Below are 62,537 nucleotides of genomic sequence, written 5' to 3' on the forward strand. Positions count from 1 at the left end.
GCCAAGAGACCATTCATCAATTCATGAATACTTAGCCTAAGCTATTTTCCATGAGACCCATGGAGCATTTCTAATTGAAACTTAACAAGCTACAATGCAGCAAACACTCTAATCTTCAGCTCTACCAGGGAAATATGATCCCGCTTGCAGACATAGAAGCTTTTTAATTTAGCTGGAAGACAGTGTGACTGTGCAGTTGTGTGGTGTAATTTTTTTAATTGCTGAAGTATCATTGTTTGTTATTCCACATTTATTGAAAAATGTAAATGCCACATGTAGCAAAATAGCAGTAAGTCTTGTTCCAGTCTGATGGCTTAATCTTACTAATCATGCTAATATATGCTAGCTGGAGTTGGCAATACTTAATAAAATATTGGGATAAATTTGTTGTGCTTACATTTTAAGGAAATTAATAAAGGTACCTTCATCTGCAACATTTAAAACTTTATTGATTTTAAAGTTGTATGAAACAGTGCAGAAATGATCACTGGAGGGAACCGGGTGTACCTCTGTGAGGATCTTAGTCATTCAAAACATGCCGGGACTGAAGCACACTGCACCGGGAAGGGAGGTCAACATGCTAGCAAGATCTGGCATTTATCTGCGCTTTCCAAGTTTGAAGTAGCTTTGTGCACATTTTTTGAGCTTCACAGCCCCTGAGGCGGCAGGGAGACACGGTGTAGATAAGGATCTTGTGGCTGGGAGAGCTTGTCTCCACAAAGGCGGAGCCCAGGCTTCCACTCCCCACCAATTGTACATCGGTTATTCACCAATCTTACACAATCACATTCAAATGGACGCTGTGCCTCCACAACTTCCAGCAAAAGGGCCCTTTGGCAACTGGAAAAACGTCATGACTCTATTTTGTCGTGGGGGGTGAGAGTGGTTGTTTGGGTTAAGCCCCTCCCGGCTCAGGTGGCACGTGTGGGACCCAGGGTCCTCCAGTTGCAGCACAGCCGCGTGCAGAACTTTGCACAGATAAGTTACTTGCTGAAAGCTAAACTATGTGATTATTCATAAAACAGATGCAAAAGGATAATAAAGGTGAACGCCAGTTAAAGTGGAAACCTCGGTGTTTCTTTTTTTTTTTTTTAGAAGTACAATCGACAACTCTCATTTGAAGTTCACCAAATGATTCTGCAAGATCTAATTACAGAACAAGCACTGCTTTGAACTGTTGAAAGATAACAGTAAGAGGGAGAGTAAAGCAGTCTCAACACATCCCATACATCTCCTTTGTCTTCCTCAAGTCTTCCTAGACTGTGGGCTGGAGGACGAGCCATGCAGCCCTGCGCGAGCGGGGCGGCTCTCCACGCGAGCACCTTACCAGAGACCTAAAGGGAAAGTCCGCCACGAGTCCTTCTCTCGCAACATCGAGTTCCCACTTAGCTCTCCCCACCATGCCCTCCCAATACGCGTTCAGCCAATTCCTAATCGGCTGTAGCAATGCCAGTCTAAAGCTTTTCTCGGTCTCCGAGTGCGAGGAAACAGAAAGCAGGTGCTTCCGACCGTGGACTCCGCGAGGGCCGGCAAAGATCCGCCCCAACTCGGGGAAAGTTGGTCGGCCGCCTTCCCTCCTCGACGCGCACCGGCCCCGCGCTTCCTCCAGGAGGGCGCACGGAAGGGAAAGCGAAGGCGGCGCGGAGAGAACTTGTGTCGCCGAAACATTCTTAGCCGCTCCTGGGAGCCGCGAGGAACAGGTGCCTTTTCTCCGACGTCCGGGAGCCGCGCCTGCCGCACCTCGCCTGCGGTCGCGCCCCCTCCCGGGGCACCGGCTCGCCCTTGGCGCCCCCGCCCCCCATCGCAGGGCGGGGGAGGCGCGGGCTCGCAGGTAATGATTGTCAGCCGGGCCCGCCGGGGAAGCGGGGGTGGGCGCGCGGCGCGGGGCGGGCGGCGCGGCGGGGCGCGGGCATAAAGGGGCGCCGCGCAGCGCCCCAGCGCCCAGCTCCGCGCAGCATGCCCGCCCGCGCCCCGCCACGCCGCCCGCGGCCGCCTCCTCTGCCGCTGCCGCTGCCGCTGCTGCTGCTGCTGGCCCTGGGCGGCCGCCGCCTGCGCGCCGAGCCCGGCGACGGTGCGCAGACCTGGGCCCGCTTCGCGCGCCCCCCGGCCCCCGAGGCCGCGGGCCTGCTCCACGGCACCTTCCCCGACGGCTTCCTCTGGGCCGTGGGCAGCGCCGCTTACCAGACGGAGGGCGGCTGGCGGCAGCACGGCAAGGGCGCGTCCATCTGGGACACGTTCACCCACCACCCCCCGGCGCCCCCAGGCGGTCCCCCGCTGTCCGGCCTGCCGTCGGGCGCCCCCTCGCCGTCCCCTCCTGCCACCGGGGACGTGGCCAGCGACGGCTATAACAACGTCTTCCGAGACACGGAGGGGCTGCGCGAGCTCGGGGTCACCCACTACCGCTTCTCCATCTCGTGGGCGCGGGTGCTCCCCAATGGCAGCTCGGGCGCCCCAAACCGCGAGGGGCTGCGCTACTACCGGCGCCTGCTGGAGCGGCTGCGGGAGCTGGGCGTGCAGCCCGTGGTCACCCTGTACCACTGGGACCTGCCCCAGCGCCTGCAGGACGCCTATGGCGGCTGGGCCAACCGTGCCCTGGCCGACCACTTCAGGGATTACGCCGAACTCTGCTTCCGCCACTTCGGAGGCCAGGTCAAGTACTGGATCACCATCGACAACCCCTATGTGGTGGCCTGGCACGGCTATGCCACAGGGCGCCTGGCCCCTGGCGTCCGGGGCAGCCCGCAGCTCGGGTATTTGGTGGCGCACAACCTCCTCCTGGTGAGTTCCAGAGGCCAGGCGGAGGGCCACGCGGGGGAGAGGGCCTTTGGAGACGCCAGGGGCAAGAGGGGCGCTGAGCCTCCAGCTCAGACAAGGCACCGTTTGACCCCGTTTCTGAGGTCACCTAGGATTCGCCCCTGGGGGGGAACTGAGCATCTTGGGCTCTCCTTGGAAGGCGTGGTGTTGGAAATGGGAGGGAAATTTCGCAGTGGGCGCGCCAGTGAGTGCCTTTGAAGCCTGTTTGTCAAAAAGAAATTGGAATCAGTTTCTCGGGTAGGAAAAGGGAGCTCCTTTCTCTGGGTGTAGAGGAATTCCTAGAGGTAGGGTGGGGAGAATTTACCAGTAGCAGCTATGGGGAAATGAGGAGGGTGGATGAAAGAAACAAGTTTGTTCAGAAGCCAAGCAAATAGCATTACTCTGCTAGAGTTTGTGGTGATGTCATGAGTTCAATGTAAATTCAATAAGATCTGTCTTGCCTGTGGCAGAAGTTCTCACTGCGGCAAATGCGAAGGTGTCAAACTCGCATCTTCTGGAGACCCCGGTTTAAACTCTCTGGGAGCTCCTTCTGCGGCAGGGTACTGGATTGTGTTCACCAACCTTCCTTAATCGTCAGGAGTCCGAAGACTCTAGAATCTTAGACAAAACTAGCCATAAGAAGACAGAAACAGCTACAGGGTGATACAGATTGTGTCCTGCAACACCTGTATTTCCACAGTGCCCTCTGCAAGTGAAAGGATTCCTCGGGATGAGATTATTAACTGCCAAAATTGATTTTAACACCCTTGTGCAACAGGCGTAATACATTTTGACAGCAGGAAGTACTGATAGTCTGTGATAAAGTTGTCTCTCAAATAGTCCTTCCTCCTTTTTCTCCTTTACTTTAGTGTTCAAGATTGGATCCCATTGATTTGAGGGTTCATTTATAAGGATGTCAGTTGTTGATACACTTTGTACAGAGTTTTGTATCATGAGAGAATCTTTTATGTATATGTGCAAACATTTTCATGAAACTGTTTAAATGTATAACTTCTGGTGCTGTGTTCTGGTGATTTGCGGCCCTATGGGAAGACCTATTTTTAACTTTAGAATTAAACCACATATTTTGAACAAATTCAAGGCAAAAACTGCTTCTACACACTTATAATTGAAGCCATAGATAATTGAGGCAGGACAGTACTGGGTTATTGAGATGAGTTAGTGCTCTGAGCTGCCGGCAAGGTTGTAATAATGGCTAAATTAGATTGTATGTTAGCGCCACAAAACTTGTTTGCTACGGATCATAAAAGAATGCTGGGTTTGTTTGACAAAAATATTGTGGTTTTAGTGATTTCATATTGATATATATCTTTTCATTAAGATACTTTAGAGCAAGGGTAATAAACTTTTTCAGTCTGTCAATCCTTTTAAGGGCTCGAAGGATGCTAAACGCCACCTGGTTATGGGTGATGACAGAAAAACTAGGGGAAGAATTGGCCCCTCTTTTGAAGAAAACACAAGCAAATTTTGGTTCATACCAGAAACAAGAGATTTGTGGATCAGCTGGAGGACCTAATAGACTATTCCTGCAAAATGACTACTTTAGGTTTAAATCATACGAGTTCTCTTTTTACAGTGCATGTAATAGACTCCGTGTGTATACAGAAGGCATCAGTTGTTATTATAGTGTAGACTTACATGATCGTTTCCTTTATAAGATAAGGAATTGAGACTGCAGGACCTTTCTGGTACTCTGGTATTTCAAATAATCAACATGCTTTTGATTCTTGTGCCCACTCTCGGCCCTTTGATTAACTTTTCAGTTACATTTTTGTATCCTTACACAAAAGACTTGCCAAACACTAACTGTCCTTCTCAGAAATGCAGTGGACTTTGTATTCATAAGAAGTTAGTAGCAGGTGGATCCTTGGTTTTGCTGATGCTGCAAACAAAATGCTAGTTGCTGTAAAATATTAATTTTGCTTTCAAATTTCTTTCATTTGGTATTTAGTCAATCTTGTATCTTATGAAGAAATAAGTTGTCATTATCAAAGACGATATCTTACTTTTTCGTATGAGATATTTTCATTCTATTTTCAGTGTTCTTTCTTGTTTATATGTGTTGGGGGTGGGAGATAGGGAAGTTTTGACCTTATTTGAAAAGATAAAACATAATCTATAGATTTTGGTAGTAGAACATTTTGGTAATAGAACATTTCAGTGGGGGCTTAGATATTACTGTTCAGGGGCCACTGAGCTGCTAGCAAATTCCTTCACATTTGGGGATCTGATGCTGGTGAAAGATAAAGCTGGCCGGCACCCCCGGTCCCAGCCCTATTTTGCGCTCCCACTAATTTACAAGTGGGCTAAGGGGGGCTCCTGGAGAGACTGGAAATTTGACCCTCTCCAGAGACTCAAGAATCGTTGTCTGATGGCCTGGAGGATAGGAGGCAGGCCAAATAAACTGCAGGGTAAATAATGGGGTCTCTGCTCAGAATGGAGGTCTCCATGTTCTTTTGTGGGTTCCTGGTACTGAAGTAAACCTTGACAAAAATAGCGTGTGTGTATGTTTGTGTGTGTGTGTGTGTGTGTGTGTGTGTGTGTGTGTGTGTGTGTGAGAGAGAGACAGAGAGCGTGCGAGAGAGATGGATAGAGACAGAGACAGAACTGGAAGAAGGATTTCTCTGTGTAGCTCTGGGAGCCCGGGCTGCTTGGCTCATGTGAGCATAGCCCAGAAGGAGGACACACTTCTCTCTCTGACTTGAAGAGGGACTGACTGCTGTGCCTTCATGCCTCTTGAAAGAAAGATGGTTCTTGATATCCCCTGACAAACTAGCATCGAGGCGTGTAGTTGGGAATTCCTCCCCAGGGGTACCTTTGAGTGTTCTGCTCATGGGTTTCTGAGAGGACCAGGACCAAGTTGAAGATACACATGGGCCTCCCAAGGGGTCTTGCAAATGTTTGTACAGGTAACCTGTGGAAAAAGACAGCTTCTTTCACTTAAAGAGGTGGGGCTAGGAGATATTACTTTGGGTGTTAATGTATAGTCCAGACATGCCTGGTATTGATCAGGCTACACGTTAGCATCAGCGCTCATGTCTTAGCTGATCTGTGTGCAGCCACCACTCTCTCTTGACCCACTTCCTCATCCTGTCTTCCAGAACCCCACTCTCTCGCTTCTTCTCTCAGCTCGCTAGTGATTCCTCCTTAGTCCCCTTTGCTTATTTCTCCCCACCTTGCCTCTAAATGTTGTGGTGCCCAGGGCTCTGTCCTGGGGCCCTTCTCTAGATTCACTCCAAGTGATCTCTTTGAATACTCCCTATATCCTGATGACTCCAAATTTTGAGTCTTTAGCCAGAAATTCTGCCCTGACTCCAGACTTGGATAGACAACTGTCTTCTCCACTTAGATGTCCAATGGGCATGTCACATTTAACACATCCAAAAGAAAATGCTTGTTTTTCCCATCTCCATCATGGCCACTTTCCTCTTTCAGAAGTTGAGTCCCAAACCTTAGCTCCTCTCTTTCTCTCACATCTTATTTTCCATCCATCAACAAATCCTACAGCTCTACCTACCTTCAAAATGTATCCAGAATCCAACTACTTTTCCCTTTATCTACAGTTACAGGCCCAAGCCCCCATCAGATTCTGCCTGGATAATTGGAATAGCTTCCTAGCTGATGTCCTTGTTCCTGCCCTTGCCCCCTGCAGTGTGCCATGATGGATATTCTCAAGGATATCATTGTGTGTGAACAAGACAAAGTCCCTACGTATTAAAATACCATCTTATCTTCAAGAACCAGCTCACATGCTCCCTTTGGCCCCACACCTGAATGCCATCCCTTCCTTCCATGAACTCCCACAGTGCTTCACTCTGATGCCTCCTACCACACTCTTCCTTTTATTTAACCATTTGCCTCCTTTCATCATTTTAGTCAGGCAATTCCTTAAGTGAGGAAACCATGTTCACTTCATCTGTCCTAAAATGCCACCTTGCCCTTGGTAGGTGCTTAGTAAGTAGCTTCTGGCTATTTAATGGCCTGACTTTGCCTTTATAAACTGATGCTCCTAGGATTTGCTCTCTTTGTCCACCTTTCTAGCCACTTTCCAATGGGACAGGGAGTACCAAATCCTAAGCAGATAGGAAGATCGGTAAATATAATGGAGCAGAATCTGACATTTTCAGTAAAAATTTAAGGTTCCTTGTCAAATTTATGACTCCACTGTAAAAATTTCCCAACGATTAGAAACTATCTATAGTCACTATGCCACATTATGAAGAAGTTTTCAGAATGAGTGGTGAGGGGAGTGTCCTGGCTGGTTTTAGGAGCAGGTATTGGAAGTGGCTTTGTTATCTGGGTGAATTTTTATTCCCCAAGTAATAGTGGAGGCAATTTGTCTACTAGATACATGCTCAAATTATGTATGCTGTGTACTTTTTGGAAGCACTTTACCAATTTTCCTCTCATTAAAATGTATTTGGTACATGAATGGAATAATCAACTTGGTTGAAATTTAATGTATTTTGTAGAATACTGTTGAGTTCAGTAGTGTGTTTAATCAGAAATAGTTAAAATATCTCCCAAAGAGCTTGACTCACTCTTTTTTGAACACAGTGGTTTTTGAAGGTTACAGTCAAGTCCAAGAAAATATTTAAGAATAGAAGTAATAACATAATTTTAAAATCATAGCAGTGTTTAACAATGTCAGTTATTTGGAGTTGGAGAAACAAGGGAAAATACAGACTACTAAGCATTCAAATAATGTCAGTGTGCATTTCTTGAGTGTGAAATGAATGGACTCACAACTGTGTTACATGAATATGTAGTTAGTTGTGGCTTTTGCACGTAGAAGTCTTCTGAGATATCTTAACTTTTCAAACAATATTATTGTTCTAAGCCAAAATTTTGTTGCAACTAATTTGTACAAAAGGTGCCTTTCTTTCAATGAATGTTATCTTTTTAAGGCATCAAGGAAATTTTAGGTGTAGGTGGAGAATAGAATACGTGCCTATTGGGAGGATAAAAAATAAGGAGTGGGTGAGTAAAAATATGTACTATTACTGAATCCTCTGAGATCCTCATCTTCTCAGGAAACTACAAAGTTATAGTTGTAGTCTATACTTAAACAGATGAGCATAATCTGCTTTCGTATGCTCTATCTTGATCTATTCTGGGTACAAACTTCATCTGAAGGATCACTGTGCCTCTTCTCCCTTTTCTCATGGGATAAACTCTTATTTATCCCTCAAGGACTTGACTCAAATACTCCCATTTTGTGATAACAACAGGCAGAGTGAATCATTTACTCATTTGTGACTCGAGGTCCCATAATATATATCATATTTATTTTTAAAGTTTTAGCGCTTATGTTAGTCCTTGTCACAGAAGAAATATTCGATACAATTTTTAATGAATGAATAAATGTAGATGTGAAATAATCTCTACTTATTTGAATATATCCTTTTTCCTTTCTTGTAAGTTCAATACTTACAATCTGCTTTCTCGCACAGTGTCTAGAAAGGAATTTTAAAGAGTGAGGAAGAACAGGGAAAAAATTCCTGTCCAGATAGATCCATGACCTTCCCAGATTTTCATCCAGTGGACAGGGAACGAGGGCAAGAGGGAGGATGTGGTCTCCTTAGCGCCTGACCTGGAGGTTGCACCCATCCCTCCCACTCACATCCCATTGGCAGAACTCAGTCATGTGGTGGGAGGAGTCTGGGAATTATTGTCCACTGCGGAGCTGTGTGCTCAGTGCATCATTCTATTATGTTGAAATCAGGCGGGAACAGATCATTCAGGACAACCAGCACTCTCTGCCCCACTGCCTACCTCCTAGATATATTACAAGCACTAAAACAAAATCATATCTGTCAGCATATTTTGAAAAATGTAAAGAGTTCTACAAAGGTGAGATATGAATATTTGTCAATAATAATAATAAAAGCAAAAGTACTTGAGAAATGGTCCTCTTGAGCTGTTTAGAAGAAAGGACTTAGATAAACGCTTTAGAAATTGTTGCCTCCCTGTCTTCATTTGCAACCTGTAGCATTCAGTGGGATGAAGTCTTTGCGATGACTTCAAAGATTTTCATATCATTTGTGAAATAACCTATTTTACATAAAACATATTACCAAGTACTTTTTCTGGACCCAGCTTGATGTTTAAAAGAAATATACTGGGAGCTGGCCTGGTGGTGCAGTGGTTAAGTTAGCACATTCTGCTTTGGTGGCCCGGGGTTCGCTGGTCCGGACCCTGGGTGTGGACATGGCACCGCTTGGCAAGCCATGCTGTGGTAGGCATCCCACGTATAAAGTAAAGGAAGATGGGCACGAATGTTAGCTCAGGGCCAGTCTTCCTCAGCAAAAAGAGGAGGATTGGCGGCAGATGTTAGCTAATCTTCCTCAAAAAAATAAATAAATAAATAAAAGAAATATGCTAAAGTTTATGACTGAGCTAATTTGATATATTGACTAAACTGAAGATAGATATTTAGTGGACTTTCCTGGCCCCAGTCTGAATAGATTTTTTATTTATAACATTATTGTTTGAAGTATGGAACATCGTCCATGAACCAGTATCATTATAGTATGATCAAATACTCAAACTGAAAGCAGTGATATACACTAAGTTTAAAAAGAATGGTTAAGCAAATATTATTTCCATGTCTATAAGTGCACTTTTATTTGATAATTAGAAAGTTAGAATTAGAAGGGACTGGGACGCCCCAGGTTAAATTTCTTCTCAGGACAGACTCCTTGTGGTGACCCTCCTGGGGGCCTCCAGCTCCTGCTTGACTATTTGCAGCAAGAGGAGCTCAGTTACTCTCACACTGCCCACTTCATTTTATCTTTTTTTTTTTTGAAGTTTTTTTTAATGACATTTTATCTTTTATATTGAACGGAAACCTGCCTCTGTACAGGTTTTACCCTGGTTGTCTCTGCCTTCCTAAATCTCAAAGAATAAAACGAGTTGCTTTTTGATGAGACAGCTTTTCAGATATCTGCAAAGGTCACTAAGTTCTTCCTATGTATTTTCTCCCTCATGCTAAAGTCTGCTCCAAGGAGAATTAGAGGGAGCTGGACATTTGGCCAAGGCACCTGTCTTGGGAGCCTGCTGTGTGGCAGGCGGGTACATTGCTGAATTCTGGGAATGCAAGTGTAGCCCTTGAGAGGCCTCTTTATCTTCTGACACTTGAGGATAAGGTGGAGAGGGAGATGGGAAAGTTGACTTTTCTATCTCCCCTGTGGGTCATGGGAGTCAGCAGAGTTGTCTGTGGCACCTGCCTCTGTCCCATCGTCCTTACAAGGGGCTGTGGATGGGCGTAGATGACTGAGGACACGGGGCCCACGGTCTCTAGGCTCTGTACCGTGAAGAGAATAGGGACGCTTGACTCCCAAGGTGTATTTACAGGCACTTTTGGTAAGGGTCCACGGGATGGCTCCAAAGCCGCAGTGGAGGCGGAGGTGGTGGTGGTGGTAGAGAATACACGTCGCCTTCCGGCCCCTGCCTAGGCCTTTTAGGGCTGTTCCTCCTCCTTCCTCCATGACTCCCCCTTCTCTTTGGATTCCCCATCACATGATCCTCTCCCTCCAACCCCTTCCCTGTCAGTGACGGAGTTCTCCCACAGTGTCCTGCGTCCTTTCCTCCACGCCAGGCCTTTCTGCCGGCTCTGCAGAGGTGGGGCATTGGTGGTCTGGGCTTTCCCTCTGGCTCAGGCTCCTTCTCCCTGAAATTACCTGAAGTCAAACACGAGTCATGGCGTAGATATTTTCTTACCAAAGCACACTGTTTGGGCTGCATGAGAGATCCAGCTTCCTGCTATTTACCCAAGGCAGCTGTGTTTAGTGTGAACCTGTTGCCTAGTTCTTTTCACCCCTTCTTGGCTGGGTGACATTTTAAAGGCTGCCTGCACCAACAGGGGACAAAAGGCGTCTTTCTGCATCTGCGGGTTTGCCCCAGCTATAGAAGGGGTGGGGAGGGGTGGGGGGTTTCTGGGCGTTTAGGGTATGGATCTCACTTACGTTGCCACAGAAAGAGGGACAAGGTGAGACCCCTGCCCTCATATCACTTACAGATTAGTAGAAGAGAGACACTTGTCAAATAATTACAGTAAAATGTATAAGTGCCTTAAAAGAAGTAAGTACTAGGTAGAGTGGGGCACCAAGAAACAGAGATGGGCTACAGGTTTGGGGGATTGTAGGGGTGGGGCAGCAGTCAAGACAACCCATGCTGATTAGATCGGGGCTGGCGAACTTTGTCTGTAGAGGGCTAGGTTTTAGGATTAGCCAGTCATACAGTGGCTGTTGGCAACTACTCAGTTCTGTCTGTGCAGCAAGAAAGCAGCCTTGGGCAACCCATAAATGAACGGGCATGGCTGTGTTCCAGTAAAACTTCATTTACAGACCTCAGCGGTAGGCTGTACTGCTTGGGCTGGTGTGCAGGCACCCAAAGTAGGAAGGGCATTATGGCGTCCTAGGACACAGCTTGTGCAGAGTCAGGGCAGGTGACACAGGGCGGCAGGTCCCACCACAGAGTCAGTCCTTCGGAGGGCCTGAAGCCTCAGGTGAGAAAGGAGGAAAAGACAAGCAGCTGCAGAAATAAGCCTGGAATTTTTCAAGGCCTCTCTTAAAATTTGATGTGCAGAACAAATTTTAGCTGTCCCAGATGTTGAGTGCACATTTCTTGTTCTGGACACAGAATTATGTTAATGCCGTCCAAGACTGCATGAATGGTTTTGGCTGGCACCTCCCTGCAGAGCCAACTTAGTTCATAGTCAGCTAAAACACTCAGGGTTTTTAATTTTCCCCATGTGAATGGCTGTCATCTCCTTTTGTCACTTACTTTTGAGCTTTTAATTAATCTTATTAAATTTCATCTTCAATGTGCAAAGGTAAGAGGAGGGTTACCACAGATGATGGGTAATTCTTAAAAATTGAAAATAACCTAAATATATTGGATGACCAGTTAAAAGAAAATGGATATACTCATTCAGTAGAATAGTGTTTGGCTATTAAAAAGTTGATGTATGGTGATTAAAAAGTTGCACATGGTCTGTTAAGAGAAAAATGCCAGTTATATTACGCTTCTTACATGTCTCTGCTGTGTAAATAAGTGGGAACAAGTAGTGAACACTTGACGGTTCTTTGGCTGTGCTGAGCTCTCTCTAGCCGCCATCCTTTCTCTGACATGCCCAAGCTTAGCTTGGATATTCCTGCTTTCTTTTCCCATAAAATCCTGTATGACCCCTCTAACGATAATTAACACATTTTATTGAAATGACTTGTTTGTTTGTCTTCCCCCAAACCGACTTCAGCTATGAGATGCCAGGAGCCATGTTTATCTTGCTTTCCATTTTTTTTTTTTTTAAAGATTTTATTTTTCCTTTTCATCCCAAAGCCCTCCGGAACATAGTTGTGTATTTTTAGTTGTGGGTCCTTCCAGTTGTGGCATGTGGGACGCTGCCTCAGCGTGGCCTGATGAGCGGTGCCATGTCCGCGCCCAGGATTTGAAACTGGCAGAACCCCAGGCCGCCGAAGCAGAGCGTGCAAACTTAGCCACTCGGCCACAGGGCGGGCCCCTTGCTTTCCATTTTATACCCAGAGACTTACAGGGCCTGGAGAGAGGCAGCATGCAGATATTTGTTGCATGAATGAAAGAATGTACCATTCCCCCAGGACACTCACACTCACGAATGTGAAAGGACAAAAGGCAAATGTTAACAGCGGGTTTATTTCTGGATGGTAGGATTACAGGTGATTTTTTTCTTTCTTTCTGGTTATCTGGATTTTCTAATTTTTCTATAAGCAAAATGTATTATTTTTGTGATGGAGAAATAGTAAATAATGTTTCTGGGAAAAGATGGCAGATTGAATTTACCTAATTTTTTTCTCTCTTGAAACCCCTTTAAATTTTAGTAAAGAAATTGTTAAAACAAAGAAAGGAAGAAAGGAGGGGAGAAAGGGAGGAAAAGAGATAAATGAGGAAAGGAGAAGGGAGAAAGACCCACAATGATGGAGAGAGCAGAGTAGCAGCAAAACTTTGGAAGCTGAAAAGCAGATGGACAAGTGTGATGGACTTAGCAGACCTGAGAGAGCTGCCTGCTAAGTTGGCAGAGAGAGAAGTGAAGAACCAACCCTGTGACTGCAGAATCTTCAAAAGGCTCAGAGAGTAGCAAGACCCGATACTCTGGAACTGGAGGTGAAGGGAGTGAGTGCTAAAATGAGGAGAACTGGTTGAAAGCTGTTTGAGAAACAGCTAGATTTCTAGATCCTTTACCCTAGTGCTCACTGCTGGGCATCTGCCGCTTCACCATTCAGGGAGAAAACTATAAGTTAATTTTTTGGAGAGTGTAAAATGGAAGGTGTCTGGACTGAGGACATCAGGCACATCTGAGGACATGAGCACCATACTGAAAATAAGGATTAAGTAACAACTGCAACTGGAAGCTGAGACCCACCCCCCACTGCCTTCCCCAGCCTCTTCTCCAGCCCAGCTCTCAGAATGCTGGCAGTGTGACTTTTACTTTCTAGGTAGGGACTGGAAGAGTCTTCTTCAGGGAATCTGATGAGCTCATGTGGAAAGACTGAAGATGCTGATCCTAGAGGTTCCACAACAAATGACCAAGGCGGTTCCCTCTACAATGAGGCTCCAAGTTAACAAACCCGCCCACGTGCTCAGACCTTCCACTCAGGGTTTTGTTTCTCATTTTTAACTGAGAAGAAAATCAAGATCAGCAGACATCTGAGGAAAGCCTCTAACATGAAAGATTGAGACCCACAGAAATAAACAGAAAAAAAAGACAGCAACTTTTTTTTGGAGAAAACGGAGTTCATGCAGGGAGGAAAAAAGCTTAAAAAAATCAGTCAAAAGGTACAAACTCTCACTTATAAAATAAATAAGTCATGGGATGTGACTTAATGAGCATGCTGACTATAGTTAATAATTATTGTATATTTGAAAATTGCTAAGAGTAAATCTTAAAAGTTTTCATCACAAGAACAATTATAGCGGTGTGGTGATGGATGTTAACTCGACTTATTGTGATGATCATTTCACAATATATACAAGTATTGAGTCATTATGTTGTATGCCTGAAACTAATATAATGTTATATGTCAATTATATCTAAATAAAGAAAAATAAAATTTAAAAAACCTCAGTAAATTCTTAAAGAGATTAGAGAAGGTATTGCATCTAGAAAATAAGAATGGTGTAACAAAACAGGTGGAAAAAGAACTTGGAAATTAAATACATTACAGTAGAAGTGAAAAAGTTAATAGAAGGGTTGAAAAATAAAGGGGATGAAATCTCTCTAAGAACAGAGCAAGAAGGGAAAGAGATGGAAAATAAGAAAAAAAGTAAGAAAATAGTGGACCAGCCAGAGGTCCAACATTCAAATAATAGGAGTTCTAGAAAGATAGAAATGGGGATGCAGTAGAGTGTTCTGCCAGTGCTGCCCCCTGAACCATGCTGGGCAGTATTCATGCCCTGTGCCCTTCCTCCTGCACAGACTGTGGGCTTGACCATGTGACTTATTTTGTTCAATGGGACAGTAGCAAGTATGATGTAAGGAAAAGCTTGATAAGTATGTTCACATTGGAACTTTTCTTCCTGGATCACTCCCTCTTAAAAGCCAGCTTCAGTACTTGGGCTAGATTACTGACAGATGAGAGGCCATGTGGAGAGAGAGTCTGAGAGATCAAAGACCATCTTGGACATTCTTGCCCCAGCTGAGACCCCAGCTGAATGCAGCTGTTTGAGTGACCTCTGCTACGTTACATGGAGTAGAAGAACTGCCTAGTTAAGGCTAGTTAAGCCTAGTTAACCTACAGAGTCAAAAGAAATAATAAATCCTTGTTATTTTAATCCCCTAATCAATGTAGTTTGTTACACAGTAATAGATAACTGAAATAAAGAGAAAGGAAATGATGAAGTAATTTAAAAAATGTCCTAAAACTGGAGGGTGTGACTTTTTATATTGAACATGAGCTACTGGGGGAATCATTACAGAACATACCAGCTGTGGTGTTGAGGGTCCTTCCCCTAGGGACTCAGCCATCCCTTTAGTCAGCGGGTTATAGATCTGAAAATTGGCTGTCTGGGATCTGAGCCACGGATCATGACCTTTTATTTGGCCATGCTCTATTAACCATCTTCACAACTCCCTGGAGTGTTGCAGCCCCTCTGACCATGCTGTTGTTAATGGTATTTGTGGCCTCCTGGCTTCTGACTTTAAGTGCCACCCACCACCTGATCTCTAGTACTTCAGGGTCTCATCGTCGCCATGGATGGTAACGAGGCTGGCTCTGTGATCACCTCTCCTACCATCAGCCCTGGCCTGCAGAGCAGCAGCACTGCTGAATTTCTTAGTGCTGCTGGTACCCACTTACTAGCATGTTCCTAATGGCCTTAGTGAATGGTGTGTCTCCCTACCTGGCACTCCTGTGAAAGATCAACCTCTGGGGGGTTGTTTGGCCTCACGTAATATACTAATTCCAGGATTCCTTCTTCTTTCAGCTCCTTTTATTCCTTCCTCTATCAGCTGTCAGGGCAACTCGAGCATTTCTGCCCACTCAACATTGGGCATCACTTTTTCTAGGCTTCTCAGAGCCATCCTAGCAGCAAGTTTGCCCCATCCCCTGGGGTCCTTGCCAGGGCATTAAAACACTTTTCTGGAGAAAGTGTCCCCTAGTCAATGTATTCTGTTTTGTCCTGTCTTATATTTCAGTCCCTTGGTCAAGGACCCTCAAAATTCAATCTCAATGATACTCCTCAGCTTCTTGCCAGTGCACACTAAATCTTGAAGCTACTTTGGTGGATTATATCTTTCCTCCTCTGTCAGGCCCAGCTGTCTCCAGTTGGGTTGTGCTGGAGTTTAACTCTAGTTAGTAGCCTGTCATCTCCTAAAACGTGCACCTGTTGCCTTTTAGGGGCGAGGCCTCTTTAGCATAGGGAAGAGCTATCTCTTATTAGGGAAAGGTGGCCACCTCTGTAAGCTTCCAGGGTTCCCAGGGGTCTGATGAGCCTGGCTCCTCAGGGACAACTACTTCCTATGTTTCAGAGTCTCAGGTTTTCCCAACCAGGGCTCTGGCCTTGGCCTAGCAGACCTACCATGGTTGAGCATTCGAACATCTCTGTTGCTCTGCAGCCACATCAGATCCTAGGTCTGATGCTAAGTTGTGTCTGTGCTTCCACTGCAGAGGATAAGGGCCTCTCTATAAGCTACCAGTGAGACACTCTTGCTCTCATATTGAGTCTGTAACTGCTTGTTAAAGGCCCTTGGTTTCTCATTATCTCTGTAAGGTCTCAAGACAATATGGCAGGAACCAGTCACTTCCCCTTCCTTGTAGGCCTTGAAACGCCTGAATCATTGTGCCTGCAATAGCACTTCCCTCCACCAGTACATTTCCCCAGGTTACCACTGGTGAAATATTTAGCAATCAGGCCACCCACTTGTGCCAGGGGACTATCCGCCCCCTAAATATCATTCAGAAAGGCATTCTCTTTGCCTTCTAGGAAGTGAAACCTTACTTGTGTTTGTTTGGGCCTTCTGAGAAGCAAACGTCAAGACAGGTTAGATATGCAAGACATTTCTTGAGGGAAACAACTGTGAAGGATAAAGGGGAAGGAGTCAGAGAAGGCAGGTAAGCCTTTAGACCATGATGCATGTCTGACACCTGGGAAAGAGAGTGGGCAGGAAGGAGGATTAGGTGGGAAGAGACTTAGATGGCAGTACAGATCTAAGAAAGATCCAGGCAGGCCAATGAGGAGTCCTTGAGCCAACATTGCCCATTGAAAGGGTCACTGCTTGCGGGAATGGGTCTGCGCTAGTGCCCCAGCCGTGTTCAATCATAAGAGAGTAGCCTATGAGAAGCATGGCCTCAGGGCCAAGGCAGTGGAGAGTCCAAAGGGGTAGCAACTGGTGCCATCAGTCAATTATGCACCTCATAGCAGAACGGAGTGGCACATTTTTATGTCCACCACGAAGACCAACGAGGAATGCCACTCAGAAGAAGGGAATGAAAATTATTTCCAACCAGAATTTGATATTTATCTAAACTATCAATCATTCATGAGGGTAGAATAATGAGATTTTAAGACATTCAACGTCTTAAAAAGTAAATCTTCCATGAACCCTTTCTCAGGAAGTTGTTGGAGGATAAACTCTACTTAACGTGATGGAGCTGAAAAGGAAGAAGACATATGATATACAAAACAGTAGGTCTAAGCCAGGAATATGATGATGAAGTGTAGACCCAGAAAGTCAGCTGTGCAGCAGACCTAAGAGCAATCAGTCCAGAAGGGGAGAAGATTCTAGAAGTGTGTCTCCAAGAAAAATATTGGAGGCTGATGTGACTTTGCAGAAGTTCATGCTGAGAGGCTATTAGAAAATGTGGGAAGAATTAGTCACAGGCATAAAGACAATAGATGAAATGAAAAAGCAGGGCAATTATTGACTTCAAGGAAAAGAAATGAGAAAACATAGTCTTAATTACTACAGTATAATGCCCATTTGTGAGTAATAGTCATGTTGGCAGAATAATGTCAGTGTGGAATATTAGTTAAACCCAAACCTACTGTATAACTAAATTGGCTGTGTAAGTGAGTTAACTCCTCCTCTACCATCACAGGAAGTCAATGGATAGTGTCTAAGGTATGGAAGGGTGAAAATGTGTAAAAGAAAAAGTCGTAAGTGTCGAAGGCGGTTACCTCTGGGGAGGGGAAGTGGGAGAGTTAGGACAGGGAACTGTGATTTGTGTTATAAGTTGCATAAAAATAAAACAAAATTTACTATCACTTAAACATTAATTTTGCTAGTTATAGTACATATTTGTAGCATTTCAGCCTGTCGAGCTCTTTTTGAATCAAACTTTGGGGCATTTCCAAATTTTCAGATGAATGCCTTGTGAGTGTTCATCCTTTTGATGATAAAATGTTACAGAGAAATAGGGCTATGAGTAAACCCTGTGGGATGTTGTTAGTCATCTTCTCTAAAGAGGATGTGTCCCATTAATCCATGTTTCAAACATCTATCGGTGTTTGACGCTTAAGCAACCAGCAAATTTTTGTTTAATCAATGAATACTCTTAAAATAGTCCTTCAACCATAAATCAAATCAAATCAAGCAGCAACAGTACTACCTTATACATACCCTGCTTTTCTTCTTCTTGATCCCAAGTAGGTCACAAGAAGGTTTGGTGATTGTCAAAATTATTGCATGCGGAGACATGTTTATTGTGTTCCCAGATAAGCTGTACAATACTATAAACAATTATTTGAGGCTAGTTTGGCAAACTTATTTTATGAACCCATGTTGCCTCCTAGTTATCTTCTCTTCCTTAGTACTGATATATTTTTATGAAGCCATTATGTGATTTCACTCATAGATCTATTGTTTCTGAAATTCACATTTTCTTCCCTTTTAAAATTAAGAAAGTTTGCATTCTTCAAGCACCTTATTTTCTATGAAAGTAATTGATGACTGTTCCGTGATCATAACTGCAAATTCTTTTGCTAGGCCCCTCTTGGATATGATGAATTTGGAATGGCATGCAGACGACTCCTGCAATAATTAGGAATCTAAGTTCAAGGTTGTCTGAGGATAGATACAATCGAAAGGCAGGAGGTAACAGAATCAAAAGTGCTGGTGCCGGTAGTTAAAATGATGCCTCAAGATAGATAAGGACAATCTGAGAAACATCTGGAGGACATGAACAGGACTGACGTTCTTCAGGAGATGCAATAGGTGTAGTGGATTAAGGAAGTGAGGGAATCGAAACAATCAGAGGCTATGCCCTCAGAAGGCAATGTTGACTTTCAAATCAACTTTATTATGTTGGGGTAATAAACTGATTACACTGATTGAACTGATTACAAGTTTTATAAGTTCAATAATCAAATCTTATTGAGTGCCTATACCTGTTATACCACAACAATAGTGTATAGTTTATAATCCTGGATCTTATTTCACAGAGCTGCAATTCAGCTGACGAAGCTCAGAGGAATGTGGGGATTGATAACTTGATAAATTCATGATCTGCTGGGTGACCAGCTGCAAAGTGTAATGCCTAACGGGGCAGACAGGCTGTTTAATTGAGCAAAGCGGGCTGGGGTAATAAAAGCTGTGGTCTTTGGTGAGCATTTGCGCCAGTTAAATCCCTGTCAGGAGGGATGAGGTGTGGTCCTGTCAGATTCCCTGTGATTTCAAAAGAAGCTAAAGATTCAGAATTTTGTGTGGCATTTCCTGATTTTTTTTTTTCTTTTTGGCTGAGGAACATTAGCTGTGAGCTAACATCTGCTGCCAATCTTCCTCTTTTTCTACTTGAAGAAGATTAGCCCTGAGCTAACATCTGTGCCAGTCTTCCTCCACTTTGTATGTGGGTCGCCAGCACAGCATGGCTGATGAGTGATGTAGGTCCACACCCAGGATCCAACCCACAGACTTGGGCCGCCGAAGTGGAGCGCAATGAAATTAACCACTATGCCCAGGGCTGGCCCCGACACTTCCTGATTTTTAAAGGTTATCTCAAAAAAGAATTTAAGCATGACAAAAGCCAAACAGATCCCTATGGATTTAGAATTTATAACCCCAACCTACAGCATTCCGCTCATCTGAAAGTGCTAACAGGGGGGCATGGCTCCAGTGTGCCTCACTCATTGTTATGTGCCTGAGGTTCTAGACCAGGGCTGTGGCTTTCTCCAGGTTTCACCTCCCACTTGAGTGGTGCTCATAGACATTCCCCAAATTGATTGGTTACATATGTTGGAGAATGTGGATTTTTGGGCAGTTAGCTCCTTAATGTATGGGTTGGGTAGTTCTAGATCCTGCAATATTAAATACATAATAAATATTCACTTGAACTTACTTTATTTGGTGAGATAAATAGGTCTTTGTCAAATCATTAGACCATCTACTTAATCACTGAGAATGCTTACACTCTGCCCCCGCTCCCAGGCCTGAGACTAGAGGTTTACTCTCAGGAGGAATTGAAAGAGAAGGAAGTGGAGCTTTGGGGTGCTGGGTAGAGCAGAAGGTGTGAGGCACAGGGATGAACACAGGGGATCAACTGGAATTGTACCTACAGACTTCCTATCACCTCCTTGCAGCCTCATCACTCTGTAAGCAGATAGCATCTGCTCCTTGGTAGGAAAAGGGAAGTTTTTTCCCCCCTGCGAAGACCCTGAATGGCTCTAAAGTAAGGATCTTACCCACTGACATTGGGGTGGGTCCCCTAATTAAACGACTGGCTTCCTGGCAAATCAACATAGGGTATAGCTTGCTCTCTATAAGGTGTTCCTATGCCTGTGATTTTTGACCAGTTTTTAAGTACTTTTCTCTTAACTAGGACTAGACAGCCAAACATCAAAAGATATTTGAGGAAAGCACTCAACATGAAACAGAGAATGAAATAAATAAACAGAAAAGCAAACTAGGAAAAATAGATTATGCAGGAAGTTAAATGCACACCCACAAACTGAAAAAGGAACAATCAGAGAACATTAAAAAATTCTTGAACATCAATAATATATGATTGTTGAAATAAACTGTTTAGTAAAAAGGTTGAAAAGGAAAATAAAGGCAATGTACCGAAAGTAGTACAAAATGACAAAGACATGGAAAATATTAAAGAACAGGGGAACAGAGTTAAAGGATTGAGCACAAAGGTCCAAGATTAGACTAACAGGAGTTTCATAAAGAGAATAGGAAATGGAGAGAATTATTATTATCATTATTAAGGAAATATAATAATATATTAATATATAATTTATAACATGTTATATATTACCTATAATAATATATATTATAATATGTATATATATAAGCAATATAAGATACCTCAGAACTGAAGAACATGGGCCTTCAGCTTTGAAGATCCTACTGAGTTCCTAGCACAATGATTGCAGTTATGTAAGGATTTAGAAAGCTTACCTTCGATGTAATCTTTCCTAAGAAGCTAGTGGAAGGTAGGCACCAGCAAAATTACAGAGTAAATAAATAAGAAGAAATGAGATCTAGAAAAGCATGGTTCCAATTCATAGGAAATAAAGAAAAATCCCTGGATGAGAGCAGCTCTAGACAGCATCTAGTCCAGATGGGACCAGGGGGGTGGAAGGTTCTAGCAGAGAAGGGAGAGCCCTAAGTGAAAAAGTAGACTCAACTGAATAGGTGGTGTGGTAGTGGATATGATGGAGAACCATGAAAGCATTAAGAAAGATGTGGAATATTATGCAAGTTTAATAATGAGGTGATTATTTCTTCAAGGGAAAATAAAAAGCTGTTCAAAAAAAGGGAAATGTTGTAGTGTCTTATTTGACTTTGCAATGAGCAATATTTGCATAAGAACCTTGATGTAAATACTGATTAATGATTTAAATAAGAGCAGGCATTTGGGAGAAGAGGGGAGAAAACTGGAGGATGTGAAAGAGCTAACGCCTCCTAATCATGATGAATTATTAAGTTTTAGAATTAGCATATTATTTAGGAATCGGATGGTAATTACTAGGAGAAACAGCTAAAAGCTAAATATGCTGTCTGTAGGGAGCAGAAGTGGGGTTTGAGAGGGATTTGGAAAGATGCTCCCTGTTTTTCAAGGTAAACCTTTGGTGCTATTTGATTTTAAACTACATGAATGAATTTATTTAATTAAGAATAATTTTAGAAACCCCGTATCACTGAATAATACTTTACAGATTCTGAACTGCTTTTGTGCATTTTGGGGGGCAGGTAAATTCGTTGCGAGGTTCAGAGAATTTAGCTGACTTTCCCGTGGCTGCCAAGGGGTAGGCCTGAGGCTGGAACTCAGGTCTTCTGAAGCCCTGCTCCCAGAGCTCCTTCCCTGACCCGGTGCTGCCTCCAACCCAGCACAGGCTTCACTGGGGGTGCTAGTGAGTGTCTAGACCCGGAGTCGGTTCCTCCTTGTCCACAGATTAGCCCTCTGAAATGGAGGAGGATGTGAGTCCTAACTTGTCACCGACATCTTTAACCTTCACTGACATCTAGAGACTCATCATTACTAATTTAAAAAAACCACTAACCCACGCACCTCTGTTCCACTTAGAATTGCTATGTAATATCCCCAAACCTCGTGCTTCTAAATAACCGTTTTATTTTGCTTACCTATTGTGGGTCTGCATTAGGGAAGGGCCCCTCTGGGTAGTCTTCCTGGGGGCTGCAGTCATGTGCTTTCACTGGGCTGGATGTCCAAGACGACTTATGCAGGATTGGCTGTTGGTGCTGGTTGTTGACCAGACCGTCTATGAGCCTCATCGACACAGTCGTCTCAGGTTAGTCAGACTTCTGACACAGAAGCTTTCCCCCAGCAAGCATCCCAAGAGAACTAGGGGGAAGTGGTGCAGACTTCTGACTTAGCCTCCGTGTCATGTAGCTTCACTTCTGCCAGAGCAGTTGCAAGCCCCAGACTCAAGGCTGAGGGAACACAGACCTCCCAGTGGGAGGAGTTGCAAAGTCACCTTGTAGAGGACCATGGGGGATGTCCTCTCTTTGAAAAATACATTTTCCCACACCATCTCAGGCTTTCCAGCTCACAGTGACCTGCCTGAAATGCCTTTTTCCATCTCCCCAGGGCCTACACATCTTTCCATACATGGTTTAGAAACTGCCTCCTACATGAAGATTTCCCTCAACAAGGAGGAATCTTTCTTTTCTCTGAATCCCCATTGTATTTTTACAAAAATCCTTCTTATGACACTTTCTCATTCAATCTTGTGTCATAATCATCTTGTGTACCTGTGCTTTGATCTCTCATTACGCCTGGCAGAAGAACTTGCCCATTGAGTAAATATTTGCTTAGTGAAATAAGGATTACCTGATAACTCAAATAGTTACGGAAAAGTGCATTTCAATTCAGAGCTCTTATTTTTTTCTTTGCAATTCTCATTTCTGAAAAATGAAAGAAACCAAACAATCTCTTATGAGGAGTTGCAGTAGTCCATATGTGGCTTTTTTCTTGTGTTTATTGCTCCTCTGAGAAATAAGGGAGATGGAGGAGTGAAAACCATGTCATTTTCAGTTTGATTAAAAAGGTTTTTCTTTTCCTTTCATGTTTAAGCCCTGCAGTTTTAAATTTTCCCTTTCGTCCTAGGGGAAGACAGATGAAGCACCTGTTATTGCTGCAGCTCCCCATTCTGGAAACACGCTCAGAGGTGTTTGATGCATTTGGCCTCAACTCTGATTCCTGCCTCCTCCCTCACTGCCTTCCAGCCACACAGAAGGCCTTGCTCTTGTGCCTTGGGGCCTTTTTTCGGACACTTCTCTCTGCCTGGAATGTCCTCCCCACCGCACCCTTCTCCCATACCCTCAGAACCAGCTCCCTCCCCTCTTTTAGGTGGTCAGAAGCCACTTTCTCAAGTGAGGCACACCTGAGCACTCCATATAAAACTGCTTCTCCCAGAGACTAGGCCTTAGGGGGAGCGGAGAGGACTACTTCCGGGGGCAAGAAGCACTTCCTGGGGTCCTCGAGGAGAGAGGAGTTCACCAAATTTATAGGTACTGCAGATGATATGTGCAAAGATGAATTTCTTGACTTTGGTTTTTAGCTTTAGAAGCACCAGTAAGAGCACTTAAAAAACAAAACAAAGAAAAAAACAAAACCCCTCTGGCATGATAGTGGCTATTGAAAATGCAGTCTGGGATTCCTTATGCAATCCCCGGACAGAAGCTCATTCTTTGGATTTAGTAGTTGCTCAACACTGTAGGGCCAAGAGGCTTATATGTGTTAATTAACATCCCCTGATGAACATTTGTAAATGAATCCGACTAAAGTCCGAGGAGACTAGCATTTTTTTTGATAAAGAATAATCTCTGGGGATTATTTATGATCACAAAGGGAGACTGTGAGGAAAAATTTTCCTAAACTTGGAAATGGGGCAGAAGGATTACTGGTGACCTGAGTTGAGGCCTGGAACTGGCCCGCCTGGGTTAATGCCAGTCTCTGGTTCTGATTTTCTGGAGGTGCAGAAGGACGTGTGACTTTGTTTGATCGGCTATTTCCTACAGATGAGTGTAATTTAAGTTCTGTAAGGGCAGATGATAATGGAAATGATTTCTGCCTAATGAGAACACTATGGATTTTGTCCTATAGAGATGTAAAATGAAAAGATTAAAACTACAACATATTTAATGAAAGGAAAATAAAGATTCTTGTGAGCACCACCCCCCAAAATTGCATCTCCTCTCCTTGGCACCCAGGCCTCCCTTATGTGGTTCTATATTTTCCATACCACTCATCACCTTCTAACATTCTTTGTAGTTAACATTTATTATGTTTGCTGTTTATTGCCTCTCCTCCTGCTAAAATGGAAGCTCCACGAGGGCAGAGGTTTTGTCTGATTTGTTCGTGGTTGTGTCCTGAAGTGCTAGAACTGCGCCGGGCATGCAAGGGTGCTCAATAAATACTTGTGGAATGAAAATATCCCTTACCTTAGATTAGTGACTTCCAAACTTTTTTGACTTGATCCGCAGTAAGGAAGGCATTTTGTGTGTTGACGCATACACAGCTGAAACAGAAGTTTCATGAAGCAGTGCTCACTTACCCTTTCTACATGCAATTCACTTGGATATTTTCTAATTGGTTCTATTCTATCTGAATGTTCAAAATTGCTGCGGCTACTCACAACTTGATTTCATGACTGGAATCTGTCGTATGAAAAGCTTTGACTGAAGACCATGTAGGAACTGCCACCACAAAAGCGCAAATGTTGGGAAAGAGAGGGAATAAAGAAAGGGCAGGCCAGTTGCTTTCTGCTATCCGCTCCTCCATGAAACTTATTTTATATTCCTGTAATCTTTCCTGTCTGACAAGGTAGAATCCCTCACACACTCACATGTCACTTTTTCTTTAGGTGAAAAGTGTTCTCTACTGCAAGGGGGGTTGAGTTATCTCGAAAGCAAAGAGCTATAAATGAGCCTGTGAACTGATAAATGATCTTAAAGGCCCAGAGAGAGTCAGTCAGCTGGCATCTGCTGTTGATAATTCAAAGCAGGAGAATTAGGTAAGGAGGCAGAGGTAAAACATTTAGAAAGTAGAGGTGACTATTATGGAGGGCAAACACTTTGCTCAATTTTGTTGAAATGGAAGAGGAGCTGTTTCATGAGGGTATGACAGAATTACTTTGGCGATTATAGTAGTAGATGTTTACTGAAAAGATCCTGTTGACTGATAAACCATGGGATGCTTTGCTGACCTGTGAATACATTCCTTATCTGAGTTCTTTATCTTCTTGTCTCTTTTTCTCATCTTGCCTTCTGTCTCCCTACCTTTTCCTTCACGGTTCTCATTTGTTGTTATTAGAAGAAGAGAGATAAAAACCAAGAATTGGAACTCCTCTGTGTCTCTGATAACGTTGTGATTAATAGACTAGATGGATTCTGGTCACAAGCCGGATATTTTGTTAACTACTTAGCATTAGTGATTTGGAAGGATTTTCATAGCAGCGTGATTTAGTATTAAATAGAATGATTTAACTGATGTTGATTAGTTCTGTACAGATAAATTAGTGAGGCAAGAAACTTAATCTCTGATTTATTGATGTATTTACCCAAAGTGAGTTATAAAATCATTTTTACTTCATGTGAAGGAATTTTTTATTTAAAAACAGATGAATAAGACCTTTTAAGTAACTTGCTTTGGAAAATTCCAGACAAAATGATCATAAGTAACAAAACTCCAAGGTTACACCATGATTTTAAAAATCTATGTTGCCTTTGTCTTGCTTAGTTGTAAAAGTATGCCTTTAACTGAGTGAGTTCTTACAGAATCTCAAATTTGGTTATATACGTATTAAGGAATTCTATATTTGCAAATGACCAACCTCTAAAACTAGATTAAGGAAGAAAAGAGACTTATTAGGATTCTGGGATAATTCACAGAATTGGGGAAGAGCTCCAGAGACTTTAGAAATTGGACTTGCAAGTAATCATTACCGTCAAGGAGGGCAATCTTTCTTTCCCGCACAGGCACACACATGCACACACACGTGCGCTCACACACATATACGTGCACACTTGCTTGGGTCAGCAATTCCAGTTTTACTTTCTTCCACTCCAAATGTGGGAAAGACCCTTGCCTCTACTACAGTAGAAAAGTCTCAGGGAAGAAATCTCATTGGCCTGGCTTGGGTCATTCAACTTAAGAGTTGAAACTGAATCCTGGCCTATAAATATTTATTTTATATATATACTTGAGTCCATAAATTAGGTAATACCACATGTGCTTTATCTGTAGCTAATTATAATTTATTAAAGTGACTGATGATCATTTGTAGCTAACAAATATTTGTTCCATTTAATCCCTTATTCTTGGGTTATTTCAACTAGTCCTTATTGTTGCCCCTTTAGATTGTCTTAACTAATCTAAGAACTATGACTGGCACATTGTAGCTACTTGAAACATATTTGATTAAAAGAATAAATAAATGAATAATCTCATGTTGTTAGATGTTCAGGTCTTTTCAATTCAACTCTTGTTGATGAAGAGTGTACAGTCTTGGTGAAGAGCCACCAATTTATGAAGAACTATGAAGAAGCATGATATCTATTCCAATTCAGTGTATGGTGTGGAAAGAATGACTAAATGCATCTGGGAAGCATGTCTTCTCCAACTTTAGGTTCATCTACCCAGCTGCCAACCGGGCGTCTTCACTGACATATCAAACCCAGGACCTAAACAGAACTTGATCACTTCTCTTCCCCAATCCCTTACGTTTTGCTTTCTCTGTTGTCCTTGATTCTTTTTTCCCCGTCACAAGTCATATGTAACATCCAATTCATCATCAACTTCTACTGATTTCCCCTTCATGATACCCTAAACCTGGCCACTTCTCACTATCTCCTTTGGTCCAAACCAACGTCATCTTTTGCCTGGACCATTGCAATAGCTGCCTAACTGATCTCCTTGCTCCCATCTTGCCCTTCTAGGATCTATTTGCCACATAGCAGCCAGTGATCTTTTAAAGCTCATGAATCAAATTACATGACTACCACAGTTGAATAACAGACTTACCAGTCACAATTCTAAGTGCTTTCTGTATACTGACTTATTTAATCCTCATAAGGATGTGAACATAAAGTGCTATTGTTATCCCTGTTTTGCAGATGAGAGAACAGAGGCATAGAGAGTTAGATTATGTGACCAAGGTCACACCGCTAATAAGTGCACAGAATTGGAACAGTCTGATTGAGTCCACACTCTTAACCACTATGCTTGATCATTAGTGGCTTTCATCTCCTTTAGATATGAAACTCTAAAAATCGAAAACTCTAAATCCAAACTCTTCATTGGGCTCTACAAAGCTGCTCCAATCTGGTCCCAGCCTGTCATAGGTCTTTATGACCAGAAGTAGGCCTTTAGCCGAGAAGTGTTGGCAGGAGCAATCAGTAAGGGCGTGAGAGCAGAACCAGGGAAGGTGACAAGGCAAGGGAGGCTGCCATTGAAAGGAGGCTGCTTGATCCCATGCCACCCCCCCACCCCGACCCCCCGGAGCTCTGGCTTGTAAATTAGGTCCACACTTTTCTGCCTCCCAGCTGGACTTTTTAACTTCCACACCTGTCAGTCACTGGCAACTGCTGGTTTTGTTTGGAGGTGGGGATGGGGGCTAAATACCTGTGTCTAATCTTCTCATACGAGGTGGCCCCTTTGCATTGCATATGGCTTTTCTTCTAAGCTGCCAAGTTCCCTCTGGGCCCACAGAGTACTCTTTACACTTGCTCCATCCTCTGCCTCCAATGCTTTTCCCCCTCCAGATCTTATCTGGTCCTTCATTTATCCTGTTATTGCTAGATCTCTCCTCAAACGTGCCTCCCCAGAGAAGCCGTTCCTATCTAAACTGTACTCCCCCATCCCAATCCTTGTTGCATTTAACCCTCCTGCTCAGCTTTATTTCATTTGTTATCTCTCTTCCTCCCTAGAATGTAAGCTCCATGAGATCAGAACCTTGTTTTGAATTCCACTGATTTCTAGGAACTTAAAAAAGTACTTAGGACAACATTTGTTGAATGAATGAATGAGTGAATAAGTGAGTATCGATCCCTTTAGTTAAAAGCTAAATAACTGAATTTTTTTTTAAGTAACAAATTACTACTGTAGTTTCAGAAATGAAGTTGCGTTTCAGAGAAAATCAGTTTTCTCTTGCCACATAAATCCTAGGTAATTATATTTCTGTCCCAAAATAGTTTTACCTGTGACTAAGGAATTCATCCACCATTTATTTGTTTATTTATTTGGATGTTTATATATAGATCTTCAAGGTTGATGCACATATTTTAACGTGCAATTTGACAGGTTTTGACAACAGCGTATACCTGTGTAACCGACATTCCAGTAAAGATATAGAACATTTCCATCACCCCGAAGTTTCTTTCTGCCTCCTTCCTGTCAATTCTCACCCACCATAAGTGACCACTGTTATGATCTCTATCACCATAGATTAATTTTTGAACTTTATGTAAATGAAATCATACAACTATGTGCGTTAACTCTTTGTGTCTTGGTTCTTTTTCTCTACATTTATTTTAGAGATTAATCCACATTGTTTGTGCAACAGTAGTTCATTCTTTTTATTGCTGACTAGTATTGCATTGTATAAACAGACCCAGTGTTTATACATACTCCTGTTGATGGACATTTGTGTTATTTTCAGTTTTTTGCTATTGTATGCTACTGTAAACATCCTTGAACAAGTCGTTTTTGCAGATTTTTATCTTGATATTGTACAAGTCTTTTTGTGGACTTATTTTGTCATTTTTCTTGGGTAAATACCTAGGTGTGGAATTTCTGAGTTATAGAGAAGGCCTGTGTTTAACTTCACAGGAAACTGCCAAATAATTTTTCTAAGTGGTGGTGCTCTTTGCACTCCCACCAGCAATATATGTAACTTCTAGTTGCTTTTCATCCTTCTCAGAATTTGCTCTGGGTCTTTTTAATCATAGACACTGCAGTGGGTGTAACTTGCATTTCTCTGGTGACGATGATGCTGAGCACCTCTCCATGTGCTTGTTGGGCATTGGTGTACATGTTCTTGTGAAATGTCTGTTCAAATTTTTTGTTCATAGTGAGGAGGGGGATTGTTTCTTTTTTATTATTGATTGGTAGGATTATCGTATTTATTTTAGATATAATTCTTTTGTCAGATATACATATTTTTAATACAGTCATGTCACTTATCAACGAGGCTATGTTCTGAGAAATGCATCGTTAGTGATTTTGTTGCGTGAACATCACAGAGGGTACTAACAGAGACCTAGATGGTACAGCCTATTACACACCTAGGCTATATGGTACTAATCTTATGGGACTACCTTCGTATATGCGGTCCATTGGTGATGGAAACGTCATTATGCAGCGCATGACTGTATTTCCTCTCAGTGTTTTGTCTTTCTATTTTGTAAACTTTTGATGAGCAGATTTTAATTTTGATGAAGTCCAATTTATGATTTTTTTATGATTAGTGCTTTCTGTGTTCTGAGAAATCTTTTCCTGCTGTAAGATCAAGAGACTATGTTTTGTTCTACAAGCTTTATGGTTTTAGCTTTTATGTTTGGATCTATGATCTGTCTCAAATGAATTTTTACGCAAGGTGTAAGGTTGGGTTCATTTTTTCCCATATATTTTTTCAATTGTTGCAGGAGAATTTGTTGAAAAGTCTTTCCTTTTGCCATATAAGTTCCTTGGTGCATTTGTTGTGTGAAAAGTTGACATCAGTGGAGCCATTTTAAAATAGAGCTGGGGCAGCCGTTTCAGAGGAACTTTCTCCAGGTCTTACTCCTTGAACCTTTGCACGATTAGATCTGGGCCAGACTTTTGGACTGGACCAAACCAACATTGTCTTCCAAACAACTGTTTGTAAAGCTAACAGGAAAGCAGACATCCTGACCACTCTCTCTCTGAAGATAGAATCGTAACCAGCCATGTATAGCTAAAGAATAATCTAGCTTGTTAACACCTATAGAACATTTTTTTCTTTTCTTCTTCTTTCCATCTAATTACCCCTCTCCTTTCCCCATAAAAACCCTCTTTCATCTTGTAATTGGGACACTATTTGGATTTCTCCCTGAATCTGTGCTCCCTGAATTGCAATTCTTTGATTCCAAATAAACGCCTTGCCTCCTAACCTGGTTTCTGTTTTTGTAGGTTGACAGTTGGAAATAAATTGGCCATAGGTTAACTTTTGAATTTTCTATTCTTCTCCTTTGACTTATTTATCTATCCTTATGCCGATATCACTCTATATCAATTATTGTAGCTTTATGGTAAGTCTTGAAATCAGGTAGAGTGAATGCTTCAGCTTTGTTCCTCCTTTTGCAAGTTATTTTAGCTGTCCTATGTCCTTTGAATTATCATATGCATTTTAGAATCACCTTGTCAATTTCTACAAAAGACATATTGGAATTTTGGATGGGACTTGAATCTAGAGATCAATTTGGGGAGAATAATGTAACAATATTGAGTCTTCCAATCCATAAACATGGTATGTCTCTCCATTTCCTTGAGTCTTCTTTAATTTCTCTTGGTAATGTTTTGCAGATATCATTGTAGCAGTCATCCACATCTTTTGTTAGGTTATCCTAAGTATTTTATGGTTTTGGTGCTATTGTAAGTGGTATTATATTTAAATTTTATTTTCCAAATGTTTGTTGCTCATATATAAAAATAAAATTGTTTTCTTATGTTGACAGTGTGTTCTGATAACTTGCTAAATTCACTCATTAGTTCTAATAGTTTATGTTTCTTTTTAAAGATCCCTTAAGATTTCCATGTAGACAATTGTCTTCTATGAATAATAGCATTATTTATTTTTCTTCCCAATCAACATGCCTTTCATTTCTTTGATTTGCTTTACTACACTGGCTAGAACCTCCACTACAGTGTAAATAAAAGTTGTAAGAGTGGTTAAATTTATTCCTAAGTATTTTATTCTTTTTGAGTCTATTATAAATGGAATTGTTTTCTTAATTTCTTTTTTGAATTATTCATTGCTAAGGTATAGAAATACAACTGATTTTTGAGTGTTCATATTGTACCCTGAAATTTTGCTGAATTCATTTATTAGCTCTAATATTTTTGCATATGTGGATTCTTTAGCATTTTCCTCGTGTAGAATCATGTCATCTGTGAATAGCGATAGTTTTACTTCTTTTCCAACTTGGATGTCCTTTTTTTTTTTTTTTTTTCTTGCGTAATTGCTCTGGTTAGAACTTGCAATGCATTGTTTAAGAGCAACAGTGAAACATCCCTGTCTTGATCCTGATCTTAGGGGGGAAGCTTTCAGTCTTTCACCATTGAGTAGGATGCTAGCTGTGGGTTTTTCAAAAATGCCCTTTAACATGTTAAGAAAGTTCCTTTTTATTCCTAGTATTTTTAGTGGTTTTTTTTTAAAAGATATTTTGATTTTGTCAAATACTTTTTCTGCATTAGTTGAGGTGATTTTGTGGGGTTTCCCTCCCTTCATTCCATTAATGTGATATATTACATTGATTGATTTTCACATGCTGACCATCCTTGCATTCCTGGGATAAATCCTACTTGTTTGTAGTGTGTAATCCTTTTGATATGCTGCTGGATTTGTTTTGTTAGTATTTTGTTGAGGTTTTTTTGTACCTATGTTCATAAGGGATATTGGTCTGCAGCTTTTTTTTCTTATGATGTCCTTATCTGGCTTTGGTATCAGGGTAATGCAATGCTGGCCTCATAGAATGAGTTAGGATGTATTCCTTCCTCTTCTGTCTTTTGAAGAATGTGAGAAGGATTGCTGTTAGTTTTTCTTTAAATGTTCAGTACAATTTACCATTAAAGCCACTGGGCCTGGGCTTTTCTTAGTTGGGAGGTTTTTGATTACTGATTCAGTCTCTTTACTTGTTTATATATCTGTTCATATTTTCTATTTCTTCTTGAGCCATTTTTCACAATTTGTGTATTTCTAGGAATTTGTCCATCTCATCTAGGTTTATCTAATTTGTTGGCATGTAATTGTTCATTTTATTTGCTCATAATCCTTTTATTATAGAAATAGATATACAGAAAAGATCAGTAGTTATGTCCCCACTTTCATTTCTGATTTTAGTAATTTGAGTCTTCTCTTTTCTTTTTTAGTCAGTCTAGCTAAAGATTTGTCAATTTTGTTGATTTTTTCAAAGAACCAACTTTAGATTTTGTTGATCCTATTATTTTTGTATTCTCTATTTTGTTTATATCTACTCTCATCTTTATTAGTTTCTTTATTCTGCTTGTTGCTCTTCTTTTTCTTATTCCTTAAGGTGGAAGTTTAGATTGTTGATTTGAATATTTCTTTTTTAATATAGTCATTATCAGCTATAAAATTTACTGTGAGTATTGCTTTTGCTGCATCCCATAAGTTTTGTTATGTTGTGTTTTTGTTTTTATTCATCTTTAAGTATTTTCTAACATTCTTCGTGATTTCTTCTTTGACCCAATGGTTGTTTAAGAGTGTGTTGTTTAATTTCCACATATTTGAACATATTGATTTCTAGTTTCACTTCACTGTGGTCAGAGAAAATACTTTGTATGTTCTCAGTCTTTTAAAAATTATTAAGACTTATTTTGTGTCCTATCGTATGGTTAATCCTGAGGAAGGTCTCATGTGCACTTGAGAAAAACAAGTGCTCTTGTTGGATGGAGTGGAGTGTTCTATGTCTGTTAGTTCTAATTGCTTTATAGTCATGTTCAAGGCCTCTATTTCCTTGTTGATGTTCTGCCTAGATTTTCTATCCATTATTGAAAGTGGAGTAGTGAAGTCCCCAACAATTATTATTGAGTTATGTATTTCTCCCTTCAATTCTGTCAATTTTTGCTTCATTAGTTTTGGGTCTCTCTCTTTGAGTGCACATATGTTTATAATTGTTGTATATTCTTGAAGGATTGACCCTTTTACCAATATGTAATCTCCTTCTTTGTCTCTTGCAACAATTTTTGACTTAAAGTACATTTTGTCTTATATTGGTATAGCCACCCCATCTCTCCTTTGGTGCATTTTTTAAATATTGTCTTGTTGGATTTCCAATTATTTTAAGGATTTTTTACATATATATTTCAGGGGTATTTGGTCTCTGATTTTCTTCTCTTGTAATGTTTTTTGGCAGATTTTTGTATCAGGGTTATGCCAACCACGTAAACTGAGTCATGAATGTTCAGAATCTACATCAAAGCTGGGGAAGAAGTGAGAAGGATATCACATACCATAGTGTCTTATTTCCCAAATTGGATCATTAGTACATTTTGACACAATATGGTATTATTCTCAGGGGGCTACTGTGCCAAATTCCTTCTAATTTATTTTTTTAATGGTATATGGATGAAAGTTCTCTGTCTTTCAAGGTCTCAGAAATAAAATACAACCAGGTATCTTATGAGTGAGTTTTTCTGCTCTGGCTCAGAAAAACATTTTCTTCTGTCCCAGAATCTTTGCTTTGGTTCTTCCTGCCAGCCTCCTTTCCTCCATATCTGTTTATTGAATATTTACTCTGCCCCAAACATTTTGCTAGAAGCTGAGAATAGAGAGATAGAAGACCTAGTCAATGCCTTTGAAACACAATCTAGACACTTAAATAATGTAACATAATGTGGTTAAAGTCTTTGATAGAGGCCAACTGTGGAGACACATGGAATGGACATTTAACGGTGGGGAGAGGGAAGATGTCAGGGATGGAGGTGGTGATGTCTGTGCTGAGTTTTGAAGGAGGGTGAAGCTGGAAGGACTGGGAGTAGGTAGAACATGAAAGAGCTGCCCCTATTAAAGCACAGAAGCCGAGGGGATTTCAGAACTTCACGTAGGGTTCAGTGTGCCTAGGACTGGGGATTTGAGGGCAGGTTAGAGACCCTTTAGGCAGGGTTTAATTAGATCCTGGCTTTCAAATAACCATTATGGACAGTTCAAGCAGGGCCTACCATCTAGCTCCTATGAGTTATTTTCCTTTTTTGAATTTGTTTTATTCTTACCTCTAAAGCAGTATGTATGTATGGTAGGAAATGAAAAAAATATAGAAAAGCAAAATGAAAAGAATTACACCACCCACAATCCTGCCGCAAAACCTCTTTTAGCAAGTTGTAAATCCTCCCAGATCTTTATGTACATATTTTTCTTTCATAAAAATGCTATTAAATTCTACTTATGGCTTTGTACCCTTTTTTGTTCAGTTAGTATTTTAGAAACATTTTTTATATGTCAATAGACATTCTTCTGTATTATTTTTGTTTGAATAGTAGTATATTTTTAGTCATACCATAATTTATTAAATGATGCGTATATGAGTGTAAATGTATTTGAATATTGGATATTTCAATTGTTTTCAATATTTTACTTTTAGAAATAGTATTTAGATGAACATTCTTGCTCATACTCTTATTTCCCCGAGTCCTTGCCACCAGCTTTATGAAATCTCAATCTTAACATAGCAATCTTATAAGATTAATATACCTGGAATAATTATAAAGCAATGCAAAATCATACATAACCATCTCCTTATTAATCATCCTCAGTTGCAACATCCTAGATGGTGGTGTTCCAACATCTTGCCTCACAGCAGTTGATTACTCAAGTCTACCATGTGAAAATGGAATGGACTGCCTCATGAGGAGGTGATGAAGCAGAGTTGAGTTCAGTTTAACAGACAATTGGGCCTCCATGTGCCAGGAAGGGGATGAGGGAACTGCTCAGGGAGCTCAGTCTGGGGAGGGACGTTATTACCTTCAGTAACTGATGTAAGAGAAGTGTGCCTAAGACTTGGAGGGTGCCCAGAGGAGGGACGAGCAGCTCAGTGTGGCAGGGTGAGGGATGGGAGGCCTTCCTGGAGAAGATGCCATGCATGGGATGATCACCAAGTTAGGTTGCTGTAGAGAGCAGTCAAATAGCAGATCAAGTGGCGGGGGGGAGGGTTTTGAGTGAGATGAGTGGTTAAGCCAAGTGATATCTAAGATGCTTTCTGTATTAGGGTTCTCCAGAGAAGCAGAACCAATAGGATATACATATATAGAAATATAGAAAGGGATTTATTATGAAATAAAGAAGTACACAATCTGCTGTCTGCAAACTGGAGGTCCAGGAAAGCCAGAGGTTGTAGTTTCTATACAAACCTGAGGGCCTGAGGACCAGGGGAGCCAATGGTATAAGTCCGAGTTCAAGTCCAAGGGCCCGAGACCATGAGTGCCAGTGTCCAAAGGCAGGAGAAGATGGGTGTCTCAGCTTAGTCAGAGGGCAAATTCACCCTTCTTTCCTCTTTTTGTTCTATCCAAGCCCTCAATGGATTGGATGTTGCCCACTGACATTGGTGAGGGTCATCTTCTTTACTCAGTCTACCAATTCAAATGCTAATCTCTTCCCAAAACACCCGCAAGACGCACTAAGAAATAATATTTTGTTAAATTAACATTTGTTAAGTGGAGCACAGGGTGCCACATGGGGGTCCTTTGTTCAACAACAGACCATAAGAGAAATTGAAAAAGATAAGTTTGTCACTCATAAGTGCTGGAGGAAGTGCATACGTGGCATGCCTTGAAGGGTCACATGGGGAGTTTAAGGCAGAGTGCAGACAGAAAGACAGGACCTGGGACACATGCCTTTTTAGAGTCTGTAGATGGAGTGCTTTGAAATTCCCAGGCTAGGGCCAGATTGGCCAATTCAAACCAAAAGAGGGATTTTGGTAAGCCTCATGGGAGTCTTACGTAAAGGGCCTGGGAGGCAGGGAGACTGTTGATCACAAGGCTGTTGAGGAAGTCATATCAGGAATTTACCTTTACTTGTGACTCTGCTGGCTGCTGTGCAGGACACACACTTGCATGAGGGGCTAGTGTCAGTTTAGGGTTCCTGCAGGCTGTGTAGCCAAATAAAATGGATGCTGCGGCAGCAATAGCATGGAGTAGCTTAGCTAAACTCTTGACAACTGTTTTACTAGCTATCTGGGTGTCCCTTAACCCAGTCGAGTTGACACATAAAATTAACCTTCATAGTTCCCAATGCTGCAAATTTATATTCTCTAAAATAAACAACTGCTTAGTAGACACTTTCACTTGCATCATATCATTTAATCCTTACAATGTCCCTGTAGGGGAATAGATGCCATTTACATTTGTGCAGAGAAGTAACTGAGGCCCACACTGGTAATAGATAGAGGATTTGGGATCCAAACCTAAGTCTCTTCTAATCCAAACCCCAGGTTGTGTCACTATGTCTTGGTTATGGGCTGAATTCCTCAGCAGGTGGTGTTTCCCTTAGTTGCAATGCTCTTTCTGGTCTGCTCATCCTTTAGAGAGGGAAGGAATAAGCATTCATGAAGACCCTACTATATACAAACTCTGTGTTAGATGTTTTATGTAAATTATCTCATTTAATCCTCCTAACAGCTCTGTGAGAGACAGAGGAAAGTTAGTCTTACCTTCCCGGGGTAACTAATGTGGTTTAAGGCACACAGCTAGATGTGGTAGAGTAGGAATTTTATCTGACATCAAAGACCACGTGTGCACTTCCATATGGTCCAGGTCATTTGTTTCCTCACCAAACCCCTTCTGAACCATGTCATAAAGTACTCAAGGTTAGAAGAGTGGTCCATGATTGTAGACAATTCTACTCCATGACTCTTACTTCAGCTACCTGCAAAACTGACCCAGTTTAGGAAGTTCTTGGGTTGCTCTCACTCCTACCTGATCCCCCCACTCTCAGCACCCACCCCATCACAGCACTTGTTCTGTAAAGGTAGGTCGGTTAGGTTGAGGACATGACTGTCTGTAGGACGCATTTGGACAAAATTAGGAAAGTCCCTTTTGCCAACGTCCTGAGGACTAGCCTGGACTGCTCCCTTTGTTTTCTGTTTAACTCTTATAGGACATATGAGATTTCTTGTCAATGGGGAAGGGAGAAAGAGAGGGGTGGAGGTGAGGAAGACAGAGAAGGGTGGGAGATATCACAAAGCCAGCAGCATGATTAAGCCCCAGTTTCTTGAATCACTTGGGCAAATGCCATTATTCTTCTGATCAACATTTTATTCTTCATTTCCTTCTTAGCATATAGATAGGTGCTTCAGGTCATAAAAAAATACATTCAGTGAAATGAAACTAAGATGTTTACTAAGAAACTCAAAATGAAAGTTAGAGATAAACTATTTTATTCCATTGAAATGTTTGGCTGAACTCATAAGAATGGGGATGAGGCCATTCTTGGACGCCTGCACTGAAATGAACAATGAGAAGAATGTTTAGGAAAAATGAAGAGGACATTTGGCATACTGAGTGACAGGGCTTCTTCAGGCTCAGGGAGTGGAATGAAAATTGGCACGATCATTTTGGAGAACACGAGTGAAACAGAGAATTAGAATCATATCAAAGGGGATATATTAAGGGAGTAAAAGGTTGATAAATAGCACTTGCGTTTGTAGAAAAACAAGGAGAGTAAATCAAGGAGTTCAAAAGTAAAGAGAAACAATTCAAGTAAGGGAGGAAAAAGCCTGTAATTCTCACTATTCTTCGTAAACAAAAAGGAAACAAATGAAAATATTAGAAGTCGGGAAGATTTTATGAGAGTATAAAGTTGGTTTTATGGAAGCGCAGCCCATTTCATTGCTGTAGGAAGCTCCTGACTGAGTGCTGACTACCTATCGCGAGCTCATTTCCTCCAAGCTGTATTTACGTGTTCTTTGCTCTTGGTTTGTACCTTGCACGCGGGATCCTGTGGGAAGCCAGCACTGTCCGAGAGGTCTAGAAGATGGGCCAAGGTTAGATATTGGAGTCAATCCTTTAATTTATTGCTCTTATTCTTCTTAGGGAAGAGCAAAGATTGTGAGCACATGTATTATAATTTTAGCTATGAGAGATGAATACAAAATGTTAGATTGACTCCAACACTTGAGTCAATTTGAAAACTCCCAGTCTCTTAGGATAAAAAAAATATAATCCTATTTAGAAATTCCTGGTGTGATCACAGATGCGAGATTGGTTCTTTTCACAAAGCCTATTAATTAAAAAGTACATAATCCAAAGTCAATTAAGTAGTAAGATATTATAACAAATTCTTATTTCATTAACTTTACAAAGTATGAATAATAACTACACATTCAACACAAGAATTCCACATTTTTCCACTGGCTGCTGAAAAACAATGGAAATAATTCCAGTCTTGGTAGCAGCTCACTTTGGGCTGACCTACCTCAGAAATAATTTATTGGTTCCAGGTGATTTTTACATTGTGGGGTTAGTCATTAGATTAGGCTTGATGAGAAACAGATACAGCTAGATTTGGGGATTCAAATATGTGTTATATTTCTCCTCACAATCAGAGATAAATTCACCATGGTTTTTCTGTTTGCAGGCTCATGCCAAAATCTGGCATCTCTACAATACTTCTTTCCGTCCGACTCAGGGAGGCCAGGTGTCCATTGCCCTAAGCTCCCACTGGATCAATCCTCGAAGAATGACCGACCATAGCATCAAAGAATGTCAAAAATCTCTTGACTTTGTACTAGGCTGGTTTGCCAAACCCATATTTATTGATGGTGACTATCCCGAGACCATGAAGAATAATCTTTCCTCTCTTCTGCCTGATTTTACCGAATCTGAGAAAAAGTTCATCAAGGGAACAGCTGACTTTTTTGCTCTTTCCTTTGGGCCGACCCTGAGTTTTCAACTCTTGGACCCTCACATGAAGTTCCGCCAATTAGAATCTCCCAGCCTGAGGCAACTCCTTTCCTGGATTGACCTTGAATATAACCATCCTCAAATATTTATTGTGGAAAATGGCTGGTTTGTCTCAGGGACCACCAAGAGAGATGACGCCAAATATATGTATTACCTCAAAAAATTCATAATGGAAACTTTAAAAGGTAGGATGCCTGACAAAATTCTAATTTCCTGCCAAAATCCACTGGAAAAACAATCTTTAAGATGATCTGTAATAAACTATGTAAATTTATAGTTTTTAATCATAATGTAGAAACTCATTTTGGCATAGCAGGAATGCATTTATGCAACACCTTTCTCGTTTGGGGATTTTAGGAACTTAAATTAATTTTTCAACTCATTTTGTAAATGAGAAACTGGGTCACAAGCTGCGAAACCACTTGACTTTCAGAGTTACTGTTCTAGATTTTTAGCTTATATTAAGGATTAAGTAAATTCCAGGATATATCTCTACATATTTTGGGGTTCTTATTCCTTGTACTGAATAAACACTTTTTTTAAAAAAAGGAATATCAACATTTTCTGGAGAAAATAGTAAGTAGTTCATGCTTTTAAAGACTATTCATTTGTTGCATCAGGCACAATGCTGGGTGCTTAGGATAGAAAGTGGAACCAGACATCTTCCCAGGCTCCAAGAGTACCCACTGGAAATAAGGGGAACCCAAATAAAAACATATTGGAGATAAGCTTATGGTGAAGACATTTATTTGCAGAATTATCTAGGTTTGATGAGAGCCTTTTGTCAGTAAGAAAGATTACTGGTTTACCAAACCATAAGCATGCTACGTAATTTATTTCCTTAAGTAGTAAAACCCCCAAATGCTCTTGAATCAGGAGGCGAGTGCCCAGTGAAGGGTCACATTGCTCTTGTCCTCTCTTCCCTTTGCAGCCATCAGGCTGGATGGGGTGGACGTCATCGGGTACACGGCGTGGTCCCTCATGGACGGCTTCGAGTGGCACAGAGGCTACAGCATCCGACGTGGACTCTTCTATGTCGACTTCCTGAGCCAGGATAAGAAATTGTTGCCGAAGTCTTCAGCCTTGTTCTACCAAAAGCTGATAGAGAAAAACGGCTTCCCTCCTTTACCTGAAAATCAGCCCCTAGAAGGGACATTTCCCTGTGACTTTGCTTGGGGAGTTGTTGACAACTACATTCAAGTAAGTCAGCTGACAAAACCCATCAGCAGTGTCACCAAGCCCTGTCACTAGTAAGTAGTGCTTCCTTACTAGGTTGTCATGGCACATTGTCCGTTCCTTGGGCCAAACACGGTTCCTTCATGAGCACATTAGGGCACAATTTGGAACACTGCACCCTTCTCTCCACAATCTTCCTACCTCCCTCTTGCACTTTAAATCAGCCCCAAGGGGAACAAATTAAAAATATGTGAATATTTAAGACCAGATAAGATAGTAAAAAGATAAAATTCTCTCTTTTAATGGTTTTTAATCCTTTTTAAAGCAGTTGAGTTCTTCCATAGACAAGATATAACACAGAGCCCTAGATTATCTGAGATCTCAGTGGAGCTACTGACACTGAGGCGGGAACATCAGGCAAAGCCCTCCTGAGGCTAAACTCTGCACCCCCCAAGCTTGCGGAAGGACTTGGAGAGTGAAAACTCTTGCTCCAGTGGTTCACTCATCAGTGTTATTTCTGGCAATAGTCACTGACATGGTAAAGAAGTTCTTCATAATGGTCAACCAGTATTTACTGAGCACCCACTATGTAGTTAGTCCTCAATATTATTTTTAATGTCACCAATTGTAAAGGAATTTGTTTTCTAGAGTTATATTGAATACTTTAGTAAGCACTTATTGGAAGCTTCGAGTGTTCAAAGCCCTGGTTAGTTGCTGGGGGTGCTCGGCCCCGGGGAGTCCACACGGAGATGAGTAAGATACGACCCCTGCTTTTGAAGTTGTCTGTGGAGAGAAATGATGATACAACTAAAATGACAGAATGAACAGAGCATGGCGGTGAGTGAGCAGAGTGGCGGTGGGTGTTGCTGAACAGAGTCTGAGGGTGAAAACAGAGATCAAGACAGGGGCTGAGTTCAGGATCCCAGACAAGCAATGGGAGTTAGCCTGCCGGCTGCTTCGAGCCAGTCCGTTGGTTCTGGAGAGGAGGAAAAAGAACTTTCCCTCGACCCTTCTGAGTTCTTAGCTGAGACCCTTGTAATAAATGACAGATTACCAAGAGAAAAACAGACAGAAATTTGTTAACCTGTATACCTCCTGTATGCATGGGAGACAGAGAGAAATGAGTAACTCCCCAAGGCGGCTTAGAATTCAGGCTTAAATCTCATCTTAATAGGGAAAAGGGAGCGGAGGATATAGGCCTCTTAAGGGAGAGTACATGATTTAGGAAAGATGAATGGGCCCTTGGAAGAACAGATGGGAGCTAAGATAGTATGTGACAAGTTGACCTCTAGTCTCCTCTCCTGTGACAAGAGTCAGTCTTCCCTAGTTGACAAAACTCCTTGAAACTCCCAGGAGGGGATTGATGACACCTGGGTTCCTAGTGGAGGCTCTGTCTTGAGGCAGGTAAAGGGACTTCAGAGAAAGCCTTTCTTTGCATTTGCTGTTTTTCAAGTGCCTGCAGCTCAATCAGGCTGTAGCCACTTGAATAATCAATATACCAAAGGGGCATATTTTGGGGTGGCATGCACTGAACTCCTACAGGCACATTTTGTTAGTCTTCATTTCAAAAGGAGCGTTCGGAGGAATGCTCGGATCTGAGGAAGGGCCTTCCAGTTGAAATGAGTTGCTGTTTTCTTGTAAATATCAAATTGAAATCTTTTATTTATAAGGAAATAAATCACCACTATCCTTAACACATTTTTTTTTTTTTGCTGGTTTGTATTATTATTATTATGTCTTTTTCAGACCATCTGGTTAGTTTTAGGGGGCAGCCTTGGACTTAAATCCCGTCCTTATATTTGAAAGGCGACTGAGGAACGCTGTTGTGTTTGCAAGGATATCTGAGCGCAGCAAGTCTTCTCAGCTCCTCTCTGCTCAGTTTGGGATTTTCCTCCCTCCTCCATCTCATTCTCCCTCAGCCCTCTGCTATTTGGAACCTCCCTACCCTAATTTCTCTCCTGCAAGTGGGATCCACGGTGGGGGTCCAGAAGGATCTGAAGGGGCGGAAGTGGTGCTGGTGAGGGAGCAGGAGAAGGGGAGAGAGGGACGAAGGGAGAAGATGGCTTCCGCAGTCCCTCCTTCCTCTCCCCTTTATTGTTCGGGACAGATGATCCCTGGTCCTTGTTCTTCTCTTGACCTTCTGCCATGGCCTGTTCCCTGCTGGGCCCTGGGCCCCTTGTCACTGAGGGCTCACGCTCTGCCCTGATCCCTGATAGCAGCCTGAGCCTGGGCTGGTAACTCCCAGTTCAGTCCTTTGTGAAGAGGTCTCCGCCAGTGTCTCTGTGCAGAGGTGTGAGCTCAGGGAAGCCTGGGGACCTTGGAGGGAGCCTTTTTCCTCCTGCTCTGTTCCCTATCCAAGGACTGTGTTTGCCTTGGGAACTGGTGATCAGTGAGAAAGTTTTTCCTCGAGAGAGAAGAGAAACTCTGGCCTGAAGCAACCAGCATGGCAGTGAAGAGGAAGGAAGTTGGGGAGAGAATTCCTTTTTCTGCTCCTCAGAAGCAGTTGTTTTAGAATTTGATCTGTCAGCCACTCATTGACCCGGACCTTTGCTCTCAGGTGGCGCTGCCCTTTTGGCTCAATAGCTCAGGGTCCCTACTCCTCCACCAGCACAGCTTCCCAGTCCTCTCCAGGCAGAACCAGCCAAACACAAAATTGTCACTCTCAAACTCACGGCGGACTCGAACTTCTCCGGAAGCTCTCTAGTGGAAAAAGGCTGCAATTGCTATTTTCTTTTTTCTGCTTTTCACCTTGAGCTTTGTATTATTTTGGCACTGCCTTTCCCAAGCTAACTTCCTACTGATACAGTAAAACCTAGTTTTTTGTTGGGTCAGTTCTGAGGAGTGTGTATGTTTGTGTGTTTTAATTTACAAGCGGTACTCTATACTTTGAATACATTATATTAAAGTCCTGAGATGTGATTTTTAAACCATTGAAATTTTTCTTTTCCCTCCTGGCTAGTATTTCAAACTCTTCATATTAACAAAGGCATGCGTTTTGCCTGAAAAACTTTAAAAATAACACTCCATTAAGCACACCACCTGTCTGAAGACTGATCTTAGGCTTATTCACATGCATTGTCACTGTACTAGGACCTAATTTCCCAGCTGACAGGTTCGTTTTCCCATGGCCGCTAATGCCCACGGTAAACACAGGTTCAGCACCTGCTCCAGAGGACAGAGACGGAGAGCGTCTTTAACATTGGTCCCTGTTAGGAGAAGTTTCTTCTATAGCATACTAAATACGTTCTTTATACCCATTCCTCCTGAAAGGGTCAACTTTGTTATTTCATTTTTTATTAAGAAACGGCAACAAATTAATGGAGATTAGATAGAATTTTGCTTCAATATTCATACCTCAATATCCTGTATTTTTACAAAATAGAATTTTCCCTTACTCTTTCATATTCGTTTTAAGCTGGACTGAATAAAAGCTGTTGTTCTGGAACAGTTATGGTAGAAAAGTCATGAATTTAGTCACCTCAGAGCTCTATAAAATTAATCCAAAAAAGTCCTTCCAGCTATGAACACTTTCATTTCAAAAGAGCATGCAAATATTTTCTCTTGAAAAGCTGAGGAAATGTGATTTGTGGGTGCATCACAGTGGAAAAATACTTCTGACAGCATTCCCGCAGCATTAGGGGAAATGCACGCGTGGGTGACCTACAAGGAGCAATTCTCCAGAAAAGCAATTTCCCTGCCGCCACGCTGCGCTTTATTGCTTTCCTTTATACATGCAGCACTGACCCCTCCAGAGAAGCACCAGTTCATTTGCAAAGGCCTGTCAAATGCCACAAAACCTCTTCTGCAGATTCAAAACTGGAGTTGGTCTGACCCCTGCTTTTATACCGAGGGTCAAACCAAGGAACCTGTTCTAACAGGATTATTTCCGAGCAGAAAACTGGCTGAGGCATCGGATCTCTCGGCGAGACTTTCCCTTTGCATTCCCTCCATGGACGATTTTGCGGTTTCGATTTTACAATTTGTCTACTTTTCCTACATACCTTTTTTCATTTTGGAGGCTTGTATATCAGGTCACTGAGAACCATTATTGTCATGATTGGCACAGAAAAATAACTTAGAAAAAATTTAAAACTATGTTAAAATATCCCGGTATGAATGAATGACAATATTGTTCCACATTCTTTCCACCTTATTTCCACATTCTCTCACTTTCTACCATCGGTCAGATTGAATTTGTTAAATTCTGTCATTGACACTAGAGCCAATAAAAGGGGACATTACACTTATTTAGCATGTCCTCTATCTAGAGCAGACTTCAATTTAGAGCGTGATTTTGAGAAGCACAATTTAATTTTAAATATTTCATTTTCTGACTCTTAACTCACTCAGGTTTAAGCTTTATTTTTTTTCTGTCTAGTTTTTTTTCTAATTGAAAATCTTATGTCATTAATGATTTCTTAAATTAAAAGAAAAAAATTGGGGGTGGCCATGGCTGAGTGATTAATGTCTGTGGCTCTGCTTCCAATGGCCTGATTGTGGCTTTGGATCCCAGAAGAGGACCTACTCCACTCATCAGCCACACTGTGGAGGTGTCCCGCATAGAGAACAGAGGAAGATTGGCACAGATGTTAGCTCAGGGCTAATCTTCCTCACCAAAAAAAAAAAAAAAGGAAGAAAGAAAGAAAGATAAAAGCATCCAGAAGTACTCTGCTTGCTTAACACAGGCCAGAGGTGTGTGAGAATCATTAATGTTTGTCAACTGAAGTGACCAAAAACATTCAGATTTCTTTTTTAATATTAAAGTAATAGTTTAAGAGTTAGAACTGTGGTTAAAACAAATGTGCATAAGACAAAGTAGAATGTTTTCTTCCCCAGGAACTTAGTAGTGATGAAAAATAGTTTAACTTTTCAGCTACAAAGTTTTCTATGTTTGCTCATCTTGCTTGCTAGTTTTGTTGAAAGAAATGCATTGACTTGCTTTCCCAGGACTGTCTGGGTGAAGTAATACTGTAACGCTTACCCTCGTCCTGTAGGTCGACACCACTCTCTCTCAGTTTACCGACCCAAACGTTTACCTGTGGGATGTCCACCACAGTAAGAGGCTCATTAAGGTGGACGGGCTTGTGGCCAAGAAGAGGACATCCTATTGTGTTGACTTTGCTGCCATCCGGCCCCAGATTGCCTTACTCCAGGAGATGCACGTTTCGCATTTTCACTTCGCCCTGGACTGGCCGCTCATCCTCCCGCTGGGGAACCAGTCCCAGGTGAACCGCACCGGCCTGCACTACTATCGCTGCGTGGTCAGCGAGCTCGTGCGCGCCAACATCACCCCCGTGGTGGCGCTGTGGCGGCCTTCCCCCCAGCACCAAGGACTGCCGCGCCTCCTGGCCAAGCACGGCGCCTGGGAGAACCCCCACACCGCCCTGGCCTTTGCAGAGTACGCCAGACTGTGCTTCCAAGAGCTCGGCCACCATGTCAAGTTCTGGATCACGATGAGCGAGCCGTACACGCGGAACATGACGTACAGCGCGGGGCACAATCTCCTGAAGGCCCACGCCTTAGCTTGGCGCGTGTATGATGACAAGTTTAGGCACGCTCAGAAAGGCAAAATATCTATAGCCTTGCAGGCTGATTGGATAGAACCGGCCTGCCCTTTCTCCCAACAGGACAAAGAAGGGGCAGAGAGAGTTCTGGAATTTGACATTGGCTGGCTGGCCGAGCCCATTTTCGGCTCTGGAGATTATCCGCCTGTGATGAGGGACTGGCTGAACCAAAGAAACAACTTCCTTCTACCTTATTTCAGTGAAGAGGAAAAAAAGCTGATCCGGGGTTCCTTTGACTTTTTGGCTTTGAGCCATTACACCACCATCCTTGTGGACTGGGAAAAAGAAGATCCAATGAAATATAATGATTACCTGGAAGTGCAGGAAATGACCGACATCACCTGGCTCAACTCTCCCAGTCAGGTGGCAGTAGTGCCCTGGGGGTTGCGCAAGGTACTGAACTGGCTAAAGTCGAAGTATGGAGACCTCCCCATGTATATAATAGCCAACGGCATCGATGATGACCCCCAGGAAGCCCAAGACAGGCTGAGAGTGTATTATATGCAGAATTATGTAAATGAAGCTCTGAAAGGTAAGGAGCCTCTGAAAAGCAGACTCGAAGGTTATGTCACCCGAGGGCCTGATGCCCGTAGAAACTCTCAAACATATACAGCCACTGTCACCCTCAGAGGGAGGTGCTGTCCATTCCTCACTGCACGGAAAAAGTCCAAGAGAGCTAGTATTTTCCCCAGGGAGAAAGGAGTTTAGCTAAAAGTGGGAGCCAGAAAATCCCTAGCACCTACTCTGGGCCTGTAAAAGCATGGACCATCTTGCCCTCCATCTCAGAGGCTTCACAGCAGCCTCACCTGCTCTGTGTACACAAGGATTTGACCCAAGTACATCGTTTATCTTTGCATGAAAGAAGCCTTTTCTGATTAAATCTAATTTAGTCTGAAGTTTTATTAAATGGCATTGAAATTTACCCCGGTGCACCAAGCCTCTGTAAAGTGGTGTGTGCAAAATATTGTAATAATTATTTTCCTGTCCTTTTGTTTTTCTAGCCTACGTGTTGGATGGTATCAATCTTTGCGGATACTTTGCTTATTCATTTAACGATCGCACGGCTCCGAAGTTTGGCCTTTATCGTTATGCCGCAAATCAGTTTGAGCCCAAACCTTCCATGAAACATTACAGGAAAATTATCGACAACAATGGCTTTCCAGGTCCCAAAACTCTGGGAAGATTTTGTCCGGAAGAGTTCACCCTGTGCACCGAGTGCAGCTTTTTTCACACCCGAAAGTCCTTACTGGCTTTCATAGCTTTTCTATTGTTTGCTTTTATTATTTCTCTCTCTCTTATTTTTTACTACTCTAAGAAAGGCAGAAGAAATTACAAATAGTCCTGAACATTTTCCTCTTCATTTTGAATAATTATGCACACATATCAGCTGTTAACCATTTGCACTCCTCATGTTGTGAAACTGTAGATTTCATATATCTGACTCCTAGAAAACCTTTTTGTGGTATGTGACAGAGGCTGTGAAATGTGAATGAGTAGTTGTAAAATACTGAATAATGTGATTAGTGCCTGGATTTGCTTTTTTTGGGGGGGAGGGTGATCAAAAAACTGACAGGGGCCAGCATTTCTCCAACACATTCTATAACAAACGCGTGAGAAATGGGAACCATTCTGTAACATTTTTACAGAAATTGAATGATGAGATTAGGAATATTTCTATCCGTGCCCATTCCTAAATGTAATGTTCATCTTAAAGTAATAATTGCAGTGTTGGAATAAAAAGTTAAGTCCGAAGTAACCATCTCTCAACTGCCATGATATGCCTGATGCATTGTCTCTGTTGAACCAAGTTTCCCTTGCAAAGGAAGATGGCAGAATAGAGGAGAGATGATAAAGGGCCCTTGGACGGAATGTTCCTTTTAAAAGCCGTGTTTCTATCAAATGCTGCTAATAGTAATTTACCTATGTGGTTAATGATATACTTAGCAGAGCAAATTATAGAACTTTATTTTAAATGTGACTTTCAAGCCTCTCTCTAAACCCCTGGTCCTTGAGGGCTTTGTGTCACTCGGGCCTGGTCGAGGGCCTGCATATAGGGGACCTTAACTAAACATTTGCAGAGAAATAAACGTGAATCATGAGATGCTGGGCTCTTCAGGAAGGATAAACCAATTGTGAAATGCATTACACTGCTGTGGCTCTAGAAGGAGGAAGGGAGGAAAAAGCGCTTATTATGAGCAACGTTATGATGAATTTGATTATAAAGCCTTTTATTTTAGAGCACACCCTGGAATGAATGACGTGCTCTTTCCTGAGAGAATAAGAATGAAATAATAACTCATCCCATGAAGGGTGACTCCACTTTCTGTTTCTAGAAGGGCCATAATTTCTTTGAATTGAGTTTTAAAAATTCATAATAGGTTCAAAAGCCTTTGGTCTGATCACTCTGGAAGACTGGTTTCTGTGATTGCTGAGGTCCGTTTTCTGTTTTTGCTGCTGCTTCTGTGGAACTAGCTTTGAACTAGTTTTGCTTTGAACTTTTACACTGAAATGTGCTACTGATTTCCAGAAAAGGTCTCATTAGATCTTATCCTTTAATGCCCCTCAAATAAGTCTTGCTGATTTTCAGACAGGGACGTCTATTACACTGGAGCTGCAGGTGATCCTAATGTTTGTGTTATAGATAAGCCAATATCGTATCAGACATGACCAATCTTGCTGACAAAGGGTTATAGTGTATAAAAAATACTGTCCTATATTTTGTATCACCTTTAGAGGTGGAATGACTTTTTTCCGTGAAAGAGAAGCTTTTGATGGTACTCTTTTAAATGTTAGACTTATTATTAAATTTGGAAATTAGAGAACAATTGTTTATTTTATGTGTATATTTTCTGATTATAAGAATAATACATGTTCATTGTAAAAAATTTAAAAACACAGAAACTCTATGTAAAGAAAAAAAATTACCTACAATCTCACCACCCTGAGGTAGCCACTATGTATCTTATGTACACGTAGCCTATGTATCTTATTTGATATGATTAGAGTCAGATCATATTGTAAATAGTTATGTATCTTTATTAATTTTTATTGTGTGCGGTTCCTTTGTCATTAGTTTTCAAAAGCATGATTTTTAATACTTGTAGCGTAATTCCACTGTATGAATTTATTACAACTTATTTAACCATTCCTACTTGTTGGACTAGTTTCTTATTGTTAATTACTGTTAAATAATGAAGGTTGTTTAAAAATGATTTTCTTGCTACAATATTTATCTTAATTCCTTTGAGTGTAGAGAGAAGTAATTCTGTCCCTTGATAAAGTATTGTAATAAATCTGCCTACAGCTTTGCCTTCTTTCATAATCATTTGGTTGCTAGATAAATTTCTTTAAAAAAAGTTTTTTTGAGTTGACCAAACCATGTAGAATATGTTTGGATGGGTGAAGAAATGGATCTGACAGCAAGAGGAATGATCTTGGAGGCTAGAAGATGAGAGGGGCAGGCAGGGTGCCCCAGGCTAGTACCTATGGGTGAGCGAGAGAATTTCAGACACTTGAGAGAGCAAGATAGAGGAAGAGCTGAAAGGAACAAAAAAGAGACACCGAAATGCGGAAGAGAAATGACACCTCAAAACCCTTCAACTAAGCTAGAATGAGAGCATCAGGCTAACTTTGAGTCCCCCTGGACCTTCGGAGGAGGTCAGAGGCTCACCATCAGCGTGAAAGAGAGACAGCACCTCTCTGATAACTTCCGGAACTGGAACTCCAGAGGCAGGTGGGGAGGGGCCACAAAGGAGGGTCTTTCTGGTCCAACGAGGGGAAGCCTTCTCATTTCTTAACCCGCTTCTCAGGGCGAGTTACATTCCTTCCACTGAAGCTTTCATCTCATGAATTCTGGGTTTTTTGCCACTTCACATTTTTAAAAAAATATAGCGAGCACTCCCCCGGAACTCCTACACCTCTTATCACGTCGTGGGGCCAACGCTACAGAGGCATTAAGTGGTGAGCCGCGGTTCTCTGAGGCCTCATGGCTGTTTTCTGCCCTATTTGCATTCGCCCTGCATTCCTGTTTTTTCCTTTGAAATGGGCGTGCCCCTTGCACTTACGCTGATTTTGTATAAGTTCATTTTGCCTTGGTTGGGGAGGAAGGTTTTTCAGATTCACTAGAACGTTTTTCATTTTATTTTTGTCTTCCACAGACAATAATTAGAAACTACTAATTCCTTGGAAGCTTTCCTTTATATTATTTATAAAAGTGCTCACCAACAGAGATATAATGCAAGCCACATATTTAAATTTTCTAGCAGTCACTTTTAAAAAAATGCATAGAAAAAATAAAGCTTAATAATATATTTTATTTTTCCCTACATATCCAAAATATTTTAATTTCAATATGTAACCAATATAAAAATGATTAAGATTTTTACGTACTTTTTTTGGTACTAAGTCTTAGAAATCTGGCACGTGGTTTACATGTACGGCACACCTTTTGTCCCCTTTGGGCTAGCTACCTGGAAGTGCTCAGTCGCCACATGTGACTAATGGCTACTGTGTTGGACAGTGCGGATCTGTAAAAAAAGACTTGCTCTGCTAAGTCAATTAATAGCGTGATTAAGATATCCAAAACGTTTAACAGATTAGAAGAATCAACATTTTTCAAGACTCTTCTGAGCTCTATAATCCATGGAAAGGACTGACATGTAAATTTACAACTAAGCTAAACTTACGGATTGAACCAGGTACTTTAAAAACATCTTAGGAAGGAGGAATTCTGCAACCTAGTTCTGAATAGTGTAGTAACTCAGGTGGTGGAATTAAACTTTTTCTTTCTGCATAGTCTACAATTCAGTCTTTTCTTGTTCAAATTGCCCTTTTCCAAATTAACAGACCAATTATATTGTTCTGTAGCATCTCCATTTAATATTTCAGATTGAACAATGCTGTTCAGAATTTCTGCCGGGGCAGGAAAGTGTTAATTTGGATGACATGGGCCAGCCTTGACAGGAGAGCTCTGGTTCGAGGGGGAAAGGCAGAGGCCACTTCTTTTTTTCAGTATTTAGCCCAGTGTCTTATACAAAATACAGTTCAATAAATATTGATTAGTTGAATAAATGTAGGAATGAATGATGGAATAAAGCAATGAACAAAATTAGCTCAGTGACGTCACCTTTGTCCAGAGACTGACCTGATAGGGACTGACTATCAAGAATCAGAAACGGCTGTGTGTTAGATGCCGCACAGCTCCCTTCTAGGTATTCACAGGAAGGAATGATAAGCTTATGTGCAATAACCTTTTCTATCCTCTCTAGGTGACAAAGCAGTAAAACTTACTGCTGTCCTAAATCATCACCTCCAGACTGATCACTAAGTGAGAAGATGGTACCTTTTTCTTCATTTTTCACAATGTCCCTCAACTCGTCAGTAATATTTGTGTTTGCAAGATTTACCAGGTTAAGTTCAATTTTATCTGCAAGTCAAAATAGGGAACTCGTCTTCTGGAAGGAATCCTTTTATGTCATCTGCAAATACTTTGAAGTTCCTAGAATGGGTAGCTTTTTGCTCAGACCCGTTACATTTTTCCGTTTTTATTGCCATTAAATGTCTTTGGAGTTTTGTTTGTTGCAGTGCATTTCCTGAAACAGTTGTCTCACATTTGTGGTAAATACCTGTTGTGTGATATTAAGGAGAAAAGGATCAAGAAAAATGACAAGTAACCTTTAATAAAGGGTGGAAATACCACGAATACTGTGATGGGACACCTAGAATGATTGCTATGCACCAGAAAATACTTGATGACTGATATTCCAGCTCTTTTTTGACCTAATAGGCTAGACAAGAAAAAAATTTCAACCTACATATTAATTGAGTGAGAAAGGCACAAGGGAGAGAGTCAGCAAGACCCAGGTTCACAGTGGTGTGCTCTTGGGTAACTCTCTGAGCCTCAATTTCCTCATCTTTGAAATGGGAGTAGCATCTATCATAGCACAGTGCAAACCTAGTAAGTATTTGATAAATAAAGCACCTACCCCAGACATTATTTGAATAGACTAATTCTACTTACTTTTAATGTGCATGTGATTGCATGTTAATCAGATTTAGGGCTCAGTAACATAAAACCAGGACTATTACAGTGAATATAATTCACCCTGAAGCCCTTTAGTTATTTTATTTGTGGCTTTGACTATGCATCTTCATGGAATGCTCTCCGTAAGACTAAACGAAAAAAGTTGTTCCCCACATTTACTATATAATACTAGATTATTTTCTTGGATTTGAATTTTACAAATGTTGGATTGATAGAATAATTTGGCAGATGTTTCTGTATCAGTATGTTGCACCATCTGCTCTTTTGAAACAATCTAATGACATAGACAAAACACTGAAATTTGTATGTTTGGTCTTTAGTTGGTAAATAATTGAAGGGCCATTAACTAAACTTTCACGTGATTCAAAAATCTTTGATAGGGCTGGCCGGGTGGCGCAGCAGTTAAGTGCGCACTTTCCGCTTCAAGGGTCTTGGGGTCTGCTGGTTCGGACCCCAGATGCTGACATGGCACTGCTCAGTAAGCCATGCTGTGGCAGGCATCCCACGTATAAAGTAGAGGAAGATGGGCATGGATGTTAACTCAGGGCCAGTCTTCCTCAGCAAAAAGAGGAGGATTGGCAGCAGATGTTAGCTCAGGGCTAATCTTCCTCAAAAAAAAAAAATCTTTGATAGAGTTTCTGATTTTGATATAATCTTTCAATATGATTATTTTCTAATAAAACTAATTAATTTTAATTGAGTTTATTTTATATAAATTATTTGCAACTGAAACGTTACCCCTTAATCAATTGCTAGAATAGGCTGACGTTTCTTCTTTTTCAAATTTCGGTTGATTCATTTGTAAAATTCAGTTTCCTTGCAATATTGTAGCAGTCGTTGTCTAATTATAGCCTTAAGTATAAGTGTCGCCTAAGGCATTTCAGCCTGTTTGATCTCCAGCTGCATGTGATTCAAGGCTTTGGCTAATTTAGTTCCAAGTGATTAGAATACAAGTTCTATAGTGTTTCAAGGCCATGCTGTTGCATTTAAGACATGAAGGTTTTGTAACTATTTTTTTTCTTTTTAAATAATAGATATTAAGAGTATCTGGTGAGTAGCCCAAAGGCTTCAAAATACAACATTTTCAGTCAACAGGGGCAGTTGTGGTAACGGCAGAGCAGCGAAATGGAGATATAATTAGAGAAAGGTTGACGGGTCAGGTGAAAATATTCCATTAGCAAAAGACAACAGATGAAAAATGAACAAGATTTTGGTTCAAATTGGTTCCATTTAAAAATGTTCTTATTTTAGCCATGCCTGTCATGGACCTAACAACCCAAACAAACACAGTCAGTGGGGGTTACTTGTCCATCAGACCGACAAGATGAGAGCCGCAAGATTCCAGCGGTGTTGGGGGTGTGGCTGCAGTGGTTCACCTAGAGAGGAAGGAAGGAGATGAGGGGAGCCAGAAAGCATGTCATGGTCCTGTAGGGTTGGGAAGAGCCCATGCGTGGAGCAGGGCCTCTGGATCTGGGGGCCTTGGGGTGTGCTTTCAAAATGCAGATGACCAGAGCTTTTCCTCACCTCCCCACTTTCTGAAGTGCCCTTGGGGAGATGGCTCCAGCACCTGAGGTTTGGCAAGGGGGCTATCCCAAGTGATTCTACAGAGTGTACCTTGAGAAACTTGGGTTACCTGAAAGAGTGTAGTCAAGGACAGATTCAGTAGATGCAAGAAGATGAGGAAGATTGAGGGACAGAGAGGATTGAGCCAGAAATTGAAATGTCAGAATTCAAGAGCTTAGAGGTGAAGCATTTTTGGTTTGTATCAGGAAGGGCTATGTTGAAAGAGAAGCAGAGCCATTGGAGGTGATGATGCTTAGAGAGGGTCAGTCCAAGATACTGAGAAGGGCGTTTACAAAGAGGCTGGAAAGGCTGAGGATGATTTCGGGGCTTATGAAGCTGGATATCACGGCAGAGAGAAGGGAAGCAAAGTATAGATGAAAACTGTAAGAGAGGCATTAAAGTATGTCCAGAAAGTCAAAACATTCCTAAATTGAGAAACAGAGACGACTAGTTTTGGAAGGAACAGGCTCCTATATAATGAAGGCAGCCCCAAAGCAGATTGGGATCTTCCAATTTCTAGTTCTGCTCTCCAATTTACTTTATAACCTGGAGCAAGTCACCTAACCCACTAAACCTTATTGTTCTTGTCTATAAAGAGAGGGAGCTACTCAAGACCAATGTGGTTTCATCTTGGTTACACATTAGAGTCGGATGGGAGCTTTTAAAAAATCCCAAGACCAATTAAATCAAAATCTCCGGGGGTGGGATCCAGGCATGGGTATATTTTAAAGCTCCCAGGTGATTACAAAGGGAAGCTAAAACTGTGAACAGATGATCTAAATCCACGCCTCTCCAATTTTGATGTGCACATAAATCACCTGGGATCTTGGTGACGCGGCTTGACTGATTCCATGGATCTGGGATGGGCCTGAGACCTTGCATTTCTAACCTTCCTGGGGATGCCCAAGATGCCATGGTTCTGTGGACCACACTTTGAGTAGCAGGGGGCGAAGGGCCCTCTATGGTTGTTTGAAGGATGGATGTAGTTTGTTCTAACATGGATACCAAGAGATAGAAAAGACCTACTAGTCTGTTTCTACTGGAATGGTAGAAAGGGCCAGAACAAAACAGAATGGTGCTATGGATGGTAAACAGGTGCCAATTTAGGGCCGTCATAATCAGAACTTTAAGATACAGTGTTCTAATAACAAATTCTCAAATCCATAATCATTTTTGAATCAGACTTCTAGATCTAAATAACTATACTTTTTAAAATAAAAAAATAATACAATCTGAAAAAGTTATGAAAAAATAGGATGGGGCTGGTCCTGTGGCATAGTCATTAAGTTTGCATGCTCTGCTTTGGTGGCCTGGGGTTCACAGGTTCCGATCCTGGGCATGGACCTATGCACCACTACTCATCAGGCCATGCTGTGGTGGCATCCCATATACAAAATGGAGGAAGATGGACACAGATGTTAGCTCAGGGCTAATCTTCCTCAGCAAAAAGTGGAAGATTGGCAATGGATGTTAGCTCAGGGCCAATCTTCCTCACAAAATAAAATAAAATAAAATAAAACTAGGATGAATTTTCTTTTCTTTCTCTTTCTTAACATTTTAGAACAGTAACTCTGAATTAAGAGCCTCAGCATACAAATATCCTATAAGCTGAAATATCTTGTGGTAATGTGTATTTAATACAAAATGATAAAAACACATCTATATTAGTTCTAACTACATGAAATTGTGTGTATATTTCCTGATGATATAGATATGCATTGTGAGGCATACAATTTATAAGTTTAATGGAATTTTTCATCATTAAAAATATATCTAGTAAATCTGAAACTAATATAATGCTATAGGTCAATTATACCTCAATAAAAAAAAGAACTTATCAAAAAATATGCTTTGAATGAAGAGCAAATGAATCTAGTCTTGAAGGAGGATTGCTGAGTTGGGCAGTTTAAAGTCAGAAAAATAGCATAGTTCTGGATATAACTCTTCTGAACCCAGCAAAACTCTGTCGTAACCTGGCCCTTTCCCACCTGGAGGGATCATGAGACCTAGGTTTAATTATTTGCTACTTCTTTTCAGTGCTTGGTGCATCTGTTGTAAAGTGGTTAATGACATCCACCTTCCAGGGTTATCATGAAGCTTAAGCGTGTTAATGTCATATGAGAAAGTAGTTAGTAAATGTCAAAGTATCATCAGGATGTAAGTTATTGTTATTGTCTGACTCTCTTTCACACTAAATCCACTCCCATCACCTTAGAGAATTGGTATCATTTCTTCCTTAAATGTTTGGTAGAATTCACCAGTGAACCCATCTGGGCCTGGTGCCTTCTGTTTTGAAAGATTATTAATTATTCATTCAATCTCTTTTATAGATATAGGCCTATTCAGATTGTCTATTTCATCTGTGTGAGTTTTGACAAATTGTGTCTTTTTAGGAGTTGGTCTATTTCATCTGGATTATCAAATTTGTAGGCATAGAGTTCGTAGTATTCCTTTATTATCCTTTCAACGTCCTTGTTATATGTAGTGATGTCCTCTCTTTTATTTTAGTTGATTTATTTATTTTGCTAAGGAAGATTGCCCTGAGCTAACATCCATTGACAATCTTCCTCTGTTTTTCTTTTTTTTTAAATGTGGGCCACCACCACAGCATGGCTGCTAACAGACAAGTGGTGTAGGTCTGCACCTGGGATCCAAACTCAGGCCACCAAAGCAGAGCACACCAAACATAACTGCCAGGCTACTGAGGCTGGCCCATCCCTTTTATTCTGATATTAGTAATTTGTGTCCTCAGTTTTTCCTCCATTGGCCTGGCTAGAGGCCTATTGATTGTACTGATCTTTTAAAGAACTAGCTTTGGGTTTCATTGATTTTATGTTTTCGATTTCATTGATTTCTCCTCTAATTCTTATTATTTTCTTTTCTTCTGCTTACTTTAGATTTAATTTGCTCTTCTTTTTCTAGTTTCCTAAGATGGAAATTAGATGATTTTAGATCATTCTTCTTTTCTGATATATGCTTTCAATACTATGAATTTCCTTCTAGGCATTGCCTTTGCTGTATTACATAAATTTTGATAAGTTGTGCTTTCATTTTCATTTATCTCAAAATATTTTTAAATTTCTCTAAATATTTCTTCTTGGACCCATGTGTTAATTAGAAGTGTGTTGTTTAATCTCCATGTATTTTGGGATTTTCCACTTATCTTTCTTTTATCGATTTCTACTTTAATTCCATCCTGGTCTGAGAGCAGATATTGTATGATTTCTATTCTTTTAAATTTGTTGAGGTGTGTTTTATGGTCTAGAATGTTGTCTATCTTGGTGAATGTTCCACAAGAACTTGGTAAGAATGTGTATTCTGTCGTTGTTGGATGGAGTAATCTATATTTGTTGATTATATCCAGTTGGTCGCTGGTGCTGTTGAGTACAACTATGTCTTCACTGATTTATTGCCTGCTGGATCTGTGATTTTCTGATAGAGGGGTGCTAAAATTTCCAGCTATGATAGTGGATTCATCCATTTATCCTTGTAGTTTTTGCCTCACGTAGTTTGATGCTCTGTTGTTAGACATGTACACATTAAGATTGTTGTGTCTTCTTGGAAAATTGACCCCTTTATCATTATGCAATGCCCATCTTTATGTCTGATAACTTTCCTTGCTTTGAAGTCTGTTCTGCCTAAAATTAATATAGCTACTCCTGCTTTCTTTTAGTTAGTGTTAGCATGGTATATTTTTCTTCATTGTTTACTTTTAATCAATATGTATCTTTATATTTAGGTGTTTCTTTAGCCAATATATAGTTGGGTCTTGTTTTTTGGCTCACTCTGACAATCTCTGTCTTTTAATTGGTGCATTTAGACCATACAAAGTGGTTACTGATATAGTTATATTAATATCTACTGTATTCGTAGTTTCTATTTGTTGTCTTTGTTCTTTGTTCCTATTTTTATTTTCCACTCCTTTTCTGCTTTCGTGGTTTTAATTGAGCATTTTATATAATTCCATTTTCTCTCCTTTTGTAGCCTATCAGTTATACTTCTTTTTTTACTTTTTTTAGTGGTTGCCTTAGCATTTGCAATATACATTTACAGCTAATCCAAGTCCACTTTAAAATAACATTATACCACTTCATGGATAGTATAAATACCTTATAATAACAAAATAATCCTAATTTCTCCCTCCCATCCTTTGTGTCATTGCTGTCATTCATTTCACTTATATATAAGTATATATACACATAAGATATATAGACAAGCATATACAATTGAATACATTGTTGCTATTATTTTGAACAAACTTTTATCTATTAGAATAATTAATAAGGAAAATAAGAGTTTTTATTTTATCCCCACTTATCCTGCTTTAATGCTCTTCCTTACTTTATCTGAGTTTCTGACCTACATTATTTTTCTTCTCTCTAAAGAACTTCTTTTAACATCTCTTCTAAGGCAGGGCAACTGGCAAGAAATGCCCTCGTTTTTTCCCTTGTCTGAGAAAGCCTTTATTTCTTCTGAAAGATAATTTCAAAGGGAATGGAATTCTGTGTTGGTTTGTTTTTAGTCTTGACACTTTAAATATTTCACTTTACTCTGTTCTTGCTTGTGTGGTTTCTGAGGAGAAGTTGGGTGTAATTCTTTGCTTCTCTATAGGTAAGATGTTTTTTCTTCTGATTTCTTTCAGGATTTTTTCTTCATCTGTGATTTTCTGTAGTTTGAAATGATATACCTAGGTGTAGATTTTTTGGCATTTATCCTGCTTGATGTTCTTTGAGCTTCCTAGATCTGTGGTTTTGTGTCTGACAATAATTTGGGAAAATTCTCAGTCATTATTGTTTCAAATATTTCTTTTTTTTCCTTTCTCTCTTTCTTCTCCTTCTTGTACCCCCACCATGCATATATTATACCTTTTGTAGTTGCCTCATAGTCTTGGATATTCTGTTCTGTTTCTTTCAGTCTTTGTTCCCTTTTCTTTTCAGGTTTGGAGGTTTCTATTGAGATATCCTCAAACTCAGGGATTCTCTCCTTAGCTGTGTCCAGTCTACTTGTAAGCCCATCAAAGACATTCTTCATTTTTGTTGTAGTGTTTTTGATCTTCAGCATTTCTTTGTGATTCTTGTTAGGATTTCCATCTCTCTGCTTATACTGTCCATCTGTTCTCGCATGCTGTCTGCTTTACCCATTAGAGCCCTTGGCATATTAATCATAGCTGTTTTAAATTCCTGGTCTGATAATTCCAACACCCCTAACATGTTCTGATGCTTGCTCTGTGTCTTCGAATTGTGTTTCTTGCCTTTTGGTATGCCTCATAATTTTTTTTTTCAATAGCAAAATATGATGTACCAGGGAAAAGGAACTGCTGTAAATAGGACTTTAGTAATGTGGTCGTGAGGTGTGGAGGGAGGGGAAGTGTTCTATAGTCCTATGATTAGGTCTCATCCTTTTAGTGAGCCTGTGCCTCTGGACTATGAACTTCACAAGTGATTCTCAGCTTTTTTCCCCCTTTAGGTGGGATAGGATGGCTAGAGTGAGACGCAATTGGGTATTTCCCTTCCTTCATGTGGATGGCTAGAGCTGACTAGAGTTGGGTATTTCCCTTCCCCCAGGTCAGTTAGGTTCTGATAATACCCACAACAGGTTACGCTCTGGCTAAGCAGTTCCTCCTGAGGACAGGGCTTGTTTAGAAGAACAGAGTACTCTGACATATTTCAAAATGGTTCCTTTTCCCCATTCCCTGCTGGAAGCATGAGGGGATCTTTCTTCAACATTTACTTTGGGAAGCTGGTTGAGCTCCTGAAGGTAAATCTCACAAAATTTTGGGGACACCCTATGACGGGTCTATGTGGAGTTTCTAACTCTCAATGTTGTCCACACTGAGCCTCTGGCAAATCATGAATTACAGTTCATATTTTCCTACCCTGGAACTAGTTCCCAAGGTGGTTTCCACTCATGACTCTGCTTGGGTAAGCCATGACTTCCTATATTTTTTTGTCTCTCTCTCCAATCTTGGTGGCACCAGTTTGCCCTGTGCCCTCCTCTCCCTATGGATCCAAGAAGAGTTGTTAATTTTTCAGTCTGTTCAGCTTTTTACTTGTTAGGATGGAGTGATGACATCCCTCCCGTCACTTCTTAAGGAGATAGAGAAAAAAAGGGAAGAGTCAAAGAAATACCCTTAAGCTTATAAGGCAAAGGGTAGGGCTATTGCCAACCTAATTGCAATACAATTGCAAAATACAATCTCTATCATCTCAGTGGTCTCTCCAGCCCTGGCCAGTAAAGCACAAATCTGCAAAGTGCACCAAAGATCATCACTGTTCATATGACGGACATATAAACAGTTGGATCTGGTATTCTTCAACATCAACCTAAAAGCCTGGAAGATATCATCATCGCCATCATGATTCTGTTAAAGTGAAGTGGAAAGAGCAGAGATTTGATGCATGTGAAGATGACTTCACTGCTGTTTTTGAAAGCCTTTAAGAATGTTGTGTTAACACATGAATTTATATTTTTATTCACAATATTTTGGAATACAAATGACAAGTGAGTGTTTTATTTTTGGATAGTTACACAATGACAATATCCTAATAAAACGACTTTGCAAACAGTGTGTATTCTTCAGTGCATTCCTGGTGGATGTCCCTTGTTAGATGTCTCTCCAGCCTTCAACCAGATACGTCTCGGGAGCGTATTCATCTTTCCCTTCAAACAAACTCTTTTTTTTTGTTGTTTCCTTAATTTTCCCCAGTCATCCTTTAGAGGCCTTCAGGAATGAATTTCTATGGATTTTTAAAATTCTAATATTTCTTGCATCCCCATTTCTTTTGGATACTTGCTGCAATTGTCCTTTTTTTTCCCTCTCTTTTTTGTCTAAGTTTAGGAACAGGAAACTTATAGCATCACTTGAACTCTTTTTTTTTTGCTGGGAAGTTTCACCCTGAGCTAATATCTATTGCCAATCTTTCTCCTTTTTTTTTTTCCTCCCTAAAGCCCCAGTGCATAGCTGTATATTCTAGTTGTAAGTCCTTCTAGTTCTTCTATGTGAGCCACTGCCACAGCTTGGCAACTGACGAGTGGTGTGGTTCCACACCTGGGCCCTGAACCTGGGCTGCTAAAGCATTGAGAGCACCAAATTTCAACCACCAGCCCATCAGGGCTGGCTCTGCAACTGTCCTTCTTGAATCCTTTGCTTTGATATTCTCAATAGTCCCTAAATGGTTTTCTGGCTTGTATCCATTCTACACAAGTGCCATTTTGATTGTCACTTCTCTCTTCAAATACTTTTAATGTGTGTCCTTGCTCCTCACGATCAGCTGGCATTTGCTCTCAAGTCTCCTTTCTCATGTCTTCAGGTGTTGTCATCCTCAAACCTCCCTGAAGACTAGAGTCAGTACTTACTACCTCATATTAGGACTTGTGTGATTGTTTAATCTCTTCCATGAGATTATAAAATGCTCTAAGGCAGGGGCCTCATCTTATTTGTCTTGTTATTCCCTAGCATGTATATTAATTGCTTAATAAACATTTCCTGTATGAATAAATCCTTAATTAAAAGGGGTAGAAACTCATTATATGTGGTTCTTTAAAAAGAGTTAACTGTTTCTCCAGTTACCAAGGCTTGGTTGAACTCTAATTACCTGGGAGTTTTGCCAATCCGGCTTCTCTTTAACAGTATTTATGATGATAATTGTTCATAGTGATTACCCTAGGGCTGTACAAAATCCTGAAATGCCTTCTCAGTCATTTAAAAGAAGATCATATTAAGATGTTTGTTTCTAGTTAACAGATTCTTTATATGTATCATCATGGATTATCCATTTTAAAAGAATTAAAATACAGTAAAAAAATCACAATAATATCACAGTGAACATTAATCTTCCTTTGATGATTAGTTCATTCAAAAAATAATTAGCATACACTTAATAAGTGAAAGTTAATAGTTATTAAGCAGGATATTCCACTTTAGTCAAATTATGTATATTTGAAATGCCTTGTCCATCAATTGTGCTAGATAATGGTTTACTATAGTTGTCATACAGTGTGATATTTAACCATTTTTTTTGGTAGACATTAAGCAAAATATGGCTCTTTCAAATAACTTATTTTATAGAGCAATTAATAAAGGGTTACCTATGAAGCAAAGTTCTATAAATCAAATACAGTTCTTGGATATTGCTTCAAAGGCATCTTAGAGCAGGTTGGCTGCCTGATCTACTGGCGTGTTTGGTTTCTGCTTCTGGACATCGAGTGATGGTGTGTTGACAACTCTTTTCCCTGTGTCTGCTCAGTCTGGGACAGATGCAATCCTAGGAATGCAGATTCTGAGTAGATGCTTTAAGCAATGGTTTTCAAGCCTGATTGCACATTGGAATCACCTGGGGAGTTTTAAAAACTACTGATGCCTGGTCCCATTTGCAGGGATTCTGGCTTAATTGGTCTGGGATGTTGCCCTGAATCTCTTTCATTGCTCCAATGCCCACTGGATGGGCCTGCCAGTCTCTCCCAGGTGATCCTAGCCCCTGGGGTCCAGGAACACCTCCTCCTTTATCCTGTAGCTCAAGGGAAGCAATGGCTTCCTGCTGTTGCTGCTCTCTGAGTTTCCTCACCATCCCCTGTTGGCTTCTCAGCTCTTCCATCACCCCTATAACTAATTCTTTGCATAACATTCCCTCTGTGGTAAAATCTCAAAGAGGTTCTTCTTTTCCTCACTCGGGTTCTCATCAGACGTTGACTAAGACAGCTGGTTGAAAAGGGAATTAAGCATAATAGGGGGCGGCCTTGGACAGCTATCCCCAGTCTTGGCTGGGAAGGCAGACAAAGCTTGGACAAGTAGAGATGGGGCAGTGGGAAGGACACAGTGATGGTTTAGTGACCATTTAAGAGGCCACTCATTTAGCAGAAGACACACCTGCAGATCTTCTGTAACACAAATCTTATGGGAATACTTAATGAAATGATGTAATCTCATCATTTTTTGATGATTTGACTTCTTGTAATAGATCACACTACATTTTATTCAGTCCATCAGAAAAGAAATTAATTTTTTACGTGTGCCTATCTATTGATACATAGGGTTGATTAATGAACCCTGATTGATCTTTTAGTCCATACTGCTAAGGGTGAAGAAACCTAATTGTGAATTTCTTTTTTTAATTTGGAATTCCTTTTTATCAAACCCTGCTGTTGGCTAGTGCTTCAAATTCATGACCAAACATAAGGTAGGTTTGAAAAGCCTCTTCCCAGTTTTGAAGAGAACAAAAATCAACTTTGAAAAATGCCTGTTTTTTGTCTTGTGGGGGTAAAAGGAGGTGCTCTGTTCTATGTTCCTTAACTGTGTTGTCCCATTGCAGTTCTGCTGACAGCTGCCATGGAAACAAGAGGAGGCAATCCCAGGAAGCAAAAGAAAGTCAAGTGTACTTGTTGGTTGTAGACATGGACACTCAAGGCCCGCTTTCAAGTAAGTACAGGGCTGATCATAGGCAGACTCAGAGCCTTTTCTTCACACACACACACACACACACATGCATGCATGCACACACAGTTACCTCCCACCACAGCTGATCCCGTAGCCACCTTCGCCCAACTCTGCTTTCTGAATGGCCTTCCTGAATTGGATTCCATTTCTGCTTCTTTGTAGACACCTTCAGAAAGCAGTAGTGAACATCCTCTACGTTTTACAAAAAAAAAAATTGTCAGTCAAAGCTAGCATTTTTTGTCTTCTTAAGAACATCACTGCTATAAACTAAGAGATTGCATCTCACTTAATCTAGAATTGAGTAGTAATAACACACATTTGCCAAACCCTATATTTAAAGGTATGCT

General features: G+C 41.0%; 1 protein-coding gene across 1 annotated transcript; it reads left to right on the forward strand.

The window, feature by feature from the left end:
* The first annotated feature begins 1,900 nt into the window (after positions 1 to 1,900).
* KL (klotho) lies at positions 1,901 to 48,475 on the forward strand. The gene is made up of 5 exons (XM_014847815.3): positions 1,901 to 2,778; positions 38,086 to 38,596; positions 39,343 to 39,611; positions 44,582 to 45,683; positions 46,153 to 48,475. The coding sequence occupies exons 1-5, from the start codon at positions 1,957 to 1,959 to the stop codon at positions 46,488 to 46,490; spliced, it is 3,042 nt and encodes a 1,013-aa protein (XP_014703301.3). The 5' UTR covers positions 1,901 to 1,956; the 3' UTR covers positions 46,491 to 48,475.
* Positions 48,476 to 62,537: the final 14,062 nt, after the last annotated feature.

This window comes from Equus asinus, chromosome 11 (genome assembly GCF_041296235.1).
Source record: "Equus asinus isolate D_3611 breed Donkey chromosome 11, EquAss-T2T_v2, whole genome shotgun sequence".
Classification (NCBI taxonomy): Eukaryota; Metazoa; Chordata; class Mammalia; order Perissodactyla; family Equidae; genus Equus; species Equus asinus.

What these genes read in the sequence shown, in the direction of transcription:
- KL (XM_014847815.3), top strand. Translation starts at nt 1,957, where the DNA reads ATGCCCGCCCGCGCCCCGCCACGCCGCCCGCGGCCGCCTCCTCTGCCG. An exon ending in TGGCGCACAACCTCCTCCTG is followed by an intron (nt 2,779 to 38,085) that starts GTGAGTTCCAGA and finishes TTCTGTTTGCAG; the next exon opens with GCTCATGCCAAAATCTGGCA. An exon ending in CATAATGGAAACTTTAAAAG is followed by an intron (nt 38,597 to 39,342) that starts GTAGGATGCCTG and finishes TTCCCTTTGCAG; the next exon opens with CCATCAGGCTGGATGGGGTG.